The sequence below is a fragment of the Marmota monax genome, unplaced genomic scaffold, assembly GCF_021218885.2.
Source record: "Marmota monax isolate L192 unplaced genomic scaffold, Marmota_monax_Labrador192_F-V1.1 WCK01_AAM20220418_F8-fsc00006, whole genome shotgun sequence".
Taxonomy (NCBI): Eukaryota; Metazoa; Chordata; class Mammalia; order Rodentia; family Sciuridae; genus Marmota; species Marmota monax.
In genome coordinates this window covers 26096004-26168092 of record NW_026693712.1, presented here as the reverse complement: position 1 = coordinate 26168092, position 72089 = coordinate 26096004, and the positions used below count along the sequence as shown (strand labels likewise).

The window sequence follows — 72089 nt, the reverse complement described above, 5'->3', positions numbered from 1 at the left end:
CCTAAAGTCAGAGACCCTTTTATTCACTCAATGTTACTTCTTTGTATTCCGTATTCCCAGGTATCTGAACCTTGTGATGAGACCTTTTTAATATAGAGCTAAGATTTGTCACTCTGTATAACAGGAACAAATTAGGGCATTCATCTAAAAAAAGCAAAGTACTTGAATAGTGCAATCTCTGATGAAGAATGGGCAAAAATGGTACTTGAGTCCTCTAAATTAGAGCATTAGTTCTTGTCCTTTAGAAGGAAAAAAAAAATCAGAACATTAGACTGAACTAAATTGAACAGAAAAGCCAATAGTGAAGAATAAACTGGAAGGTGCTCAAATCAGGAGAGTGAAGGTGAATGCTGAGAACATAACAAGTTTCAAAGGTAGGATGCTTAACACCCAGGGATCTGAATCACATGACGTACTATATTCAGTCCTGCCCAATCTAAGCTTCACAGTTTCTCAAGATAGAAAAACAGTGTTCCCAATTCAGGCTGCAAATGTCCTGGAGAAGCTGATGATGTCAGATGTTAAAATGGGGCCAGGACCTTAAGAAAAATAAGTGAAAAAAATAAGAAAATTAGCTGGATAATTCAGTTTAGTTTAGTTTTGTTTTTCTCTCTCTCTTTTTTTTTTTTTTTTGTTTATTTGTTGGTTGGTTGGTTTATTTGTTTCTCCTGAAGTACCCAACAAGCAAAGGCAGATTTTTGGCTTATGATTTTTTTTTAAATAGTCAAAATTAGAAAGTTTGTATGTCCCTTCTGATTACTAAAGTTTATAGTTATTGTTTGAAATATCTAAATAGTTCAAGCAAAGTTTCCATATTTATGTACAATCTTAACTGGGATTTGTATGATATTTGGGTCTCTTTTAGTTTGGTGGAAATGCCTCCAGTAAGTACTGAATGGAAACTTAAATTGATGATACATTTAAAGAGTTGGGCTGTCAATAAAATATAGAGGTTTAAAAATTGTATATTTTCTGGGTAATCGCAATGAAAAAAAAAAAAAACCTATGGTGCCAAGAGTTTTAAATTTAAAATTCAAATTTTTTATGGTTTCTAAAATACCTCCCAAACTGGCATTTTGAGCATCAGCTAGCTTGGTTAAATAGATAATCAATAGAAACTTTTCATATCTATGTGAAATCAGGCCTCTTGAAGCCTGTGTTAAAGATTCAGATTGCAGAGTTCTGTCCCCAGCTCCCTCAATCAGAATTTTTAGAGAGAGGCTAAGGATCCATTTAATATGCACCTTATGTGAGTCCTATTACCAAGCAAGTTGGTAAGCAGTACAGCATGAGATCAAACTAGAGGCATCTCAACAAGAAGGCTCACCTCCTGGCCATCCTCCATCAAGTCCATTTAAATCATTCATTCCCTGAAGTTCAACTAAACCTTATAGCACAACCCTTCTGGATTCATCAATTCATTCCAGGCCATGGCCTTTTGATGTTCTAAGATTCATGTTATTGTTAGAAAACAAATTAGACTCTGATCAAATATTGATGTAAATTTCTAACATATCACATGTGTACATTTATTCTACTAAATGAGTTGGTAAAGGAAGGAACAATAGCATATGCTTCTGTATATCTCCTGAATGCAAGTACTGTGAGATGCACAGAACTGGAAAAATAATCAGAAAACAGAAACTTTTTTATATGCAGCTCAGGTTGTCCTTATGACTTTACTAAGTAACAGCTCTAAATTCACCAGCATCATTGGCTACACTGAAAACCTTACAACACCCTTTGAAAATTAGTGGTAAACTGCTGATGGGAGTAGAGACTGAAGCATCCTGCAGTAGGGAAATGAAGCAGCATGTAGCCAACTTCTTGCAGAGTGTCTCCTCTTTGATCCAGCAATTTCATTTTGGGAAATTTGCCCTGAGGAAAGAATTACAGCTGTGTCTGAAAAACAATGTCCATGAAAATTTTGTTTAAAATGGGAAAAATATGGAAAGAGACTAAAATATCCTCAATATGGAATTGGTTAAACGAAATGTCATGCCTCCATTTAAACTAATGTCAAAAAAGGAATAATGACATGGAAAAATATTTACAGCATCTTACTAGTATAACAAGTTGGTTATGTAAAAATACTATGTAATGCTCTAAGTTTTTGCAACATATAAATTTAGACATATTCATTGGAAAATGATAAAATGGTATGCAAAAATGATAATGACTAGTTTGAAGAACTATGGATAAAAATTCCTCTTTGTGGTATTCTTGTATTCTAATTCCACAAATTTTTATTTCTTACATTGATGCTCAGATATTTTAAAAATTAATATCTGGGAAGAAAATGTAAGTGAACTGTAGAAGTGAAATCATCCTATATCTCTAGTTCCATAGTTCTACAGTTGATAATTTTGTTTGGCATGGATCAAAATAATGAAATAAAATTGATAGAATTCAGACATTGAATTAATGTAAATGCAATTTTAAATTCTTAAGTAATGAAACCAATCTCTTTTAATGGGATTATTTATAGTATGTCTAGAAAAAGTGACAGAAAAGAAGAAGGAAATTTAAATTTAAATCATGAAATATATAAAAAGAAATGCCAAAAGAATAGCATAGTGTTTATCTAAAATATTATTTGGAAAATTAATGATCAAAGAATTCCTCATGGTAAATGATTTAATACAGTAGAAAGTCACTGCATTGTGATTAACACAGTCAATTCTTCTTCCCTGTTTTGTTGATATATTTAGTTTTATAAGCCAAATAGATAAAAAACAAAATGTCAAAGAAAATAAGATAAATAGGTAATGGATACTATAAAAAATGTAGTTAATGTTAATACTTTATGTGAATCCAATTTGTCTTGGTAACGCATTGCTGAAACTAGAGGCTATCATATACAGAAAACAATACTTTCTTCCTCTAATTCCTAGTTGTGTGGTCTGTTCTTCATGGATACCCAATAAAGTCTACTAGCTGGCTTTGAATACATGATGTCTCTTCACTGGCAGGGGAAACCAAAGCAGCTCTATAACTTCAATACTAGAGAGGGAGAGACAACTAGGTCTATTCCAGAAACAAAAACAACACTAGCTAGTAGAGCTTTATATTAATGTTGCAAAAATAGAGAGCTAGAAGAAAATTCATGTTGAACTGAAATCTGAATGTGTAAATCTGACCACGGGGCTTCAGCAATTAGGAATAAAGTTTGAACTTCATGTTCTCCATGAAGAGAACACACACTTTCCAGATGTTACTGATTCATCTAACTGGCTTATGGTTCTATGAATACCTGAGAAGGTCATTCCAACAAGATCCTGGAAAGCAGGATCCTGAACCCAAGACGAATCTAGACATTCTCCATTGAAGCATCTGTTGGCAAGGAAACAATATTCTGACTAAATAAACAGAAATGAAACCCACACAGGACTGAGTGGAAGTTTATATAACAAACAAAGAAAATAGAACGAAGAAAAATAGAACTAAAAGAGCAAATCTGCTTTGGAAACATACTAAAGAAACAAATTTCTTATAGTATCTGTTTATATTCTCTTTTATATTCAAGAAAATATTTGCTCTCGGAAATAAAGATGAAGTATAAAAGATATATAAAAGCAACTGGTTGGAGGGCAGGGAGAACTATTTAAAATAAGAGCTAAATGAAATGGGGCAAAAATGAAAACTAATGATGCCAGCAGAACCAAAATTTTTATATGGTATTAGAAGAGCAAATTACACTCAAATAGAAGGAAAACTTGAAAATATAAGAGAAACCTTATTTATTATCAATTACATTCTATATTCTATATAATATATGGTTTTCTTAAGTAACCTCTTTATTTTCACAGCTTCATAAAGTGAACACTATTATTATGAGAGATTATTATAAGAGAAAACTGAGGCTTAGAAAAAGAAATACCAGAGTATGTGATAGACTAACATTGATGGGGGTTTTCTTCTATTGAGTACATAAAAATACTTATTAGAAAACAAACTTTTAATAGTAATAAAAGTAAAAGATCAGAGGTCAGAAACGAAGAAAAGGTAAGGAAGAAGCTAGGCAGAGTATTCTTATATGCTATAGGCTCAATGTTGACAGCTTTATCTCTAATATTTCATGCAGGGGCAGGAGACATCACCCCTGGACACGTTCTCTAGGCTGATTGCATTGAGACCCACATAGAGAGCCTAGCACTTTGCTAACCAATAAAGCAAAAAATAGCCAGGAAGCTGAAAAGACAATGTGTAGAAAATGGGTGGCATGGCGGGGGAGGGAAGCTACAAAAAATATAATTATACAGCACAGACCAAAAGTGGAAGTGAGATAGCAACTTATGCAATATAAATAGAAACCTCAATACAAAACTTTAAAAATTAGGAGTAAAAACTTTATTCAGATCTTTTAATCCCATGAATCTCTGCCAGCTCCCAATATAAAAATTTCCTGTGAAGTTCTACTTACATCTAAGTTTCATAGGACAACCATATAGGACTGCCAGATGAAATACAAAGCGCCAATTTATATTTGAGTTTTAGATAAATGATGAATAAACATATTATTGTTGAAAGAGAAAAATACACTAAGATAAAAGAAAATCTTACATGTTACATATTTATACTAAAAATTGTCTAAAAATAAGCAAAAGGCAAAAAATATGAAAGAAAAATAAGACTACATAGGCAAAATTCTTTCTTAAAAAAACATTTTAATCCATTGGGATTTTTTTAGTTTGCTACTATGGTATCATTTAGATTGTAAAAATTAATACATAATATATAAAATATTATTTGGAAATATGAAAAAGTTTCCACATTTATGAGAAAATCTAAGAGCAACAATGGCTAAAATTGTTTTGTTTAAAAGTTAAAATTTGAGAACAAAAGAGGTATAAAAATGGATTTTGCTTTTCATTATAGACCATTATGTATGAACCAATTAATAATCATTTTCTTTCATTGTGGAGCAATCTTTAGTAGTCACTTCTACTTCAAGTTATCTACAGTCAGGGTACTGATTGACCTTTGTTCAAAACCATTGTAGGAGAAAAAAGACTTCTTTTGTCATCCACTGCTAGGTTCATGGTGTAGGCTCCTATATAGCATAGGACAGATTAATAAGAGAAAATCACACTGATTTATTTAGTATAAGTTTTATATGACATGGGAAACTTCAGAAATAAAGATTGAAATAAACAAGGAAACTATGCATTTTTATGCTTCTGTTTGATAAACAGCAAACAGTCATGCAGAACTATAATTAGACAAAGGTATAATCTAATGATAAACTGCAGGGGGTGGTGGATAGTAAGACCTGTTCAGATTTTTCTTTATTTCACTTTGTTTCCAGAGACAAAAGTGTTCCTTTTATTTAAGTATAAGAAGGGTGTCTTTTCATAATTCTCTTAGAATTACGTTTTAACCTACTCCAGAGAAGTGTAGAAAAATATCAAACATCTTCCTGCTTCTACTATTTTCTCAAATGTCAAAGTATTACATTCCGGACTAACATGTCCTAAACCTCATTACTATCTTTTAAAATATGTTTGTATAAAAATAACTTACATTTAGAAAGTGTGACTCCTATCATTTATAGTTCTGGAAGACATAATACCTCCCTCCAAAACAAAGGACAGGAATACTTACTGTCCATTATACAAAATCTCATATTCCATAAACCCAGGATTCTTTTCCTGCAATGTAACCAGTTGAATATATAGGTATCATCTTTCTCTCTTTGTATTGTCCTGCAAAATATCATAGATCTAATAAGTAGCACAAAAAAGACTCTGGCTACAGCTATTGTTACGAGTAATATTGCTACCTCTCACCCAGGAGTCTTGTATTTTCTATCAGCATCCATAAAATTATGGTAGGCTAACTTGTTAGTGTACATTAGACCTTTCCCCGCATTAGACCTTTCAACACAAATTGAAAATAAACTGATTTGATTACACAATATTTTAAAATAAGTGCACAAATACCATTAGAAAATTAGAAAACTTGAGACAAACTTGGAAAAAAAGATTCTGTAATTTTTTAAATAGAACTTATTTAATATTTAAGAGAACTTTCAAACACAATTTTTAAAGAATAAATATTTCATTCATTAGAACAAAAAAAGAATACTAATTGTGAATTTTCATGTAAAAATTTTCAAGCAAATTCATAATGAAGTGAGTTCAAATTTAAGATTCATGTTGAGATATTTCCTATATATTTGACTAACAAAATAGAAAAGTCAACTTTATTAAGCGAGCTGAAAATATGGCCCCCCATATTGCTAAAGTAAATTATTCAAATTGTCTTGATAATATTATAAAAAATAAATCTGTAATATTGCAAAAACATCTTAAAATATTGTTTGTTCTTTTACTCAGTGATTCTAGTTCTCAGAAATCATTTTAAATAAATAAAGAAGAGAATTAGCAAAATTTATCTGCAGTAATTCATCCTTTGCTTTTATTTTCTTTTTCTTTTTTCTTTTTTTTTTTTTTTTTTTTTTTGTCCTAAGGATTGAACACAGAGCCTCTATTAGTAATTTATCCCCAATGTTAAAAAAAAATTAAATTACTACAACCACACAGTTGTAGAGTTGTATAATAGCCTTTAGCCTTTAAGAGTCATAGTACTAACATGCTTGAAATAGAAAGTTATATATAGAAGTGAAAAATGAAAAACAATATATGATTTTATGAATAATTTTATTTGATGTAGATATATAACATTTTATAAAATCATATATACCAGGTTTTAATAAATGTAAATTATTTTTCTTGAGTTATATGATATGAATTGTATTTTTTTAAGTTATATGGTTTGTTTTCCTCATTCACCCACAATAATGTCTATTGCTTTTATTATAAGGAAATATTTTATTTTAAAAAAAATCTGAATATACTAGTACTTTGGGGATGTATCCCAAAATGTTGATGATGTATGTAGTCTTATTAAGAGTACAAAGATTAATAAACATTTTATCTATCAGACAATAAAGGAATGATTAAACTATGTAAAAACTTATACTGAAACCCCAAGCAGATATTAAATATCATATTGTAGAAAAATGTCATTATGTGGGGGAATTATTATGACACATTAAATTAAAGAAAATTATCAAATAATATGTAGAGCATGAAGCTAATATTTTTAATGCTCCAAAACAGAAATATGCTAAGATAAATGTATTAAATAGGCACAGTACATTTTGTGGATCACAAGATAGCAATTTGAGATTTCTTCACTTTGTTTTTTATTTGTTTTTAACTTTTACACAAAAATATAAAAGTTATACATATTAATGAGGCACCATGAAATGTTCAATACATGTATACATTAAATATTTAAATCAGGTTTAATATATGTATCTCCCTAAAGTTATATCAATTCTTTGAGATGAAAACTTTCAAAATCCTTTCTTCTAGCATTTTGAAATATATACTGCATAATTATCTATTATTATTTTACATTTTTTGGATTTTTTACAATGAGCACACATCAGTCCATATTATAACAATAAATTATTAAGAAACTAACTCCACAATAAGTAGAACCAGAACCTAGGGAGTAGATATAGGGAGGAAAGGTAAGTAATATAGAAGAAAATGATGTCTTGAGGGGAAAAAGGGGGATTCTCATGTAGTTGTGAGTAATCAACAAAGTCAAATCCAAACAAGATACAAACAGAATCCAATGACCTGGAATTTAGGAATTAATTTCCAACATTTGGCAAAATAATTGTGTCTGACTGATAGTCGTTTTCTAAAACAAACAAAAAAGTCTTAACAAATAGTTTCTGATATTTCCTTGCATTTTATATTATGATTCACTCATCTTAATTCATGAAGAAATAATGACAGAATTTTATCAAAATAAAGTCAACAACAATTAAAATAAAATAAAATTTACAACTGAGTAACTATACAATAATTAGGGTCACTCATGAGCATTTCTTTGTTTCCTTTCCGTCTAACAAAATTGGACAGATCTCCTTCAAATTAGAACTTTACAATGATCTCTTGAATGTCTTCAGAATTATCAGATAGAAACACACTTGTAAAACAACATCTCTTAAAAATGTTGATATTGGCTCCACTCTATCAATTCATGTTGGGAAGGAAAAACAAGGAAATAAATGCCTACTCAGGAGGCTTCTTCTTCTAGGTGTCTTAATTTTGTATTTCTTTTTTAACGAAGCATATTTGGAAGCACCTCATGTCCAAAGAGGACTGAGTAAAAGAAGTGCATCACAAAACAAGAGTAAATACTGATAGTTAAGATAGGATTGGAGAATCTGAGAACTGAAGTGAAAGTGTATCAACAAGATTGAAGGAATAAGAACAAAAAAATATAACTGAGAACACTAAAGTTCATCCAAAATTTGGAGCTGCTGCACAATTGTAAATGAAGTCCTAGGCTAGAGGCTTCATTCTGAGGGCCCCTGTGGACAAGGTTTGACCTCTATCCCAAAAGGCCAATGGAACAGACATATGGTGGTGAAGACAAGAAAAAAAAAATTCTCAGTATGACCATAATAAGGAGAAAAACTGAGTCTGTCTCTCCAAAGGGCTAACAACAGTCTTGGAGCTATGTAACTGGAAATCTTGGCTGTGGTCTTGTTGGTATCTCAGGATGATTAAGCAAGGCCTTGGTGGCCATAGAAAGCTGCTCCTGCCTCATGTTTTGTCTCTTGTGGCAGATGTTTATCCATCAGGCCTGTTGTTCCTGGAATCCAAGGTGATTACAGGAGAGATTGACTCTAAAAGGAACAAGTCAGAAGGGTAAGGTGGATATAAATGTAAAGCTGAGCAGGAGTATGACCCAAAGTTTAATGTCATAAAAGGAGTCATATGATATAAAAGCATAGATGCTACTATGGTTTAGATATGTTCCCCCCCCAATACCTTGTGTCTAAGACACTTCCAGAATTTTCAGAAATGTTTGAGATGTATAATCTAATTAGTGTTTTATTCCACTGATATGGATTAACTGGGCAGTAACTATAGGCAGGTAGGGTGGGTGAGTGGAGTGCTCTCTCTGCTTCCTGGTTGCCATGTTCTGAGCTGCTTTTCTCTGCCACACCCTTTGCCATAATGTTCTACCATAACTTGGGCCCAGAGCTATGTGACTGATTATGGACTGAACCTTTAAAACTATAAGCCTATAACTTTGCCTCCTCTACATTGTCCTTGTCAGGATCTTTGGTCATGGAAACAAAAAGCTAACTAAAACAGATGCCAAACTTTTATCCTGTTTTTAGGTACCCATCGGACATCTGCAGGCCCAATCTAAGAGTGTTTTCAGCAAAAGAATGCTTTAAGTCCTTAATACAACCTGAGCCCTGGCAGCGAATTGCTATAGCAAGGCCCAGAAATGTCTGGCACTGTTAGAGAGGAAGCTTTGTGAGCATCTTCAAAGTGAGAGAAAAGCAGGAGCACTTCCACATGAGGTGAGTTTCCCAAAGCTTGCAGCTGAAATCCTCACACTTTTCTGTGCTTCTTTGTCATTGGGGTTAGAGAGGCCTAGGAGCTGAAAGCAGCAAAGCAAAACCAAATAGGCACACAGAAGTCCATTGTAAAAATATCATTTTCAAACTGAGGGTGCATATAATACATTCATAGAAAGGGAATACCAGCCTAATCATAATGGAAATGGTTATTTCACATTTAAGACCCTGAGAGAGTGTGAAAAGTTAATCCACATATGATTTACTTTTATTCCACACATTCTTAATTGAAGAGACAGACAGATGCTATTCTTTAAAAAGTAAATTGTCCAGCTTAGAGAATTCATCTGAAAAATAGCAGTCGTTTGTATTAAAATCAATGGGGAAAAAAAAAAAAAACACTCATGTTCCATGTGACTGAATATGACTGCTCCTTGTCAAACTCCAGATAAAGCAGTAGAAAGGCAATACTCTCAGGTCTTTGAACTTGAAGGCAGCTACAAAACCAAAAGAAACAGAAATGGGGAGAGGGGAATGAAGGGAAACCCATGAAGTGTGCAAAATATTCTTAGGATTCACCAACAGCAATTTTTTATATTACAATTTTTTTATATTAACTTTGCTCTATATTTTCTATTTCAAGTATATTTCCTGGATTTTAAATTTTAAGGATGTTCATGATGAACACCTACCTTTCCATTACAAGATAATCCTCACAACATTAACAGAAATTAGCATGGGAAATACATAACAAAAATAGTATTTTTGGCACAATGAAACTATTAAAATGCTTCAGAGTAATTTTCTACCTATTAATGTGCCTTCTTTTTTTCTGTTACTACTTCTAATATTCATATTTGGAAATATATGTATATATTATTTATTGCAAGAAATTTTAAAAGTTTGTTTATTTATTCATTCATTTATTTGTTGTATTTTCTTTTCTTTTTGAGGTGGTGGATGTCTTTTCTAAATAAAGTTTTCTGTCATGTCCTTTCTTTGAAAGTGTTCTTTTTTTTTTTCCTAGACATAACCCTTTTCGTTGTGTTAAAAGTAAAAATCTAAAGAGCTTTATTTAAGGGTTTTAGACATTTCAAAAATCTGGCCTATTGTAACAGGAAACCTTGGAGACTCATTGAAATACCAATGGCACAAGTTTCTTTTTATTATGAAAGATGTTTATGTGAAGAACAAAATAGACAAGAGAAAGTAACTGCTTCAGAATACTTGATGGGCACTTTAATCTTCTATTAATATGCAAATTTTGTTCTTTAGAACCCCAGTAAGAGATTTTTTTTTCTCCATCAGGCATTTGAAAGTAGTCCTATTCTCCCAAAGGTCCTTCTTGCTTAAGTCTAAGAGAAACAGTGTTTTTTATGCTAATTCCCAAGATGTTCTTGTAGGCATCATTTTCTTTTGAAATTATATGGAGTTTATTGAACCACATTTGTAAAACATTCCACAGTTGATTTCATTCTAAAGATCTTCTTTAATAGAACTGATTCCCCTGTTGATAAGAGAATCTGTGTCATAAGAGAATGTTAAAGAAAAACAGTTTTAACAACATGGTCGAAATAAGAAAGGGTTTATGGACAGAAATGAAGATATAAGCTTGTAAACAGGAAAAGAACAATTTTTGTTGAGTAATTGACCTCATCGAGAATTTAAATCTACTGGAAACTTCTTTATTGATATCACAATTGCAAAGTTCCACTTTATAAACAAACACCTCCAGAAAAATCAAGAAGGAACTTGATTATAGCCTTTTGGCTTTTTTAGAGACATTTATTCACAATATATTTCTCTTCAATCCCTTACCTTTTCAAAAGAGACTGCAGTGACAAAAATATCTGGGAAACTTTTCAGTACATACGCTGCTTCTGGAATAACAGAATTATCTATTTATAGAAGTTGTGACCCATCCCACCCCTCCAAAAAAATCGTCTGTGTTTTAGAAATACTATTTTACTAGCATGAAATCTAAGCATAAAATTCTATCTCATCATACCTCTCTTTATGTTTTAGCACAAAATGGTATCCTTTGCCTTTATCACCCAACCTATGTACTGGTGTGGGTTGTAAATGACATGTGGCATTAAAGATTAGTCACACTAAGAGAGAATTTGTATTAACATGGAGAGGGAAAAGCATACTTTTCCTGACTCTGCCTTTTCATATTAATTTCCCTTTGGCTACAAAATCTTTCTCATCTCCTCTACCTACAACTCTTCAAGATCCAAGTCGTATCATTAGTTTTTTTTTTTTTTTCCACTAACCCCAGGTAAAATGCACTCCATCTGCTAAAAACAACAAAAAGTCACTTTGTCTTTTACATGTCTTTATCCCCACAATTAACACACAAATTTGTAGGGCTTTGCTATTGTTGTTTAGATGCCAATTTTCTCTAATAAAGGTCCAGACATCTGCCTTATATTTTAATCCTCAGCACAGAAAAGATTCAAAATTTCACCCGCCTAGGCTAATGAGTGAACTTGAGTACTAACATTGAAAAAGAAAATAATGAAATATATATGGGGTAAATTTTTCAAGGTAAGAGCTTTTGCTGATCTCTGTGTTTCCTAACTAGGTTAATCATAACATCTACAAGAGATACTGGTCTATTTTAAAACAAAAAGTCCACTTTCACATTGTAAATATTAAGCACAGTTCTAGAGGTGTTATCAATTATGTAGTGTTCAGTTGATTAGAGAGAAAAAATTCTCAAGAGCACTTAAATCCATAGCAACTCCTTCAGAATTTGCCAGTTGATATCTGGAGAACTAGCTTGACAATAAAAAAAAATCTCATTCCTTAGCAATAACAATTGTAGAGTATTGATAACTAATACTTTAAATCTCTCTGCAGATTTAACAAACAGTACCTATGCTTTGGGACCTGGATGCCTTGAAAAGCATGTGATTTTAGCAAGCAACTGGAACTAGCACTAGTCATACACAGAAATTGATGGAGTGGGTTTGTGGATTGGTTTAGAAAGCACAGAGCTGACTGAGTTATTACCACTTGATGCAGACAGTGCATTAGGGATAATAGCTGTGCAGACCCTGGATAGTTATAGATACCAGCTCAGCAGAATTTAATCTTGCCCAGAGAGAAATATTTATATTTAATATAAAAGTTTTTTTTCAAAGACATAAAAAGAGAGCCCACAATATACATTTGTAGGGAATTTGTTCCACAAATAAGAATAAAAAACTACTCCTAAATAAATTACCTATGAACATTAGAACCTGTCTGGTAGCTTGTGGGGCTACCAGCTAATACTCTGTTCAGAATCCTGTCATAACTGTGTTCCCTGAGATAAATCAGAGTAAAGAATCTAATATATTGTTCATAACAATGTCACTGAGAAAGGCCATACTGCACACATATGACTCATTTGGGAATAAAAGATTATGTCTAATGTATTTGGCAACAATTAATACTGCTGTTATCTCATCTCTAAAGTTGAAGTAGTTGCCCTCTGTCAACCCTGAGTCTTCAAAGTAAAGAATTTGTCATATTTAAGTTTTTCAACCATGACTAAATGTATTCCTTAAGGATATGCTTCTATTACTGAACATTCTGAGAAAATTGGTGGGCTAACAAAGTAAATTATATTTTTCAATGATGTTTTACCAGTAAAATAACTCACGTTCATTTTATGCACTGAGAATCACTGTAATAAACAGAAACTAGAAAGAATGAGGTAAATTCCTTCCCTTGAAGGAATATTCATTAAAAAATAAAATATTGATGATCATAGTTTGAAAATATTTCTACAATCTTCAGCATTAGGTATACTATTTGTGTTATGTGTACATTTTCACTGAAATTCAAGGTTAGAGGAATGATACTTAAACCTGTTCGCTGATGGAAAAATAATTTTATAGATAGAATTATAAGACAAATTCTGATCATACCAGAATGCAAATAGATTAACTCTTTAGGAGAAGCCCTAACAGAAGTTAGAATTAACACCCAAATGCAGCAACTATAAGATGATGTATCTCGGAGTAGCATCATATTACATAAAACTGATAAAAATTCAACTGAGAGGTTAAGGTCTTGAGTTAATGTTGTCATGTATACCATCAGGACATTTCTTACTAAATGAGAAGCCCTTCAGATAGCATGGCACATACTTACCAGTTTACCAGAGAATGAAGTTGCTGTTTGTGACTAGCAAAGATCAACAGGACAGTTACTGTGGCCAAATTTTCCAGGACTTTTAAGTTAGTTAGTATGAATCTGAAAGTTATTCTCTAAATCTCTAAGCCATTTGCTGACTTGTGTCTATGTCTCCTTTCTGGAACTCTGAGGTGTTTTACAAGATGTATTTCCATTTTCACTATTTAGATCCAGCTGTAGACCTATATTTACAAAGCAACTCCAAATGCAAATCTGCTTTTTCTAATCCAAATCTGAAAACTTTTCATAAAAGTTAGTAAGACATTTTTTAGATGGTATACACATATTGGGAACTCGTTCTACTTAGAAGTCAGTAATTTACCTATTCATAGCAACAGCAACTGTGTACAGAGGTCTAAGATTTAGACCATCAGAACATTTCATTAGTTTATCAGAACCACTGTTGAGATGATGGTTTAGAATTCTGGGATCAGTGATATAAGCATTTTATTTTAACCCAACTAGAGAATGATAATATTTTAAATAAATGTTGTTCTTAATCCATTTGACTCAATTGTAACACATTTATATTAGCATAACCAAAACTTCACACTTGATTCCAAAATTTCCATGTCCATCCCCCACAAATTCCTTGTTTTCCCCATTTTGAAAGCAATATCTACACATATGCTTAAACAGAATTCTCAAATCTTCTTTCATTGTTTTAACTATCAATTAATAAGCCATATCTTACATATATTTTAAATTTTCATGCTCACTATCTATGATTAGTATGTCCTTATTACAACAATCTCCTCCAATCCTTCTTTCTGTCCTTGCCCACCTCTAGTATGTTTTTGCCCACTGTTGTTTATTATTTAAAATGCAAATCCTTTAATCCTACTCAGATTTGAAAATCCTTTTGTGATTTCTCTATGAACCTAAAATACAATCAAAATGTCTTTCCTTGATGTGACTTAAAGTGTGGCCCATGAACTGGAGCTAATTTGTGATAAGTGTAATATTTAAGAATAAGCATTTAGAAATGTTTATGCTAATTTGAGAGTGCTGTGTCTTCTATCTATATGATCTGTGAACTTGATCTATTCAAAGGGATAGACCACTCCAGTATCACCACAATCACAGGGGATGACTTGTGTGTGGCTCCGTGTGCGTCTGAGCTTTGGACAGCCAAACTCTGTGTTCAAATTTTTACATCAGAATTTAAAAAAAATCAAGAAGAAGGAGAGGGAAGGAGAATGGGGATGAGGAAGAGAAGGAGATGAGGGGAAAGAGAAAGAGGAGGAGAAAAAGTCGTGCTTCAATATAATTAGTTTGAGAAGCTCTGCCATGTATGTTCTGGCACCAGTTTCTTTGGCAGCCCTCCTGGGTCTCCTTGCCTCCTCATTTTCTGTACTCAGAAGACTTCTCACAGCCAAGGCAACCAATATCCTTTCTTCCCTCTGTCCTTTGTACCTGCAGATATTTATGCATGTAATAATATTGTCTTCACCCCATATTCTGCTTTGCTAATTCTTACTTAACAAGAGTTGTGTTTGTATCTTTTTTTTTTTTTTTTTTTTTTACCAGGGATTGAACTCAGGGGCACTTGAACACTAAGTCACATCCCCAGCCCTATTTTTCATTTTATTTAGAGACAGGGTCTCACTGAATTGCTAAGCACCTTGTGGTTGCTGAGACTGGCTTTGAACTCCTGATCCTCCTGCCTCAACCTCCCAAGGCGCTGGGATTACTGGCGTGCACCAACCTAGTGAGTTTGTATCTTCTTTTAAAGATATTCTAAATGCTTTTTTTCCTCTTCATATCCTTTTTCCTGATTTCTTTTCTTGTTTTGAAGATCTGCTTCTGTTGGCTTTTAAAGGGTTATTTCCCCCCATTTGTTTTTCTTTTAATGCTCCTTATTTCTTAACAGCTATCCTCCAAGACATGTTTCAGTATACCAAGTGGCCTCTCTCTGCTCTTTGTCTTTAGGTTGCCATGTGCTCATTTCATTTTGTCAGCATTTTGAAATAGAACTTTGATTTTCACTTTCCAAAGCTCTGCTAATTTCAGGTAAGAAGTCAAATAGTCTCCAGAGTTTGCCTTTGTTGCTCTGCTGTCTTGAAGAGGGCAGTATCTGTTGTAATTAATTTTCAGCATTTCTGTCTATTAAACAAGCAATATGATGTCATTTATAGAAATCTTAAAAGATATGAAAACAAAAGTGTAAAATAGTGAAAATCAATACTTTTGTTAACACCCAAAGGAAAATTATGACTAACATTTAATTCTTTGGAAATTTTCACTTGTCAAATATTTTTATGTCTTTTCCCATTTCTTAAAAAATACACTAAAGGCAATTATACATTCTTCACATTTCTTTCAATAGCATGATAAAGGTATTTTCAATATGGCACACATTTATAGAAAGCAAACAAACAAAAAATCATTTTCATTAACTGAATAATATTTCCCGATCACTCATTTTAGCTCAAAATAATTTGGAGGAATTCATCACCTCTTCATCTTAGTGCATCCTATCCTGTCTCCTGCTACAGACCTGCCCCCACTGCCAAGACCATAGTGTTTGACAAGAACAGTGGAAAGGGGATTCTCTAATTTCTTGATATACTCACTTTTCCTGGGTGGAAATGTCATCATTGCCTGAACCATTCTGTGAAATCAGCCTGATCTCCAGATAAACCCCAAACTCTTCTATCTGATGTAGAAATTCAAAATTGTTCTACATTTGGCCTTTTTGGACTCTTTTAACATACAGGACTCTGCTGCCAGAAAAAAAAGGAGCAGTGGGTACTGTCAAGTTTTCTCCCTCCATTTCCATTTCCCTCCTCCAAGGAGGAAGTTGGGCATATCTGCTTTGTGGGCAAGAAACGATATCATGAAAGAATGTGCCCATCCTCAGCTCATCTCTTTCCAGATCTTGAGTGAAAAAGACACTAAACAAAAAATGACTTTATATTAAGAAATCAGGTTTTAAGTGCAGAAATGTACTGGTTACAACTATTTTCTAGGTCAAAATTGGAAATTTTAGAAACTATTTGGTTGAAAATTACTTATAGTCATATCATGTTAAAAGCAAGAAATAAAATTCAATTTTCAGTCACATTATATTTAGGCACATAGTATACTGAGGCAGATATCCTGAGTTTAAATTCTGGATCTGCAACTTAGTATCCTGCTAACCTTGGACAAATTATTTAACCTCTCCGCATTTCCATTTTCTTTCATTTGTTAATTTTTGATTGAGGTGAAATTCACATTATATTAACCATTTTAAAGTGTACAATTAAATGGCATTTAGTGGATACACACTGTTTTGCAACCACAATCTCTGGTTCCAAAACTTTTTCGATACCCCAAGAGAAAACTGTAACTATTAACTTACCATTTCTCATTCTCTCACCCTTCCATTTCCTAGCAATCACATATCTGTTTCCTCTCTCTTTTTGTTGATTCTGAATATTTCATATAAAAGGTACCATATAATATATAACCTTTTGCCTAGTTTCTTTAATGTAGCATAATATTTTTGGGATCCATCCACAGTGTAACACATATTAGCATTTAGTTTCTTTTATGGCTAAATAATAAACAAATGAATAAAACATTTGTTTACCTATTAACCCAATAATAGACATTTGGGTTAGTCTATTTAATTAAGATACTAATAATCCTTATTAGTATCTTATTAATTAATTTATAAAAGTTAAATTAATTAATATTTTTTAATATTTTAAAAATATTTTCAGTTGCAGTTGGACACAATACCTTTATTTTTTTATTTGTTTGTTTGTTTATTTATTTTTATGTGGTGCTGAGGATCCAATCTAGGGCCTCACCCATGCTAGGCAAGCACCCTACCACTGAGCCACAATCCCAGCCCCAAATTTGTTAATACTTATAGACAACACAGAATATCACCTGGCTCTGTTTCTTAAGTAAAAAGTACATAATTAAATATTCATAATTATACAAGTATTCATATTTATATGTTTACAGAAACTATTATTCATAAACATGCCAAATATTTTATAGTTATTTACCTAGATCTTGATATTGTGAATGGTTTTTATTTTTTCTGAGGGTTTGGTATATAAACTTTAATAGTTTTTCCCATTGTCCTACCTATGAAATTTAAATACAGCATAAAATATATAATTATATAATAAGAAGAACATTATAGCTATAATAATTATAATATTAATTAATATAATAATATATAAGCACTAGATTATGATTTCCAACCTATTCCAATGCACCTATGTCAATTTCATTTAAATGCTTCCAGAATGAGTATGTGGGACTTAATGGGTTAATGATGCATCTTTTTTATATAAAATATATAAAAGTTAACATTGTTTTGTCAGATACGCTCAATTACTATCTTTATGTAATTTCATCCTTAGTTGTATCAATTTGCAATTTGTCTAACACAAAGTAATAGTTTCATAGGTGCATGTGCACATGGATTTAGCCAAGTTCTTTCAAAACTGTTTTTTTCTGCTTTGTGTGGGGGTGTGGGGTACCAGGATTGAACCCAGGAGTGTGCTATCACTATGTTACTTACACAACCTAGCTTTTTAAATTTTTAAATTTTGAGACAAAGTTTCAGTAAGTTGCCCAGGCCAGGCACAAACCTGCAATCCTGCCTCAGCCTCCTGAGTCAGGCCCAGAGCCTCCTCGTCTTATTTGCAGTCTTCAAGATAATATCCGTGGTCCCATAGATACGGTCAAGCCTGCCACCACAAAGCCACACTGTAGTGGCAGTAGGCCATGGGCCATTTTGTCCAAAGGGATCATTGCACTGACCTTAAACAGGCTTAAACTGGTATTAATTTTACCTGTGTTGATAACCGTACGTGAGACCTGCTGACCACGAGGAGGAGGAGGAGAGGAAGAAGAGCTGCAGTTGTTCTAGCCTATCTGCAAAGCGTAACCCACAACACCTGAAGCAAATTACACTACATTCCCATTGCAAATATCAAATCAAAAAGCCTGGGTGCCTTCTCTGATAATAGCCTAGTCATTGTCCCAAACCTGAGTTTCTTGTCCAGTGAAAATTAGACATAGAAAACAAATACTTCACTTTTCCTTTTGTAATGGAACCCAGTTGTATAAATAGAGAAAAAAAAAAGATAACATCCTTTAATAACTTCAAGTTTAAATTTTATACATCATAACAATGTGTTCAGGAAATAAATAAATGTTATCTATTTATAAGGTTTGGTTTTCTGTGGTGTCCACATTTCAAGTGCTCTATTTTCCATTGTGATGAACTGAACTGGCCAAAGTGATACTCCCAGATGCATGCAAAAATAGTTACATCCTTTCTTTTCTGATTCTTTATAGCAAATTTTGAAATATAAGGCATCAAAAATAATTTCCATCAGTATCATTTGGGACTACTTTATATAAAACTTTCTGCATGCTGTCTTAGCATTTTTTCCTATCAATAAATATATTTCTACTAGACCTCAAAAACTATGGCTGTTTTCTTCTTTATTGTCACAACTGCAAATAAAAGGTATAGAAGAAACCCACAAAGTTACAGGAACATTTTTATAAATATAAAGTGTTATGTCAGTAATAATATTCTTAAAGAAAAACAGATTACTTGAAAACAAGAAGTGGGAGACTACTTTCAGATAGACAAAATGTCTTCTTCCTTTTATTTTAATTAAAATGAATGAAAATAAATTGAGGTTAGAGAAATCATGCTTCACTTCCTACTTAGTCCTATAGACAATTCTACTAAGGACTGAATAGGCAAAATCGAATAAAAGGTCTTTTAAATTACACTTCTGGATTTTATGACATGATCTCATATCCCACCAGGACAATGTCACAAAAGGCTACAGGAAATTGCCCTGTCCCATGATACAACTGTAGCAATCCAAATGCACATGACATTAAAGGGTTCAATGACTTTACTGTATCAAAATGTCCCCTGAAAAATCACTCGCTGTGATATGTAATTTGAGTTATCTTAGAAAAAATTGTCATTTTAGTATGAATCTGTGGTGAGCCGCTTCTGCCGTTTCTGCAGACTATGGTCGCCATTACAAGATGGCGCTGGCTCCGCTGTGGTCTGTGACAAACAACTCCTTATTTGGGAGAGTTGGCGCATGGTTTTTCACCACCCTATGAGAAAGCTCCACGTGGCAGCTTCGCACTGGGGCTTGAGATGCTTTATTAAGGCTGGGAGGGGCATCCGAGGGGGAGAAGAAGAAATATCAAGGGCCTGAATAAACTGCTGAAAGAAGATTCCTGAGTTGCGTCTTCCTTGCGGGCAAGGGGTCGCGACAAGTGGTGCCAAAACCCGGGAACCAGAACTTTCAGCAGTCAGGGGTGGTGCACCGGTTAGTCCCAGGTAAGTGGGATCCGAGACCAAAGCAGGGTTAGTCCCAGTAAGTGGGATCCACGATCAAAGCGGGGTTAGTCCCAGGTAAGTGGGATCCGCGACCAAAGCGGGGCAGCTCCTCTGTAAAGAAAGAGAGAGCATTACATTTTATTACAGCTGCACTGTGTACTTTCGCTTTTGTTTTCTGTGTTTCTTTTGTTGTGTCATTTCGCTTTTGTTTTTTGTGCTTCTTTTGTTGTTGTGTCATGGGTGCCACATCTTCAAGTCTGCTTCTCCTGGCCCTAGATGGCCTGTTACGTTCCAAGGGCCTGGAAGTGAAACATAGTACTTTACAGAGATTTTTACAGAAGATAGATATCGCTGCACTGTGGTTTGCATTTTCGGGCAGCCTTACTGTGCCTAGTTGGGATAAATTAGGCAAAGATCTTGACTTTGCTTCTGAGCAGGGCATATTAGAGGGTGGGGTGATACCCCTTTGGAAAATGGTCCGTAGTTGCCTTACAGATGGCAGATGTCAGGAAGCACTTACTAAAGGACAGGAAGTTCTAGAGCAATTACATGAGGAGAAATCGGAGATGGCAAGAAGTGAGGTATCTCAGAAGGATGGGAGTGTGCGGAGCATGAAACAGGGGAGGAGACGATTGTATCCAGATCTCAGTACGCTGCGCACACCCCCATGTGAAAGTGGGTCAGAGAAGAGGAGGATGAGGAGGAAGAGCTCGGGAGGCTGTCTCGTCAGCTAGAGAGTTTAGCTATAGGAGAAGGGAACAGAAATAAACAGGGGCTCAAGAAAAGCGATCCCCTGGATCCACCGCCATATGGTGGGGGTGTTTCGGGGAGAGCTTTCCATGCCCAAACATGGAGGGCTGTTAACGCTGAGATGGGTCTTGCTTATCCAGTTTTTCAGGATGACAATAGGGGAAGATTCCATGAACCCTTAGATTTTAAAATTGTGAAGACCCTGGCGGAATCTGTCCGCACTTATGGCATAGATGCCGCTTTCACTCTCACTCAGGTGGAGGGACTTACTAGATTTTGCATGACTCCCTCAGATTGGGCTAGTCTAGTCCGCGCTTGTGTTTCCCCAGGGAAATATTAGGAGTCCAAAGTTGGCTGTTTAATGTTTCTGGCAGTACCCAAGACTCGGAACGAGGTAGGAGACTCGGAAATTTTTCACGTAATTCACAATTAAGTAATGCAACGTTACCCTCTGCAGCAGTCTGTCTCCAATCTCCGTTCCTGTTTCTTTTGGCTAATGTTACATTACAGGGGATGCTTAATTGTTCTAATATTACCTGCTACTTGTCTGAGTGTTGGAATGGCTCCTGGACTACGGAAGTGGTTATGAAAATTCCAACCTTTGTCCCGATCCCGGTTACTGCAGATACAGAGTCCTTTCCTATTGTTGAACTGATTAGAGCCCGTAGAGATTTTGGAATTACGGCAGCTATAGTGACAGCTGTGGCGGTATCTACTGCTGCAGCAGTTACAGCTGGAGTAGCCATGGCCAGCCAGGTACAAACTACTGCCACTATTAATCAGGTTATTCAACAAACATCCACCATACTTGAATCTCAAAGTAGAATTAATCAACACATTTTATCTGGGATTCTAGCTGCTAATCAAAGGATAGATCTGCTTCAAGCTCAAGTTGAGGAATTGTCTGACCTAGTACATTTGGGTTGTGTTGATCATCGTGCACATCTATGTATAACATCTCTCAGATTTAATGATTCCAGGAATGCCTCCCGCATCATTGGCGAATATTTGGCCGGAAATTGGTCTATGGCAGCGGAAGACATGATCCAGTCTCAACTAACCCAGATAGCTGTCTTGAACAGTACCCGTGTCGTGTCGATCCCGTGACTTTGGGTCAATTCACCGATTGGATATCTTCTGCTTTTTCCTTCTTCAAAGAGTGGGTGGGGGTAGGCATTTTTGGTGCAATGTGTTGCTTCGGTATGTTCCTCTGTTTGTGGTTTCTCTGTCGCCTTAAGGCCCGCAGTGCTCACGATAAGGCTATGATCATACAAGCTCTTGCAGCTTTAGAAAATGGCAACTCACCTCAAGTCTGGCTTGCGCATCTTAAACAGTAAACCTTTGACATGGTCGTTACACCCCAAGTTATTATAACATTGCACTGGGATCGACATGACTTTCCTTGTTATTCTCTTAGTGTTGGAAAGCCCTTGCACTCTGCCGGTCTTACTGCCATTGCACGCAGATGGGTTTCCACACTAGTGCTTTTCTATCGTCTTAAAGTCCGTGCCTTTCTTTCAGGGTGCTGTCAACTTGTTTGTCGTTATAAACAGCCACAGTTCAGCCTCAGCTATCTCCCTTCGTCCACCATCGTCACGATACAGGATGCGAGGCAAGGCACTGCACTTGAGTGATCCTTGACGTGGACCTCAAGGAGAGCATGTCCTATTGCATGCGGGTTAGACGCATCCACGCCCCGCCCCACGAAAAAAGGCGTCGGCTGATATGGCCTCAGATCTGGGGAAGGGCCCTCCTTAGGACTGAGCCATACTATGCAGCCACTTCTGCACAGTGGGATAGGACCTCTACTCTCGCCTGTATTGTTTTAAGAAAACAGAAAGGGGGAACTGTGGTGAGCCGCTTCTGCCGTTTCTGCAGACTATGGTCGCCATTACAAGATGGCGCTGGCTCCGCTGTGGTCTGTGACAAACAACTCCTTATTTGGGAGAGTTGGCGCATGGTTTTTCACCACCCTATGAGAAAGCTCCGCGTGGCAGCTTCGCATTGGGGCTTGAGATGCTTTATTAAGGCTGGGAGGGGCATCCGAGGGGGAGAAGAAGAAATATCAAGGGCCTGAATAAACTGCTGAAAGAAGATTCCTGAGTTGCGTCTTCCTTGCGGGCAAGGGGTCGCGACATGAATCTAACATAATTGTCAAAATCTAAATGTCTAACTCTATGTGGGACATATATATTTATATTTTATACAAAGTAAAAGCATGTAAAATGCAAATAACAGCGTATGTATTAAAGCCTTGTGAAAAGCCTTGTGTTCTCTCATAGAGAGAGAGGTAGAGGTGCTTAATATTGTGTAAGTGCCACTCGTCATCTCCACAAGCGCATGGTGCACACATGTTCTTTCCCTGAGCCCCCGTTACCTCTCTCCATGCTGAAACCAGAATAGATTTTCTAAGCATAGTGAGTTTGTGTTATTCCCTGGTTTAAAGATGGCTTTCCCTGAGTAAATTCAATTCATTTTTTTCTTAGCCATACGGATCAATATTTCTGACCTCTGCCTAGCAGACTGCATTCACCCTGTACCACTTTGAACTTCTCTCACTGTGTTCTAGCAACACTATGCTTTTTAAAAAATTGGTTTTAACTTATATATAGAACACTAAAATGGTACACATTAATGAAGTGCCATGCAATGTTTTGATACATGTATAGACTGTATAATATTCAAATCAGGTTATACACATCTCCGCAACCATTTATCATTTCTTTATAGTGAAAACCTTCAAAATTCTTTTTTCTAGCTTTGTGAAATGATAGTGAATTATCTATAGTCATCCTCCTGCACAATAGCACACCAGAACTCCTTGCTCCCATTGAACTGCAACTTAATACCCACTAATCAACCTTTCCCCATTCCCACTGGCTCCCTGGCCTCTGGTAACCACCATGCTACCTCTCAACTTCTATGAGATCAACTTCATTAGATTCCTTATACAAATGACATCATGCACTTCTTGTCCTTCTGTGCCTGGCTTATTTCACTTAACATAATTATCTCTGGATCTGCCCATGCTGTTCCAAACACACTAGGATTTCTGATCTTGACAAAATTAGCTCATTTGCACCCACGGGCTTAGGACCGCCCATCACTCTCTCATCACCTTCCTTTATTTTCTCTCTAGAATTTATTTTCAACTGAAAATTTATTATATGTCCAATATTATGTTCCCCAACCAGATTTTAAAAATAGGAATTTTACCTGACTCATCTAATTCTTGCTACATACTTGATACTAAAATATTTGTGATATGAATAACCATAGGTAATGTTCAATGGATTTGTATCAAAGTTGGCTAGAAGACATCTCCATTGAAGATTCAAATAACTATGGTGAAAAGGAAAAAAATGAATGAGGATCTATTCGGGTTAATTGTTTAAAACAGTCTCATATTGTCAGTGAATTCCAGTATCCTCACTAGGAAAAAAATACTGGTGATAAAGCTGAGAGACAAACAAGGTTAAGACCACAGCAGGACTATAAGTAGAAAGAAAAAGGCTTGTACTGCTGATCTTACTTTAGAATTCTATGGACACATGAGAAGTAGAAATGTTTTATTAAGCCAGTATTTTCCTAGATATCGAAATTGCTCAATATTCTACTTTCAAAATTTATTCCAAGAACTAACACAAAGATACTTCATAAAATATACTAAGATCTTAGTATGCACATACATATAAATACACATATAAATAAATAAAAATCTGACAGCCAGATGCTATGGTACATGTGTGTAATCCTAGAAACCTGTGAGGATGAAGAAAGAGAATCATAAGTTCATGGTAGCCTGGGCAACTTAGCCAGAACTTGTTTCAAAATTTTGAAAAGGGGTTTGATGTAGGTCAGTAGCAGAGCACCACTGGATTGAATCCCCTGTATCACCACCAAAAAATAAAAAATAAATAAAAATTATACCTGGGTATGGTGGTGCATGCTTATAATTCCAGCAGCTCTAGAGACTAAGGCAGGAGGATCACAAGTTTGAGGCAAGCCTCGGAAATTTGACAAGGCACTAAGGAACTTACTGAGAACTTGTCTCAAAACTAAAAATAAAAAGGACTGGAGTTGTGTAGTTCAGTGGTAAAGTACACCTTGGTTCAATCCATATATGTGTGTGTGTGTGTGTGTGTGTGTATATTAGCCAACACTTAAATTCTCAAAATCTAGTTTTATCATGCTTCTATATAATATGTAGGTATAATGTTTATTTTTAAGACTACCATATGAACATTAAATTATTTTACTTTTAAATATACAAACACATGAATGCACACAGAGGTAATATAAATTAGGGCCTTGAACAAATTAATCTATCTCAATTTTCTCATCAGCAAAACAAAGATAATACTGACCTCATTAGGTTATTAAAAGTAGTAAATAAGTTCATACTTGTAGAGCACCTAGAATCAATCATGGTAAATAATAGAAATTAAGTAACTTTATACAAATGAATTTTGAAAATTGCTTTAAATATATGTATCCACCATTACACTGTAGTTGCTATAACATGCATACCACTGGTAAATATCAATAAATATGTCTGTATTAATCTGGAAAAGGAAACATGAAAATTTAAGAGAAAGTGACATAAAGAGCAAATATAGAGAGTTTAATGTAGTACTGATAAAAATAATCCATTTATAAGATTAAGTTAATTTATTCACAAGAGAGAGGGGGATCACTAATAGCATTAGGAAAACATTAATGGTTGAAAGCACTTTCATATAAATTATCTCATTTAAGCTCTGTAATTATTCTCACTGAAATTTAACATGTTTATGGAATTTATTTATGATCATATTTCTAATAAATATTTATGTCATTCCAAGTCCTAGCCAGGTGATGCTTTCATAGCACTTTATATCTCTTTCCAATTTGCTGAAGAAAAAGCACAAAAAATATGGCAGTTATTACTTTATTATTTTGATGAATATTTATTGAACACATACTATGTACCAAGCATTATATAAATACAGGAGATACAGAGGTGTTGTTTTTTTTTTTTTAGACAAAGAAAATCAAAATTCCCTGCCCTTGGTAGAGTTGATATTCTCTACATTTTAGTTCAGGAAACTGAGATTGAGGAAGATCAGTGAAAAATGGAGTCTTTAGATGAAGGCAAATGCTAGGTAGAGTCAAATAAAGAAAGAAGAAGGAGATAAAGTATGCCAGGGAAATTAGGATCTTACAACTTTCATATCATGCTAAGTATGTTTAGGGAAAGTCTCCATTAGAAGGCAATATTTGATTGATGGCCTTGTTAGCCATTGCATATCCCTGTTAGCTCATTACAGGCAAAGAGAAAATCCAAGTAAAAGAGTCTCTGGAATTTTTAAGTATATCAATGAACTCTGAAGCCAAAGGAGTGGAAAGTGAAGTAAGACATATAGTCAAGAAGGCAATGGGAGGTCTGGGATTGTGGCTCAGTGGCAGAGCTTTTGCCTAGCATGTGTGAGGCACTGGGTTCGGTCCTCAGCACCACACAAAAATAAATGAATAAAACAAAGGCATTGTGTCTATCTACAACTAAAATTATTATTATTATTATTATTATTATTATTATTATTATTATTATTAGAAGAAGAAGGAGGAGGAGGAGGAGGAGGAGGAGGAGGAGGCAGCAATGGGAAAACAGATCATTCATGACTATGTAGGTCATGGCAAAACCTTTGTTTTTTCTCCAAGTGAGCCAAGAGTCAAATGGGGACTTCTACACAGACAAGTGCCGGAATTTGAACTATGTTTCAGAACAATACTAATAAGATAACTCTTGCTGATAAGTTCACTGAGGTGGAAGAAAGTATGGAGGGACAAGGGAAAAAGCAAAGAGAAGGCTACTTCAGTACCAAGGCCAAAAATGAGATGAGATCTGTCTGAGTGAAGGTGGTGAAAACAACTGGACTCTGAATATATTTAAAAGGTAAATTCAATAGAATTTGAAGAAAAAATGGGCTACAGAGGATGAGTTTGGCCTGATGCCCCCAGAAAAATGGAATTTTCATTACCTAAGATGGGGCTGCCTATTGGGGGAGGAAAGATCAGGTGGGACATAGAAGAGACATAAAGTTTTATTTCTGACATGGAAAGTGTAAAACTCTTATGAGATAGTTGGAAGTGCTGTAGGTAATTAGATATCTAAATCTATATACAATTCAGGGAAGATATTTAGACTAAAATTGTAAATTTAAGATAAACACAGACACACACACACACTCCAGAATTATATGCATATAGACAGAGAGATGCATGCACATACACACATACATACCTTTTCAAGACAGAAACTTAAGATGAAACAGAGCAGCAAAAAGATAAGAAATTAGAAGGGAAGGAAACCAGGAACAAAGACTAAACCCTGGGACTCTCCATGTTAAAAGATGGGACAGAGGAGAAGGAATAAATGATATAAACAAAGCTCTTTAGAGAAGAGTGATCATTAAGTGAAGTCTATGCAAATGGCATATTTATATACTGGTTTGTTGAGGAAACTAGAGAAATGTTGGTTAATTGAAAATCCCATATTCTCACCATTCATCTAGGGCTGATAGACCAAATGGCAAAATAATACATTTTACAATGGGCAAAAAATTATTAAAAAGATGAAAATGTGATTATAATGATACAAACCTTATGATGAACTTAAATTGTTCTTTGTATCACATCACATGCAAGTGAAATGGAAGCTGTGAACAATTTCAGTCAATTGCGGTGCCAGGAGATAATACTCAAGAGTACCTTAAAACAACAGAGGGCAGGACTTTCCTCTCTATCCTAACAGAACTAACCAGGGTCACTGTGTCTTAAAAAGAACCAGTCTTACAGATTTTCTTCCTCCAAAGAAAGAAGCCTAAATTTGCTCCAGATAGATTCTATATTGCCATAAATTCATTGTACTTGTTTTGGAAAGGAATCAGAAGCAGGACATCAAGGAATTGGCCTAGGATTTTTTTTTTTTTTTTATAATCATCACTATTGTAATCCGCATGCTGGTGACTTGCCAAAATCTCCAGCCAAGCCTCCTTAAAGCGTTTATTTACCCAATAATATGTTTATAATTTTAAAATAATTCTGATGAAATTGAGACTTGTATTCTTCTTCCCTTCTACTTAAGGGATGAAGGCTGCTTGAATCATGGCAGGAACTCTAATACCCATAAAGTTACATGGTAGTGGTTCCAACTGGGAAAGGGTTAAGAAAATAAGAGGATGAACAACGCTGCCAGATGGTGAAGTGTAAAGATTTAATGTAAGAAAATAAGAAGTATACGTTTGAATGTATGTACTCAAACCACAATATTCTTTTTTCTTTGAACCTGCTTTCTATTTAATCATTCAAGTTTAATATAAACAGAAAAAGAACAGATACACCCACAGAAATACTGGCTGAGTGTTTTCCAGTTATTCATTGTGTAAGCACATTCACCAATATATTTTCTCCACTGCTTATATCACTGCTGATCAAGTCATGCTCAAAATACACTATTTTTGCCATCTATAAACTGACACAACAAACCAAAAGATACAGATGATCTATTGAGATGACTGCCAGAAAAACATTCATGAATGGGTCCCAAATGCTGTCTAGAATAACTTCTTATAACAGCAATGTCTATATTTCTCTTCATGGAAAAACCATCATATTTATCATCATTAAATAATAAAACAAAAAAAAATGCAAAGATAGCTGAGATTAAAATTGTCTTGTAAAGAGGGACTTTTTGTGGTCTCAAGTTATCCTTTTAATCAAAGTTCTCTAGAATATGTTGCTGTTTAACAAAATAATCACAGAATATCTACTCTTCTGCTTTAATCCACAAAGTAAAGAATAATCCTGGAGATAAAACACAAAATATTAAGTTTCTAAAAAGTTTTCAACACCAAAAAATAAAATCTTATTCTTAGCATAAAAGAGAGAAAAATATGTGTTCTTTTCTAAATCAGCACAGACACGTTTACCTTATAAACACTGATACTCTAGGAGAAGAATATCGTTCATTTCTCCTAAGTTATACAAAGAATCAACAGCAAGTGTTAAGCATGAGATAGAAATGAAAAATCTTCAAAGCAATAACAGACACATGAAACACATCCCAAAGGGAAATAGGAGAGCCACAGGAAAGAAATAAAGTGAAGTGAATACAACCTCACAACTAGCACAAATCCCTCAGGAATTCTCCTAATACAAACCATTAAAGCCATGTGTTTAACATTTGATAAATCCAAGTTCTCCTCTGTCAAGTCGGGAAGCTTCAGGCACAATAAGCATTAACCTGATCCTATAAAAGGCATTGTATCATCTGTCTTTACATTTCATTGCAAAATGACTTTACAAACATATACCTCCAAATCTTGCTTCTACATTTCGTTCGTATAAGTTAACAACGGATGACTTTCTTGTTTGAATGTAAGTTCGATGAATTTATTCTGTTAAAATATGGTCTTTGCAAAACATCATGGTTCTGTCTACATAATGAAAACATCATAAGCAATCTCCTCCATGCTTTGCTCTGCACATCCATTTTTAATCAATCAACATGGCAGATCTAAAAAGGTGCAATGAAAAGATGAACTTCTCTGGTATCTTCACAGCAGAAATGTTGCCAAACATATGGTTCATCCTCCAGAAGCTGCAAGATATAAAAATAGAAAAAAATGTTCAATAGGAGTGTGGCATGATACAAAGATGCAGAACTTAGAAAGCAGAGGCGGAGAGTCTTATTGTAGAACTTTCATTAACTGGCCTTGGCCAAGCCATAGTCTTACTTTAGATTTCTGCCTTTCATCTGTAAAATGAAACTGTTCACTAAGTAGTCTCTAAGACCATCTCATCTCTCTATATAAATCATTCCATACATCTGCACAACACGAAGATAATCAACTAAGACTGTAAATTCGAAATGTCTACCCATCCCTGCCCAACTTCTTATTGTGTGCCAGGAGACACTGAGGTAAATCCCAGCAAACTATTTACTCATCTACTTCTTGTAAAAACTCTGTGAAAAAAGGCATGATCATTGTTACCCATTTTACAGGTGAAGAAGCAGGGAAGTTAAATACTTTGCCAGAAACTGTTTATTGAATCTAGAAAAATAATTCATAAAAACTCCATTCTCAACTGCCTCCCAATAGGAAGAGTAAACAATTTTGCCAAAGAAAAAACTAATTTAACCAAGTCTTTTGAAATAGCTCAAGTATTTTTTTTTAAGTGGCGAAGAGTCTTATTTAGGAGTAAAGAATACAAAGTTGATTTCACAAAATAAGAACAAACTCAAATAGAGAAAGGCTCCCATTTCCAATTGTTTCTTTAGCTACCTAGATTTTTGTTGACATACTGGAGAATAGCTGGAATGGTCCCCAAAAACGCCTTGAAAATTGAAGAGGGAACTAAATGAGACAATAAAGTCAATGGGCTCCATACATTGAAATCTTGGAGTAAAGCAGGAGATGAAACTAACATTTATTCAGCACTTGATACTGTTTAACAGCTAGATTCACGCCTCTAAGTCCAAGCCCATTCTTGTATCACAATAGACTTTTCTCTGCCTCTCATTATAATTGCCTCTGTCTGCATGTAAAACATCTCCTTGATTCAAAATTTTATACTATTAGGAATAAAAATATTCACAGCATGAGTACTCAGAGTATTATCCTGCTGCAATATTTTTCCAGGATCTTTCTAAAATCTAGGCTCATCCTAGTTGAAGGTGTTTCTCTTCCCAGAAACATTTCCAATCCAGAAAACTTTCCAGGAGTTTATTTTTATTTTTAAGCATAAGGTGAGTTTTATTTTTAAGAGTAAGGTGAAGATAACTAGAATATTATTTCAAAGATGGTTACTTAGGTAGAATTAATTATGATAAAGTTTCAGATCTCACAAACCACATGGAGGAGGTCAGGGACAAGAGCACCCTTGAGAAATTACTGGGGAAAAAAATGTCTTTGTTCAGGTAAAAAGGTATATAATCCTTTCCTTCATGAAACAGTCTGAGATTATAATCTAAAATCCAAAGAATCATGACAGTGCTTTTTGAAGGCTTTTAAAGTTAGTATATCTTTCCTTTAAAATACCTCAGTGTGTTCTCCCAAGTAGTAAGACAAGATGCTTTTACAATGATTTATATGGTATTTTCCATCCTAACAGCTGGACTCTTTATGTTTGTAGCATTGCCATGTGGCACACTGTTCAAAGCAATGGAGTTTTAGAAGTTTTGAAAACAGGATGTTCACTTAAGGACTCTATAGAACATGTTACAAATTTTAAATATGAAAAGGAAAGGAATTCAGATGCAAATAGCATGAAACCTGAATCCACTAGCTTTTCCAACATTTTTTTTTTAATGCAGTCAAAGTGAGATGAGAAATGTTCATTCTTCCAACTGTCAGCAAACATATGTATGCAGCTTAACTGGCTTCAGAACCCCTCAGGGCTTTCCCCTCGGTTTAGGGTCATTTTCCAACAGGTTTAAAGAATCAATAACATTGTTAAGCAGCCCTCGTCTTTTGCAACACATCTTTTATTTTCTTTGAAAAGAGGACGTGCTTATTTTTTATTAGTACTTGTACTCAAGATATCTGGAACCCTTAATTTACTTATATTTATCCATTTCTCTTCTATATACACAAAAATCACAATATACGTTGAACAAAATATTACAAGCACAAGAGTGGGTTTTTGTTTGTTTGTTTTAGTACCAGGGAATTAACTCAGGGGCACTTAACCAGTGAGCCACATCTCCAGCCAATTTTCATATTTTATTTAGAGACAGGTCTCACTAAGGTGCTTAGGGCCTCACTAAGTTGCTGAGGCTGGCTTTGAACTCTGGATCCTCCTGCCTCAGTCTCCCAAACCCCTGGGATTACAACCATGTACCACTATACCCAGCACAAAGATGCATTTCGATTACAAGGAAGATAAAATAAAATCATTTTATTTGTGAGAACGAGAGTTAAAGATATTTTATGCCATAAACTACTAATTTAAATTATTAATTATAATAATAAATTATTTTATTTAATTTTAAAGATAAATGATTTCTTATCTTAATAACAAAAAAAAGTAATTTTTGGAAGTTAAAGAAAACTTTCTTAATGTGTACTGTTCTCATATGTGTACTGTTCTTAATATTAAAGTTGTTTACAGAATAATTTTACAAATCAAAATTAAAACTTAAACTACTTTGCATTTGGGGATCTAAAAATTCCAAATGATCAAAAAATACTAGCTTCAATATTCAAACTCTTATTAATTTCTTTTTAATTATTTGATTCAATTCCTTTAATCACAAAAGAATCCAAATATATTCTGGATCATGTTAGAAATAATTTGATATGTGACCAATTCAAAATTTAGCTACATTCTCTTAAAAATTCAACAACATATGCAGAAGGCATAACATTCTAAAGAAGATATCTCAAACTACATGTTTTCATAAAATGGTAAACTTGGCCAAAGGACACTTATGTCAATTAACTTCCTTCAAAATTGATTATCAAACTGTAATATCAGATAATGTATTAAAACAAATAGTCACTTGTTCAAACACTGAATTTATGATTTTTGCCTGAAATTCACATGTTAAAAGAAAATCAAAACATAAAGAGCAACAACTCACATGTATACACAGATAACATTCCACATCTAAAAACTCCAACACTAAACTTCTTCACCCCTCCTGCCAATGTTGTGTTGTTCAACAGCATGCCAATAGTCAAAGATGACCATGGACTGACTCTGGGTCCCAGCTTCAGCTTTTATCTTCTCAGAGATCATCCTATAGATCAAGTAATCAAAACAAAACAAAACAGAAAAACATTTGAAACAATGTTTACATATATTAAGATTAAAACTTCTGCCATAATCACCAGTGTCCAATTTCTTACAGCTTTATTTTCTTTCATTCAACTTTTGTGTCCTGTGTATGATCCTAGGCACTACAGATGAAATAGTGAGTTCCAAAGATAATGACTATGTTTTTCTGACTCTGTTACAGGTACAGTAGAAACTGGAAACCAATTAGCAAATAAATGAGTTAGGCTCAGGCGTTGGAAGAGTTCTGAAGATATTACAATAGGAAATCTGATGAAGGATGATTATAGGTAGGCCAGTTAATTGATGTCAGTGCAAATTCACATTTGAGTTGAAATGTGGACTACGAGCAGGTGAGGTAGAGTCACATAAATAATTTAGTGACACATTCTATACAGCAAATAAATATATAGATGATAAGTAAACATTTTACATAATGGGTGTATATGTATATATTTTCTCATAGGTTCACATACACACCCATATGCAAGATGAACATATGCTTAAAAGCAGAAAACAGGGCATGATTTTTGAAGGGTAGTATGCAAGGCAAAGGGAATAAGGTAACAATATCAAGTCAGAGAAAATGACAAGCAGAGTTGCTGCTTATAGTTGGGCATTCTTTATGAATGGTGCTTTCTTCTCTGAAAAGAACACAACTAAATCATATACAGTAAAGAGGATTCACTGAGTTCCATGTTGAAAAGAAACTAGAAAATTGAATTGTGGTAATTGTTAGAACTGTTCTTTATTACCCTTAGTATAGAAACTTCCTGAGGTTTTAGACAAGACCAGAGCATCAGAGAAACCCCAAAACTCTGTGGAAAGCTATTTTGGAGAAAGGATTTTTTCCTAGATTGGCAACTTCTGTGCTTAGATCTGGCCTCCTGTGTGGGCATCCGGGAGTCCTCTGAGAACTGTCATCTTTTCACACTATAGTGAACCATAGGCTTAGTATCCTCCCTTTATTCTCAGAGAATGTCAGTGTCTTCTACTTTTTCATCCTTGACAGTGGAATAACAATGAATATGCCATTTTCTCATATTTGTTTACTCTAGTTTTTAATCATTAACTTCAGAAATTAAACTTTTAAAATGAGAATTTTTTATATAGTTCTGAATAACACCTTTAATGTAAATAATATAAATTCCAATTTATCATGGGAATTCCTTATTTTAATACATTTCCCAAGCTGTAATATAGTCTCAAAACACGCAGATACAGATTAAATATAAATTGTTATTTAAATAATATGGTAAAGCCAATGAAACTTTTTAAAAATTGCACCTAGATGTTGTCATAATTTTTTGAGGGGGGTGGGTAACCAGGGATTGAACTCAAGGACACTTGACCACTGAGCCACATCCCCAGCCATATTTTGTATTTTAGAGACAGGGTTTCACTGAGTTGCTTAGTGCATCACTTTTGCTGAGGCTGTCTTTGAAATCTTGATCTTCCTGCCTCAGCCTCCCAAGCTGCTGGGATTACAGGTGTGCAGCACTGTGCCCGGCTATGATTTTTAAATGTGTTTTTCCAATTAAAGAAGACACATAATAATCATACAGAAAATTTAGAAAGTAATAAAATATAAGAATAAATATGAATTCCAAAAATGGAGATAAGCATGTTCTATATTTTATAATTCTTCACTGATTTTTGTACATATTGTACATATTATAGATTTGTGGTATATATAATGTACATTTTATAGTTGGGGACCACATATGTCCAGCCTATACACTATTTTTATCATATAACTGACTGTAAGCATCTCAAATTGAAAATCCTTCAAAATTTCAGACTTAATAGCTGCAAAAATGTTTCAACCAGCTATTTAAAAAATGTTATGAATATCTATGTTCTAAGCATAGCATTTATTTTCAATTATTTCCTATTATTAAAAACTAATGCAATAAAAATCATTGAATTCAAATATTTTGCATTATTTCATGGTAATTCCTGAAGGTGAATTGCTAAGACATTTGGTTTTTCCCTTTCTTATCATGTGTTATGGTCTGAATATGAGGTGTCCCCCAAAAACTACTGTGTGAGACAATGCAAGGTTTGGAGGAAAAATTATTAGGTTGTAATCTTAACCCAATCAGTGAATTAATTCCTGATGGGATTAACTGGGTGGTGAATGGAGACAGGTGGGTTGTGGCTGGAGGAAGTTGTTCATTGGGGGCGTGGCTAGGGGGTATATATTTTGTATCTGGAGAGTGGAGTCTCTCTCTGCTCTCTGATCACCATGTGAGCTGCTTCCCTCTGCCACATTTTTCTGCCATGATGTTCTGCCTCACCTCAAGCCCCAGGAATAGAGCTGGCCTTCTATGGACTAAGACCTCTGAAACCGTGAGCTCTCAAATAAACTTTTCCTCCTCTATACTTGTTCTGAATGGGTCCTTTAGTCACAGTAGCAAAAAAAAAAAAAAAGCTGGCTGAAACAGCAGGTATTGTTAGATATCATTCTATAAGAGTTAAGTTATGCAAGAATCTGCAGTGAATTAAAAGAAATACATCAGTTTTTCTGAAAAAAAAAAGGCTGAAACTTTTACTGTATGAGCTTGATGTGTGATAAATAACATCACAATGTCTAATGTGGTGTCTCTTACTCACTGCAGAGGCTGAAATCATGTTCACAAATTTCTGCACTGAAAGGTTCACCCTCTTGTCCTTCCCATTATCCTCCAGCCAATACAAAAGGTATAATAGCAGGACAGGCTGAGAAATGGTCTTAAAGGAAAATGAAATATTGATAATATAACAGGGTCCATCATACCAATCTTGGTCTTCTTTGTCTTACACCTTTAAAGGAATAAAAATAAATTTCTACTTTGTTTAGGTTATTCCTAGTTTTACTTTTGTCTCATCTCTTCACAAACACAACTCTTAATCCATACAGCTTGAAAGGTTGAGCATAATGTAAATTTTTTAATGATATAAAATAGTATAATTTATAGTATGATCTTATTTTTTGTTAAAGATGGGAGGAAAATACACTAAGATATTGAAAATAGGGTGGTTTGATTAATAATGATTTCTTTAAATTTTATTTTTGTTATTACCTGTTCATTTTTTCCTAACATGTAATTTCACTTAGGAAAACTTGCTTTCTCTATAATATTCAGACTTATTCAGAACACAATACTTTCCTCCACCTACTCCATTCTTATGTAATAGCCACCCACACAAATAACTAATTTGTTTCTTCTGTCTCTACCATACATCCCATTATGATTTCTATTCACTATTTTATGTTATTTCTATTAATGTAAACATATTCTTTTTATCAAACATTACCTTCTTTTTTAATTGTATACAAAGGCTGTAGGTAAGTCTAGGGCTATAGTTTAGCAATCTAGCACCTGTTTAGCATGTGCAAGACCCTGGGTTAAATTCTTAGCATCAATAACAACAACAACAACAACAACAACAAAAAGATAGAAAGAAAAGAAGGAAGGAAGGAAGGCAGTCTGAGGACTTTTGTATACTTATTTTCTATCTTCCAATTTTATTGAACCCAATCATTTACAATGTTCTATAAGATATAGTTTTCAGGTAATGTAAGCAAATTATGTAAAAAACATAATGTTGCCTTCTTCAAATCAATCATTATATCTCTTACTTTTGTTTTGAATAATATTATATTGCCTGGAATTTTTGTGAAAGGATCAGAAATATTTATATGAATGCTTTATTTTTACTTATTTCAATAGCAATGACTCTGGAAATAATTTAAAAGTTTTATTATCAAATATTATTTTGATTCTGAGACCCAAATAGGTAGTCTTCACTGTGCTGAAGAATGCAGCCCTAGTTATCTGAATTTTAAAGGATATAGCTCTTAAAATAGTAGCTAATATTTATTTGACACTTTCAGGTACTGTTAGTATATTAGCTAAATTAATTAATTTAATTCCCACAACACATCTCTGAGGTATATACCATTATCATCTGTTTTAAAATGAGGAAACTGGAGCACAGAGGGAGGTTATATGTCTATTAAGATTCTATTAAGCTATTAATAGATTCTCCATTAAAGAAACTTATATTAAAATTTCCATATGATTTGTTTTGCTTAAATTGTTGATGAAATTATCACAAAGGAAAGAATTCAAAATTTGTTGCATTTGGGGGATAAATCTTACTTGGTTTGGGAGTGATTCTGCCCATCTTTCCTACTTCTCCATTTAGAACATTATGTCTATATTAATAAACAAAATAGTTCTTTAATTTTTTTATTGTGATATCTTGGTTTTTATGATTTGAGCATCGAGGTTATGCTAGATTCATAATGTGAGTTGGATAACTCTCCATCTTTTTTTCTGATATAGCTAATATCTCTTAAATACTCTACAAATGCAGTTTTGACCTTCTCTTTGATCCAAGAGTTATTTAGAAAAGTGATTTAAAATTTTATAGTGGATTTAAGAAGAAATTAATTAAAAGCACAAATGAACAAAAAGTTGTTTGATTATTTAAGCTTTTGTTAATGAAGTCCATTTATACCACATTATTAGCAGAAAATATTGACTGAGTAAATACTATTTTCTAGAAAATTTGAAGTTTTTAAGAAACCTTTATTCAACCATTATTATTCTGCCAAATAATCTATCTGCTCATGGGATACAAAGCTATACAAATTGCTTATACACAAATTTAAGTCATGTTAAATATTCATATTTAGTAGAGTTATATATAGTTATATATATAACTCTACTAAATATGAATAATTTTTTGATATTTAATATAAGTATAATATTTTATACTTATATTAAATAGCAAAACTTGTTTATTTTAAATAGCACCTTGTTTTTTAACCTAATACTTGAGGTTTTAACTTCACATATCACTTAACCAGATTATAAATATTTTTAGGTGACTGACATATCTATTTTTGTATTTGACTTTTTAAATTTCTATGTGACTCTGTTCTTTGCTTTTTCCATTGTTTTATATTCCATGGAAATTCCCATGATGCATGCACTATTTTCCTTTTTCCGTTTTTCTGAATTTTATATTTCTCTAAATATTTCACAAATAAGATGGCATCTCTTTACTTTCTCTAAATGGAAAAAATACTACTACTTCTTTTCTTCATTTATAGTCTTCAATGATAAAATACAACATTTTTGGATCAAGTTTCTGTCAAAATTAACATTTCACAGTGTATTTCTCTTTTGAACAATTTTTGAAATTTGTGTTTATTTTATATTCTCATCAACTTACAAATTCAGTACATGTTTTATTCCACCTTCATTTATTTTTTTCATAATACTTTCCTATGAACTAGACAGAAGCATACAAAGAGAATACCAGCAGGTACTGGTCAATCATAATATTTCAAACACTATTCTTAAGAATTCTGAAACAATTATCTTATTTAATCTTTGTGATAGAAATTAGCTTATTTAACCTTTCGTGATAGAAAATATTTTTACTTCCATTTAATGGATGAGGAAACCATGACACAGAGAAGTTTTGTCTTTGCGGAAGGTCATACAGCTCCAAATACAGAGCTCACATGGCAAACTCACACTCTTCTTTTGAGCCTTCTCTATAGGGAGTACATCACCACCTCTATTAGAGTTTATCTTATTCATGATTCTTTTCATTTAAGATGACTTTTTAATTTTATTTTCTACTCACCTTTGCTTTAATCATTTCTGCCTATTTGACATTTTTTCCTTTTATTCCATTTTTGAGAGTGCGAAGTATACTTACTTTGAAGTTCCATATCTATTTATTTTCTTTGCTTTGAATTAATCCACCAATTGATTTTTATTTTATGGGTTCTCTGTTTTAGGTTAGTTTCCTTCCTTATTCCTTCCTACCTTCTTGCCTTCCTTCTGGAATTCTGAGGTACTGGAAGTACTCTACCACTAAGCTATATCCACAGTCCTTTTTTTAATTTTTTTTTTTATTTTATTTTGAGATAGAGTCTCTCAACTGCTGAGGCTGAACTCCAATTTATAATCCTCCTTCCTCAGCCTCCAGAGCCACTGGGATTACAGACATGCCACCATGCCCAGCCTTCGTTATCGTTATTTTTCTTTGTGAGTTTTGGAATTTGTTTTCTTTAGGTGAAATAAGTTGAAAAGTATTTTTGTCTTTTGTAACTTCTTATTCATCTCTCCCTTTCTCCCTCTCTCTCTTCCTGACTCCTTCCATCCTCTCCTCTTTCTATTCCTTCTCCTTTTCCCCTTTACCCTACCCAACCCCCAGTCTGTGTAGCGCTATTTGTTTCAAACATCAAGCCTTTTCTTGAAGAAGACTTTTAGTGAGTACCTTTGATGATTTCATCATAAGATTATATTAAGAAAGAGGTAGGAAAATAGCTTAGGTAGCCTTTCATTTTCTACACAAACATTCCTCTTTATTCTAAAGCTTCAAACACTAATATTTACAGTGAACCACATGAAGAATCTGGAAACAGGGAAATCTGTGATTGCTAATTATTTGGCTTTTAAAACGTAATCAGCATTTCCCCATCCCCACCCAACTCACCCCACTGCAGATAGGATATGACTGAGTGAATTCGCTACTTCCCAATATGGAATATCTAGTCTACGGGGCAAACCCTTCTGTTTTAGACTAAATGTCTATATGTGGGCGAGACCTTTGGCTCTAGGACAAGCTTGCTCTGAGTAATAACCAAAGTGAGAGTAGATTTATGTGGCATGAGCCACAGCATCTATTACATGCAGAGATTTCAGAAGTTGCTTTTCTTAAAGAAGAGCTGTGAAGGTGCAGAATTTTGCAGATACCTCTTGGCACACCCATTCCTGAGCTCTTAGTTTTGACTCACTTCTTGTTATCTTTTATGTATTTCTTTTAGTTTATATTTGTGTTGGTCATAACCTCATAATTCTTTTTAGTGTGCTGTGAGTATACTCATCTGCTTTGTGGTCCCTCTAGATAAGAAAAAGTTTGGCAATGTCTCTGGCTTATAACAATTTCTAATCACAGAGCTGGTTTTATTTACTGTGTTTCTGTTTTGAATCTACATAAATTCATTCCCTAAAATCTCACAATCAAAACTATGGCCCAAGAGAGGTGAACAATTAGCTAGTAAGTGTACTAGGAATTAGAAAGTGTACTAGGAATTAGAAAACTGTTAGGTTAAATATCATCTTTTACTTGAATCACTTAGATTGGCCAGGCCGGATGTCTGGACTTCTATATGCAACTGCCCAAATTTATGGCTTTAGCTGTGTGACATGAGGTGCACATTTTCATAAAGGGCCAGAGACTTTTAAAGAACAGGAAAATGATTCACTTAAAAAAAAGAAAAAAAGCTAAAGGTGCTTGTTTTATAAAAATAAATTCTGGGCCAAATGTTCATCCTTTATTATTCTCCCATAGGAGTTTTACAAGATGAGAATCTGGCATTTATTAGCAGGTCATGTGAGGGTCGGTGGCTGTGGGAACCCAGACTCTTTGTCTGCATTTTATCTTCACCATATGATTTTGGTATGAGTTTTTAAGTCTCATAAACTACACTATGTCATGAATATTTAATAATTACATTTTAAAATAACATAAATTAAATCACCTTTCTGTTATACTGCTATAATATCAATAAAAGCACATTTAATTCTCACTGGGAATTTCTAAGATACTTTTGATTTAGCTCTCATTATGAGTGTGTGTGTCTGTGTGTCTGTGTGTCTGTGTGTCTGTGTGTATGAAAGATTTCAACTATTGAATATGATTTTGTATTTTTTTCTTCTTGGTTGAATATTTTTAGTGTACATGTGATTTTAGATTCCATGTGAAAATTTTCAAATAATTTTAAAATAAATAATATAAAGTATATTTATTAAAGAGCTAGATAATTAGACAAATATGCACTAAAATATTCCTACTAAATTAAGAGATTCAGCCAAGTGTATAAGGATGAAGCAAAGTAGAATAAGTCTATTGTTTACATGATTCATCCAAGATACTCAGTAACTACTTGAACTTTGTGCATTGCAATCCAAGAAGACATGACTCCTGACCTCTGATAACAGTAACAAAAAATGCACAACCAAGGGTATGAAGAAAACATTAAGTCAACCTAGAGGACACATAATATAATCTTATCAAAGCTTAGGACTCTTAGGATCAGAGAGGGGCTTCTGACTCCTGGTTTTGCCACTTAATTTTGAACAAGACAGTTAACCTCTCTTAGGCCTGAGTTCTCCATCTTTTCAATGGTCCTTGGGATAATGTGTGTAACATATGTCTGTAAATCTGCTACTCGGCCCCTAGCTCACTGGGTCCTAGTCACTCTGACCTCTGTTCTGTTCCTCGAAAACACCAAACACCTGCTCCCTGGGACCTTTAGAGAAGCATTTCCTTCTTCCTGGATTTTTCTTCCTTCCAGATCTCTCTAGGGAACAGCTGCTTCCTTGCATTCATGTTTGGCTCAGTATTCCCACTGAGACCTAAATCACATGCCTGCACCCTTGCTCCATGGGAAGCTGGAAAATCAGCCTTCATATGGGGACTGCTAAGGACTCCCTTGAAGACCTAAAAGATACTGAATCCCCACGAGCAAACAAAGCATTATCCAACTTCCACTGCAGGTATCAAGATGTTCTGCAAATTCTTTGGACAAGATTTACCAAATATAATGGGTAAATTTAGAAATTTCTAAGAAATAAGTAACTCTTCATCAGGATACACCCAATGATAATAAAACTTGAACACAAATAGAATAATCAGATTTTGGTCTTAAAAATTGCTGGCTTCATAACGCATTGTGCTGGTCAGTCCCTCAAGAAGAGTTTGTGGTGGCCAGAAAGATATGCATCTCAAAAGAACATTCTCGAATGTTCAAAGCATTCAGGGCTTGCATTGCTTTTATGCACTTCAGCTGTTAATCTTTACCCCTTCCCTACACGTAACACTGTGTCTTCAAAACTATGTAAAGTTAAACAGGACCCATTTACATTCCACCTTTGAGATAACTGATTACTTTGGGAGTCTGTGTCATATAATATTTCAAGATGTTCTGATAATGGCAAGTAAAACTCATTGGGCACATATTACATGTTAATACTTAGCTTTTGTATATTTTGTCTATTCTTTTCATAACCTTACTGGTTATTATTATCCCTACATTATAGATGAGGAAATTAAAACAAAAAGAAACAAACCAATTGTCATGTGGAATTGTAATTTCTGTTCTGCAGTTAGTCATGTATCTAGTACATACTATGTTTTATCAATTACAAGCATATTTCTCCTTCACTGATTTTTCCCATACTCACCATATCAAGGAAATGCCCTGAAAACTATAAAGAGGAATAGAAAGAGAAAATGGAAAACAGATATTTTGTAAGATCAAATCCAGTGAGAACTTTGTTTTAAATTTTTGCTTCCTCGTTTTTCTTGACTTTTCACTGAGTGTTCTAAGTTTTTAAAGCTTAGTATATGCATCTACTTTGATTCCTTGAATCTGTTTAGGGAAACCTTATTTTAAAAAACTAGTTGAATATTAAAATAAACTATGCAAGATATTAAATCACTTTATAAAATAAAACAGATAAACAACATAATACAAGTTTCTCATTCCCCTAGGTATAAAATAGAACAAGATAAAAAATACATATGTTCTGATATATCATGTGAGCACTGTTTTTGGAATCAGTATGGCTTTATTTTAAAATCCAACATCAAAGCATGTGTACTTCTCTGTAAACATGAAACAATACCAACTTTGTAGGGTTGCTTCAAGTATTCCATAAGACCACATATATAAAGCACTTAGCACAGTGACTGACATGTGACAGCCGCTCACTCATGGATGTCTGATTTGGTGCTCTATGGCAGTGATGGCACATCCAGAGCCCTTGAACTATCATTCAGTGGCAAAGCCCCAACAAGGCATGCCTTTTGTGTTCCATTTAATTTCACTCACTGATACATCTGTGTTGATTCGTTATGTCCAGAATCCTTTGCCCCTTCTTTTGGGTCCAGTGTCTTAAAGTTGTGAGGCAGTATTCCTCCACCACTCTCGGCCCATGTCATTCAGATGGAGACAGCCCCTCCTTCAGCCTCAAGAGAAGGCTCATGGCCTGGAAAGGGCAACTGAATCAGTGATTGTAAGCCCAAGACCTTTGGTGAAATCATAGGATTTCACACTGAATTGCCAAATGGGTGGTATAAAAGTTGGAGCCATTATGAGCTACCATGAAAGGAAAACTTTACTATGAATGCAGGTGATGGAGAGAAACTAATATATTTGCTGGTATCTTTTAACTTTCTGGAGCCATCTGTGACTGAACATGTTATTAGAGTCCCAGGCCAAAACTTGACTGAGATCCAAGAAATCAGGTCTGGCCACTTGCCCCAAAAACCAAACAGAAAAGGTAATGGTGAAAAACATGAAAGTAACTTCAGTCAGTGTGGCTACCTGAAAAACACAAGGGGACCCATGTCCTTAGCCCTGTCTCTGACAGCCCATTTAGACAAGGAGGAATGAGGGAAAGAGTTGAAGGTTTGCATAGCTGGAGGCTTTCCTCGGTTACTAAAGCAGGTGATTTTGATCAGGTATGGTCTGGTCCATCATCATCTCAAGATTGGTCAAGTGAGAACTTGTCAGTGATAAAGGAAGTTGTTGTTTGCCTGGGGGAGCTTCAACTCATCACAAGATATTTATCAGTCGGAACTGTTGTTTCTGGAGTCCAAGTTGACCCAGAGCAAAGGAGATGGTGCAAAATGGATACAGGGATGCCAAATCTTTAATCCTGCTTTTAGCTATTTGCAAACCAAAGTGAAGAAACAAGTGCCTTGTTACAAAGAAAAGATACACTTCACCTTTTCAATCATGTGGGTGCATCTAGGTCATAGGCAACTTTCAAAACAACCCTCAGTAGTCCAAATTTCTGTTGCCTATGTCTCTTCCCCTTCAGTTAGGGCTAACGACTGACTTCTATTTAATAGAGTAAGTCAAAATGGGTATAAAACTATGACTTCTATCTTACTGATAGAAGCTTTTAGGCTTTTAGGCTTGCATGCTTTGAAGAAGCAAGCTGCTGGGTAGCTGAGGTCATATGGTGAGGAACTATGGCAGCTTACAGCAAATAACAAGGGAGAAACCAAAAAACTTAGTCCAACAAAGATCCAAGGAACAGAATACTGCCAACAACCACCAAGGTATCTTGGAATTGGATTCCTCAGCATCATAGACTTCATATGAGATTGCCAATCCTTGGCTCACACTTTGACTGAAGCCTTGAGAGATACCATGATGCAGGGCACTAGCTAAGCACCTGACTCACTGTGTGTGTGTGTGTGTGTGTGTGTGTGTATGTCTGTGTGTGTCTGTGTCTTTTTGAGAAGCTAAGTTTGGGACCTGTCATCAACAAAATAAATTCAGTCCATTTAAGTCCTTTTGACCTGAACTTCTGTCTCTAGAGTGCATAAGATTCCTGACAATGAAACTAGGAATTATTTTTCCATGGAATAAGAAAGCAGCAAGATGAACAGTATTGTTTTTAAATAAACTTTTAGTAACACACTTAATGGCCTTGAAACTGTGCAAACAAGTGGGACCACATGAATTCCTCATACACACACTTTTTTTCTTCTTCATTTTAACCACAAAGGATGCAATCTTTAAAGAACAACAGTAAAAAATCTTTAACTTTTTTTTAAGAATAGCTTAAATGCACTTACAGTGAAGTACTTGCCATAACAAACTTAAAAACTTTCAGGAAAATATATAGGTAAGAGCCAGCAAAAATGCAAAAATCTCCAAAAAGAGTTTTAATTTTTTTTCCCTTAAGAATATTGAAAGAGTGATAAAGTAAGTAGGAGAAGCCTGTAAAAGTTTCAGAGTTAGAAAATGGAAATTCAGTACACTACTGCTTAAAGAATCCAAAAAAAAAAAAAAACCACTACAAAATAAACTAAAAATAACTTTTTTGTAGTTAAGTACATTCATATGTAAGGAACATTTATCAAAAGACTAAGTGTAAATGACAAAGTGAAAACAGCACCTCAGCTGAAACATGTAAATGAAGCAAATGTTTATAAGTAATATGAGTTGTTCAAGTCCTAACAGCCAAAAAGAACTTAGGTAAAGGAACTGAGGTCCAGAACTATTATATTACTTTTAAAGGCTCAAACAATTTGTAAATATGGAGCAAGGATGGGTTTTGTATCTTCGAACTCTAAATCCTTTTCTCCTAGAAATCTTTGCAGCAATACATTGCTGACATTTTTTAATTGAGATTGTACTAGGAAAACTGAGAGTGGGACCACAGAGCTCCCAATAGATCCCCATCACCGTTCTCAATCCTGCCATAACAAACTTAAGGAACAACTCAAGGAAGAAGAATCTTCCATCAGAACCAGCTCCATCACAACTAATTGGGCTTCAACTGGAAGCACTGATAACAAACTTACCCTGCACTGTCTTGTACTGCCTGGGTGGTCTAACTGATTTGCTTGTCTTTGAGGACAGGATGTCTGAAGGCCAGAAGTTCCTCTGCAGCTGGGATGGCTGAAACCGCTTGGATATGAGATGACTGCTGGAGTGACCACCAGGCAACCTCTAACTTCATTATAACCAAGTGTATGAACTTTCTCCCCTTCATAGTCTATCCCTCGTCCTCCTTACTTTTTTCACCTATCTATAAACTCTTGACCTCCAAAGGGTAAGGCATTGATGTTAGAGTTTATCTCTACTTCTCTTATTCTTGGGCAACAATACAAGTCTGCTCCACTGCTCAATCAGTACTCAGTCTTGTTATTGGTTTTACAATTCTGATAGGCAAAAGGGACCCACAGCCTTTGGGATCAAAACTCAGTGACAAAACTAACCTGTTATTTACAACTGGACCATTGTGATGGGTTAGTGCCAATTCTGACTGTTGAGGGCTCATATGGTCATTAGCAAAACATTTTTAATATCATCCTGAATTCAATCCCTATTTGTTTTGGTCATCTCAAAAGACTCTCAGCCTCAGATCACTGTTTTCAGGAAGTTCTCCTCTTCCCAAGTCTTTGAGTAGCACTTGATCTGGACTAATTCCTTAGTCTTCCTAACTGTAAAAACCTTTCATTGTACTGTTTGGAACTCACAGTTTGCCATTAATAAAATCATCTTTTTCCTAAGTACCCCAACCAAAGTTCCTACCCTTCCTCAAATCTACTATGACTGAAAATGAGTATATTGTTTTTTCTCTTTTATTCCCAAACTAGATAATTATTTTACCCTTCTCAAAAAATCAGATCATCTAGTAAAAAACATACTACCAGATTATAGCTTCCTCCATCTCAACTCCAAGATAGTCATCTGTCCTCCTGCTGATCACCCCTGCCATAGTTTCAATGTATGTGTCATACAAAATTCATATGTTGAATTCATATGTTGTCACCAATGTGATTATATTAACAGCTGGCTCCTTTAAAACCTTAAGGGAGATGATTAAGTTTTGAGAGTGGAACTCTCATCAATGGGTTTATGATCCTTCAAAGAGGTTGGAAGAAATTTCCCTTCTCTTCTTTTGCTTTTTTCACCCCTTCCTCCATGTAAGGACACAATACTTGTTCCCTTCAGAGGATGCAGCAATAAAACGTCATCTTGGAAGCAGAATAGCCCTCACCAGACATGAATCTATTGGTGCCTTGATCTAGGACTTCCCGCCCTTCTGAATTGTGAGCAATGAATTTCTATTACTTATAAATCACCCAGTCTATGGTATTTTTTTATAACACAACAAAAGGACTAAGAAAATCCCCCGTCACTCACTGAAAACTTTAGTGTTGTTATTATAGCCTTGACTTCAAAATTTCTCTGTAATTGTTTGTAAACAGGATTTCAATGTTTGCAGAGGAGAATCATCCTAGCATTTCAGTTCCTTGAACTTCCACACCCAAATCTCTGACCTCCAGTCCATCTCTGCCACCCAATATCCCTGTCATACCTGAAACACACAATAACAAATAACACATCCTCTTAAATCACAACTTATTGTCTTATCTATTCGTCTCCAGAAGTCCCCTTCCACTCCAATAATCCTTTGACTTCAGTGAGATCCATAGGTCCCTAGCCAACTCAATGGCCAACAGTCACTCTCTTATGTTCTTACCCTTGTTTAAACAGTTTAAAAGTCCATGGTCTGTCATGCTAATCATAAGCTCTCCCCTGCAGTACTATAAAGTTCATTGTTCATTTCTTCCTCTATCTTACACAATAAGTCATCTGACAATAAGTAATTCTAGAAGAATTAATTTTACCATATAGTTTAGCTTCTCCAAGCAACTGAACATAACTGGACAAAATGAGCTATGTTGAGCAGTGCCATTCTAAATTTACAACTACAGATTTCAAATATACTCCCAAACATTTCATTCTTCCTATAAATTCATTTTCTTAACTCCAACATGTTTATTTCATAAGTTCTTTTTCCTCACACTTATCTAAATCCTCTCCATCATTACTCTTTTCTTCCTATTTCACATTTAAAAACAAAGGTAAAAGAAATCAGAAGATACATGCCATGTATTTTTACAACCCAGGGTAAAAATATAAAAGTATCTGGACCTAAACAAGATTTCCTTCTTGGGATGAACTGTTTATACTCCTATCAAAGTGCATGTCCTACATTTTGTCTGTTGATCCCATTCTCTCTTCAATCAAGAATTTCATCCCAATGACTTTCCTTTCTCTCTCTCTCTCCTAAAGTATCATCATTTTCCTCTCTCTGGAATCATCCCCACTGGTGTGCAAGTTCAAATAATTTCATCTTAAAACTAAATAAATAAATGCCTGGTTGTATAACCTACACACCTGTTCAACCCAGATCTGCAAAAGCCCCAGCATACTGTTTATCAATCCCAAGAAATCAGAGGATGGAAAATGTTTGGACTTTTATTACTCACACACTCCTCATCTGTAGCAGGCCAGGACACTACAGAGGGCCACACTGTGTCTATCAGCAGAGGAGATATCTACAGGTTAGACTGTATACCAGCTGAACATATGGGCTTCTTTGGACTTTTATAGGTACAGGACTTTACTTCACAACCATGGTCATTCTGTTGTGATCCCCACTTACAGACTGGAATGAGGGAAGTAGGCAGTTTTTCTCCTATTCCCCTCTGCAACAGATTCTTGGGAGTCCATCTTGGCTCACCTTCAGGAACAACAGACCTTCCTAGGCACCCCAACAATACCATTTTTCAATCCCTTTTATTTGCAAAACTCCTTAAAAACTCTTTAAATAGTTATCCATCCATTTTGTCACTTCCTGTCTTTATTCTCTCCAAAATAGCTTTGGTGGCCCAAACTCTTATGAGGCAGCATTCATCAAGGGCACTGTGCTCTTCCACATTACCTAATGCAATGAAGTCTCTGTCCTTCTTTTACTGTTTTTCAACAGCTTGTGGCATGGCGGATTGTCTTCTTTGGTAAACAGTTTCTTTGATGGGCTTCTAAGACAACATTTTTCCTTAATTTCAGGGACAACAGCTTTTCAATCCCATTTACCGAATCCCTTTCCTCTCTTCAAGTCTCAAGTGCTTTCTTTACCCTTTACACCCCCTTCACAGGAGAATCTCAGACTCCTTGTAGCTTCAAATGACATCTATAGCATGACACTCGCTGGAACTCTCCTCTGAACCGCAGATACACAGCTTCAGTTGAACTCTACACTTTTTCTTACTTTTGTAGTAAACATTTTAAATTTACAATGCAATCAGTTCTTAATTTCTCCCTGTCTCAGCCTTTTCTTTCCATCATGGTAAATGATACCACTACTGTGAAATATTTAGATTTAAAAAAAAAATGCCTACATGGATCCTGTTATTATATGATGTTTCATTTAAGCACAGAAAGAAAAGAGAACATAGAAGAGTGAGGAAAAGAGCAATTTAACAGCTAAGAATAATTTTTAAAATAATTCACTTTTTATTAAATACCTCTGCTTCCATCTATGATATAGCAAAATGGATCAGATCACCCTCTTGCTCAAGAGGGTGTCCATATCCATAATACCTGGACAGAAATGTAAAACTGCAGTTTGATGGCACTGGGATGAATACAGTCTGGACTTGGAAGACCATGATTCTAGAAAGATAGGAATGTTTTGATGTAAGCCCAACCTCACTGCAATCTTTTCTCTAGGCTGCTGCTGACTCCAAGTATAGAACCTAGACATCAAACAAGAAGTTGGGGGTGTACTCAATACCTAAGAAAGTAAAAATTGGTAAGGTCTATGAAGAAAGCAGTATGCACTAGATCATAGTTCCAGAAGAAAATTAAAGTAGCTCCAGAAGAGCAAGCCTGACTTTGACATGCAGTTTCCTCTCAAATCACTTGTCAAATCCTAATCTATGGGTCTTCAGAAAGAGAGCCATCAAACCAAGCAACATGAAGTTAGTAAGAGGCTAAAATGCTAATCAGAAATAGTGGCAGTTTCAAAAACCCTAGATAGATTAAAAACTGAAATTCGGTCTCCTAAAATAGGACGACTGCTTGTAGTCACTCCAGGCTCTCTGTTGATACTTTGAAGGGTTCAGCATCAGGAAGAGAAATTTAAAATTACATAATCCAATTCCAACTGATTCAATGTGATTTGTCTATACCGTATAGGCTTGCCAGAAGAAGATCAAGTCCTCTCTAGAGGAAGAGTGCATCCAAGTCCTTCTAAAACTTTTCTGAAACATTGCTTGGTTTAAAAAGCAAAAACAAAACAAAACAAAACAATTATTACAAATGGTCATGGAGCAGATATGAAAGGACTTAAAACCTAGGTAAAAATTAACAGAGCAGTTCTAAGTGCTGGAGTTATTGGATATAAATTTTACCCAACTACAATATGAACTATTTCTATAAAGAAATTGAATCTAGGGCTGGGGATGTGACTCAAGCGGTAGCGCGCTCGCCTGGCATGCGTGCGGCCCGGGTTCGATCCTCAGCACCACATACAAACAAGGATGTTGTATCTGCCGAAAACTGAAAAATAAATATTAAAAAAAAAAAAAAAATTCTTTCTCTCTCGCTGTCTCCCTCTCTCACTCTCTCTTTAAAAAAAAAAAAAAAAGAAATTGAATCTATACAAGATCATCAAATGGACATTATAGAAAAGAAATACAAAAACTAAAATAATTTATGAATGGGTTTAATAGCCAAAAAGATAGAGTGCAAGCAAAATTCCTAGACTAGAGGATGAGTAAAAAGAAAACAGTTGCAATGAAGTACAGATGGAAAAAAAAATTGGAAAATACAAAATAAAAAATCAAAACTTAAAAAATTTAAAAAGGTATAGTGTAAATAGCAAAAAAAATCTAGCTGCATGTAAATTAGTGATCAGAAAACAAAAAAAGAATAAATCATATTAAATATTTAAAGACATATTACTGGTAATTGTTCAAAATTAATGAAAGTATCAAGCTACAGATTCAAGAAGCCCTATTCACCATAAGCAGTATAAACGACCTCTAGACATTATAGTAAAACTGATGAAAAAAATTAAGAAAAACTCCAGAAGAAGTTGGGAAAGGGCAGTATCACCTTAAAATAGGAAAACAGAAGACAACAGAGCACAATGTTTATTCATTTATTTATTTTCTATCTTCTTACCCTAATTTTATTGTTTTCTTTCTTTCTTTCTTTCTTTATTTATTTTTAGTCATACATGACAGCAGAATGAATTTTGACATATAATACATACATGGAATGTACATACATCAATCATATTGTCAATTCTATTATGCTTCCCTTCCTATCCTCCTTACTCCTCCCCTCCTCTCCCATCCTTTCTCTCTATCCAATCTAATGTGACACACTTTTTTTTCTTTTTCTCATTACAACATCATATATGTATTCTCTATAATAATGAGGTTCTCCTTCCACAGCCACATCAATGTTTAAAACAGCACAATTCACAATAGCTAGAATGTGGAACCAAACTAGATGCCCTTCAATAGATGAATGGATTTTAAAAATGTGGCATTTATACACAATGGAATATTACTCAGCACTAAAAAATAACAAGATCATGGCATTTGCAGGCAAATGGATGGCATTAGAGCAGATTATGCTAAGTGAAGTTAGCCAATCCCTAAAAAACAAATGCTGAATGTCTTCTCTGATATAAGGGGGGTGACTAAAAATGGGATAGGGAAGAAGAGAATGAGAAGAAGACTACCACTAAATAGGAAAGAGAGGTGGGAGGGAAAAAGAGGGAGAAGGGGAGTTGCACGGAAGATGGAAGGAGAACCTCATTATTATGATTTTATTGTTTTAAGCTTATTTTTAACGGATTCATAAAAACATCAGAATTGTACACATTAATGGCATATTAGGTACTGTCTTATTTTATAATTTTATTTTATTTACTTGTTTTGTTTTGTTTTTTTTATGTAGTGCTGAGGATCAAACCCAGTACCTCACACATGTTAGGCAAGCACTCTACCACTGAGCCACAACCCCAGCCTCCATATTGGGTACAGTTTAAATACATGCATACATTGTGCAAAGAGGAAAACTGTGTTTAAAGTGTGGAAGACAATAACAATAACAGCCAACTTGGAATTCTACACCCAGAGAATACGACTTTCTTAAAATAAAAGGTGAATTTAAATCATTTTCTGATTAATCTGTTCTGAGAAATTCACCCTGTGAAGCTTGACGAATTTAGGGAATGAAAGCAAACAGTATCAAATCAAAGCTGAGGTAATATAGGAAAGTAAGAGGGTGGTCAAAAGGGCAAATATGCTAGGCACTCTAAATGACATCTTGACTGTTTAAAACAATAACATTATTATGTGGAGTTTTAAATAAAAGTAATGCTTGACAAAAATATTACAACAGGCAGATGGCATAAAGAATAAGCAGTGAAATTAAAGTGCTCCAGTTCCTCTTCTCCATTGTCAAGAAAGTGATAAAATATATTCTAATTATTCAAGGATGCCTGTGATAAACTCAATGTTACCCCTGAAATGAAATGGAATAAAATGAAAACTTGATAGAATGAATAAAAGCAAGAAATTAAAGAGAAAGGAACAAAACAAATAGGTGGGATAAACATTTAGATGGTAAATATAATCCCAAATCTTTATTGGAGTCTCTTTAAAAATATCAAATTGTATTTTTTTTGCTACTCTCTTATTTATTCATTTATTTGTTGATTTTAGATATACACGACAGAGGGTGTACTTTGACACATTATACATACATGGAGTACAACTCATTACAATTTTGATCCCACTCTTGTGGTTGTACATGACGTGGAGTTACACTTGTGTATTCATATAATATAAGCATAGGAAAGTTATGTGGATTCATTCTACCATCTTTCTTAATCACATCTCCCCTCCCTTCCCTTCATTCCCCTTTGTATGATCCAATGAATTACTATTCTTTCCTTCCCACCTTCTTGTCTGTTAGCATCCACACATCAGAGAGAACATTCGTCCATTTTGGGTGGGGGGATTGGCTTATTTCACTTAACATTTTATTCTCCAGTTTCCTCCATTTACTGGCAAAGACCATAATTCATTCTTCTTTATAGCTGAATAATATTCCATTGTGTATATATACCTCATTATCTTTATCCATTAATCTGTTGAAGGGCACCTAGGTTGGTTCCATAGCTTAGCTATTATGAATTGAGCTGCTATAAACATTGATGTGGCTGTGTCATTGTAGTATGCTGATTTGCCATTCTAACTGGAGTGAGATGGAATGCATGTAGTTTTGATTTGCATTTCTTTTGATTGTTACATATATTGAATATTTTCCATATATTTGTTGGCAATTTGTATTTCTTCTTTTTTTATTAGTTCTAGTCAGTTATACATGAGAGTAGAAAGTTCTTTGTTTCATTGTACACAAATGTTTATAGCAGCACAATTCACAATTGCTAAACCAACCTAAATATCCTTCAATATATAAATGGATAAAGAAACTATAATATATATACACAATGGGATATTACTCAGCATTAAAAGAGAATAAAATTATGGCATTTGTCGGTAGATGGAAGGAGCTAGAGAACATCATGCTAAATGAACTAAGCCAATCCCAGAAAAACAGGGGCCGAATGTTTTCTCTGATAAGTGGATGCTAATCCATAATGGGGGTGGGGGCATAGGATGAGTAGAGGAACTTTGGATGGGGCAAAGGGAGCAGGGGAGGAGTAAGAGGGTAGGAAAGGGTAGGAAAGATGGTGGAATGAAACCGACATCATTACCCTAGGTACATGTATGATTGCATGAATAGTATAAGACTCTATTTCATATACAACCACAGAAGCGAAAAATTCTGCTCCATTTGTGTATCAAATGATTTCTAATTCAGAAACCCTAGTAAACTCCCTCCTATCCTCTTTCCCATAGGTCTTTCCATCTCCCAAAACTGTGCTTAGACTCTCTCTCAACTCCCAAACCATCTCTCTGACAGCTTCACCTTCAAAGTTTTGAATTATGAAAATGAGTCAAATAATATATTATAGAAACAAAAACATCAAAACATTGAAAGTACAAAAGGAAAATAAAACTATATCCATAACTTCACCCACTCTCCACTGGTGCCCTCCCTCCATGATATGGATAAATTCTGCATTATGGCCTTCCTTACAGAGGGAGAAGATACCTGCCCCTACCTTCACTCAGATTCTGCTCAATAAAGGAAAGCAGTCAAACTAAAGCATGAAGAACCTTTCCTCCTTAAGAAGTAAGGCAGAGAAGAGACAGTTTCCTGTCTCTTCCTATATTGCATTTATAATGTAATATCATTTTATATCTGCGCTAGTTCCATATCCTCTTTCTCATTCCTATTCCCCAAAGCCTACTTCTAAAGTCCCAAGACCATTAAATTAAATAATATACACAGCAACCTGTAGCAAGTTCATTAAACTGAATAATTTAAATAAAGGGACAGGGAGACTCCCTTTATCCATAATACCAAAAAAAAAATGGAAAATGTAACATAAAAGTTATATCAGTCATTTTATATCCAGAAAACCTGATTTTCAAATGAAACTATGAGTGAACTCTGGCCTTTGCCCATTGACCAGCTCCCTAATCTTGGACAAAGAAACTCCATATTTCTGAACCTCACTTTCCTTATAAGATGAAGACAATGAAACATTGGGGGTGAGGACTAAAAAAAAAAAAAAATGATTCGCAAAATATTCTGCTTAGATTGTAAAATGTGTTCACTAAATTTTAGCTCCTTTTTGTCTGCCTACCTTGGTCAGTGTTTATTTTCATACATCAACTAAATGGATATGATTTTAAAATTCATTTGTGAGGTCCAGGCTAGCAAAACTCACACAATCCTCTCGCTTTCCTCCATCTGTCTGCCAACTGACATTCTTTGTTGCTAATCTAAGACCAAGCCATATGTTCTCCGTATGGGAGACTCTTTCCTGCCCAGGTGGGGAAGCAGACACAATGATCTAATAACTCTTTTCTGTCTCACTAGGGCAAGTCTTGGGAAAACTTCCAAGCATTGAGAGGTTCTGATGAGACACCACAAGTTTGGGTGACTATGTTGTTCATCAAAAAAAAAAAAAAATGTTTTTTCTTATTTCTTTTTTCCTCCCAAGATCCCCAAATCATGTTTCAATCCTGTCATTACCTGTTTCCTTGTCTCTGTTTAGTCTAGCAGACAGGTTGAGACTCTGAAAAAGATTTCAACATGGGATGTCTGAGTGGTGTCAAGACAGTATAGATGAAAAGTGTGCATTAAGAGCTGAAGGACTGAGTTAAGAGGTTCTGATCTATAAATCTCAAACCTGCAGCATCCCAGCCAAAAGAAATATTGCCACTCTGGAAAAGGACATTAAAAGTAATCAAAGAGGGAGTGCCACTGGGTAGTTAGAGCTGATTGTCACCATAATCAACCAAAAGTAAAATGCATGAGCGTAAGTCTTAAAAAGAAAAAAGAAAAGAAAAAAACCACAGTGGTAGAAAGTTCAAAGAATGTTTAGAAGAAAAAAAAATCAGTCAGACTACCATAAAAAGGCAGAAATATTAAATTGAGGAATAAATATTTACTTTTTAATGATGCTCTTATTCACTGGATCATAAATAAACCTAGAGCATCAAAGAGAAAATGGCAGATTATGAGAAAAAAACTCTGAAACACTATTGTTGTTTTGACAATTATATGAAACAAAAATGAGACTTTTCCTTTCTGCTTTCTTAATACTACATTCTTTTCAAAATTTTGAGAAGATTGAAATTTTGTGCTTAAATAATTCTTTGAAGCTAATTTAATAAAGAGCTAAATTCAGAAAAAAAAAAATGAGAACATACTAACAGTCAAAACCATCAATTTCAGATACAATATAGGTTTGTGTAACTAAATTGATCCCTTGTCTATCCAGTTACCTTCTTCTGCCTTCCAAATTTTTAACTTAATTTGCATTGTTTTAGCCCACATATCTGACCGAGGTAAACTACTTAAAATCTCTTAGCCTCTATTTCCACATCCACAATGTAGCAATTAAAATCTCTGCCAGCTAATTGTCTCATAGGGAGTATAATAGTAAAGGCATTTTTACAAAGTGTTTTACCTCTTCAAAGGAATTACACTAAGAAGTTTATTGTCATGTAGAATAAGCAGGGATTTATAAACCCATCTAATTGGCCCCCTGCAAAGAGTGTGACAGGCCTTGACCTTAAACCATGTGATCTGGCTCTAAATACATACCACAGTTAGGATCTGTATCCTCTATATTAATTGGTCATTAGACCATCACTACTATATTAACCAGACAGAGGATTTCTTCAGAAAAGATAGACTGAAAATTAGTTCAGTTTCTCAGGTGAAGACACTACAGATCACCAGATGCATAACCCTGCTGCATGTACAAGCCTGTTGGAGGAAGCTTCCCATCATTATTCTCTTCTCTTCCCACCACACAGTGGATTGCATTCTCCTGCCACTTCAAAGAAATATACAATTAACAAGAGTATATAATTAGTGTTTATGCTATACCCTGATGCCTCTCACAAGTAGAGACAGGACATGTACTCTCAGCTGTGTTGAGACTAGGGAGTACGCCACAGATCTTAATATTTTTCACATTCATACCTCCTAAGAGATAATTCAACAGAAGCATCTGTAGCATGTTGAGAGGCTTGTGCCTTTGAATTTATCTGAGTCTGTTCTTTTTAGGGAAGCATTCATACAACTGTCCATGAATGTGTTGATAAAAATTACTTCTACATTAGGTAGGGAGCTCAGTGCATTTACTGTGTGCATGAACCTGCTTAGTTCTAGACAGCAGGTCTCTACAAGGATGAGAGAGAGGGAGGGAGGGAAGAAAAGGCAGAGGGAGAGGGAGAGAGGGTGAGATCTGATATTATATTAAAGTACTTTATTTTTTCCTAAATTAGTTCTCTTTCTAGAAGATAATGCTGGATAGTTATCCATGTAATACTTTCATTATAACAGAATAGCAAAGAATTGCATTAGCTTCAAAAAAGATATGAACTGGAAAGGTCATTTTTGTGATAATGGAATTCATCAAGGAGACTGAAGAGACACTAGGAAAGATTCACAAAAGATGTCATTTTTTTCCTATCTTTTTTTTTTCTGATTACCTAAAGAACTTAGTCCTTATAAAAGTATACTTTTTTAATTCACCTGGAACCAGGCTTTTAGTTTATTAGGGATCTCACTAAAAAGATATGAGGCATTTTGGTCTAACTGAATTGCACTGGGTCATCAAGAGGATCTGAATATTTAACATTGAGCAAAGAGGATTCTCCATCATGTTTGATTTCTAACCATTTATATCCCCAAAATAGCCTTTCTTTTCCAGAAATTAAAGCACCACTTTGTGGGGGATGTCCAATCTGTAGGGTTCTAAATTTACTTCAAATATTTTAGGTTTTGCATTTAAGATAAGTCTTAAACCTTTGAAGCCAGCATCTCACATCCAACTCATAGAATTTCAAATAATACCAAACTCAACACATGTATGTCTTGTAGAAGTGTTGTGGGGTTCTTACAAGTTATTGTCAAAAACAACATCACTTTCAATATCTTCAGGGTTTTCTTAGTCATTGGTGAAGTTCAATTATGTTTTAGTGAATACTAAACAATTTATAAAAATTTGCAAGATTCACCACTGTTCTCTACGTGTCTAATCTGCAAATATTCATTTGGGTTTAACCTCTGTTGAATCTTACCAGCTACATGACCTTGAGGAAAAAATCTTGAATCTCAATTTCTTTAATCCTAAAATGGGAAGGCTCATTATTTTTTTAATATTTTTTGTAGTTGTACACAATAACTTTATTTTATTTACTTATTTATTTTTATTTTTAGATCGAACTCAGGGCCTTGCATGTGCAAGGCGAGCACTCTACCACTGAGCCATAATCCCATCCCCAGAAGGCTCATTCTTGAAACATCACATAAGAAATTGGGATAAATTGCATAAGATCATGTAAGGGCTAAGTTGTCACTTCTAAAATGCCACTCCTCTTATATTTTTTATTTTTCCTTTTCTTTCTTTTGAGATGAGAATCCTACTCAATCTCTAAACCCACTATATTTTTTTAAGATTTATTTTTTAAACTTTTATCTACTTATTTATTTATTTATTTATTTTTATATGGTGCTAAGGATTGAACCCAGTGCCTCACACATGCTAGGCAAGTGCTCTACCACTGAGCCACAACCCCAACCTCAAACCTACTACATTTTAATGAAACAAACTGTGAGACATATGTCCATCCATTCTCGTGCTTTCAGGTCAAAGGAAAACTTTCTCTGCACTTTGGGAGGACAAATTCTGTAGACATTTCCTGCTGTGGGCAAGACAGTACAGGCTGTGCACTACAGCTGAAATCCCTGTAATGTCAGAGCAGAGCAATGGAAGTCAGCACACCAAGTCAGGGTAGATTCATGGGCAAATAGGGAGAAAAGATGCTGTCCGCTTTGAGGACAGCATCAACTCGCAAAGACAGAAGCAATATTAATGTAACATTCTAAAAAATGTTCTACATGTCTTGCAGGAGAACTCATTCTGCTAACATTATATGCATTATATGCTACCGGTGCCTAGTATTATTTGGTCCACACCAAGAGACAAAATAGAGTCTGCTTCTGATATTCCAAAATTTCATTACAAAGCCATTTGTTTGCAATCTCAAAGTCTCTTATCCATAGTAACAATAAGGTAAGTAATGCTTAGGTTTCCACACAAGTTTAACAAGTCTATGTATACCTGAAATGCTTAACCATTCTGAAAATTAGAGGAAAGTAGGGCAAGCAATTAAATAACACAAAACTGGGTGGAAAAAAAAATTAATTATCCTGGATCTTGAAAAAAATGGAGCTTATTTAGAAAGGAGAAAGAGATTGACAGCTTTAGAATTCTGGAGGAAAAACTCCAGAATATTTTCCAGGACCCTCAAGGTTTTTATGCATCAATCTTGAATTTTTTTAAAAAATGAAGACTTAATATCTCCCCCCTCCCCCGACACACACACACTGGGATTGAACTCAGGGGCACTTAACCACAGAGCCACATCCCCAACCCTTTTAGTATGTTTATTTAGAGATAGGGCCTCACTGAGTTGTTTAGGGCCTACCTAAGTTGCTAAGGCTGGCTTTGAACTCATGATTCTCTATCTCAACCTCTTGAACCACTGGGTTTACAGGCATCTGCCACCAGGAAAGCCTTAGTATTCGTTGGTAGTGATGTTCTCACTCTCACTTAGCTATGATCACAGGCATTTGAGGGATCCAAATGGAGACATACACAAGTAAGAGAGGAAGAGAAGGCAGAGGAAAGAGAGTTTAGAGACGGACCTACACAAGAATAAGAAAATGGAAAAGAAGACCTAAAGCAAAAGGCATAGATGAATGAAATGGGGGTAAAATGGCCCAAAGCAGTGTTAACTGTGGTCTTCAATGGGCAAAAATTAACAACACAAGCAAAATATACCAAGACTTTTGTGAACTAGCAAAGATAGGTTCAACTCATGTAATATGCCAATCTCAAAAAAATAAGCTTCCTCTAAAGAAATTTTCTTTTGAAAGTCAGTGCAGGCTATAGATGAGAGGTCAGTATTTGAAGGGCAAGGGAGAAGGACCCAAAAGCAAACTGAGTACAAACACAGAATAGCCTATAAGTCAGGTGCTCAAAACTTGGGGAATGCCAGCACTTTAAGGAATAACATCTATACAGAAAATCTGAAAAGCAGACTAAGTGCCCATAAATATATGTACATCAAAATGGATGTTGAAAAGTTAGGATGCTCCCACACATTTTAAAAATCTTTTACACAAAAGAAATAGTAAGCATGCAGAAAGAGCTAAGTAGAAGAGAGTGCAAACATATTAACCATTAGGCCAATAATAGCATCTGGCATTGCCAGTTGTCATGAAATGTCTTGATATATTTCAGTGGTTAATAAAAGGATATTACCATGTGATAACTGATGGTTTTATACCATTGTCTGACTGGCCTACAAGTTGCTGAAACAGCAAAGCATTTTATGAGCACTCTAAGAAGCAAATACTAGAAGAATATCTTTTAGCATTGAAATTTTAAGAGTAGATACAGAATACCTTGCATACCTCCTGTGCTTGACACAGTTTCCCATCAAGAGGGCTGCAGCTGAAACAGTGTGGGACCATTATGCTTTGGAGAATGTGACAGGGAAGCCTGGGCACTTTAACAAAAAGAAGGGAAACAAAGGAGATGGTATGACATCAGTCTACCCACAGCAGTCATAGGAAAAACTCCATGTTAAAATCAGGACAGTTCCCTGTTATCTGCAAAAAATTGCATTTGTGGGTTTTTTTTTTTTTTTACAAGATTTATATTTAACATGTGGCATATTGGTCAATCTAAAAGAAGCATGCAGTCAATTGAGAATCAATCCCTAAAATTACTAAATATTAACAAAAATTTTAATTCAATGTGGCTAATGATTTACCAAGTTGTTCCATTGCTGTTTTGCAAGTGGATTTTTATTGGCTTTGTGAAGAGAATAAGAATCATGCTTAACCATTAGGTACAGCATAGTGTGTATTTAATCTACATTCTGGCTAATAGGATTTCAGTAGACACCAAAACACATATAGCAGGGTGGAAGGATACTTTTTAAATAACTAATCCTGTAAACAAATATAATTCTTATTATTACAAACAATGAAATAATTAGTTATTGCTTTTTTTAGGAAACCTTATCTTATAAGAAAAACGTTGATAAAGTAATGGGTGTTATTAGTATTAGTATCATTAATGTTGATTAATATTAAACTTATAGTAAAAAGAAATAATAATTAATTTGGTTGCTACCGAGTTCTATACCTTATACCTTTACCTGTAATGTTGTTTGTTCTTGCTCATAACCACTCTGTGTGAAAGGTGTTCTTATGGAAGGAACTAAAACTCAGAGGGTAACTGGCCTAATGTCACTTAACCAGGATGAAGTTTCAAGTCCAGATCTGCTTGGGCTTTTTCTCTCATGTTGCAGATAAGTATAGATAAGATTGCCTTTGGGTTTCTATTAAAATACCAATTCCATAAAAACTAGAGAAGAGTACACCTTACTTTTTGTTTATGCTAACTGTAAAGATAACCAATTGTAAGCCGACAGAGGGCAGTCTCCATATAAAATTAACTGACAGTCTAGGCTAACTGCTGCTTCCTCTGAGTTGACTTGAACTCCTGGTGCTGCCACACCCCACCTTAGAACAAGTTTAACAATCTTGGCCTTCTCCATACCATATGGTCCAGTGGAGCTTAGGACAATTGGGGTACAAATCCTGGTCCTGCCACTTTCTGTGTATCTGGGAATGTGTCATTCAATATCTTGGAATTTCAGTGTTCTCATCAAAAAACAAGGAGATTTAGCACAAACTTTGGGGCTGTCACAATTAGGAACATGTATGAGAAGTAACTTGACAATGATTAGGATAAATTAGAATAATGAATTGGGACTTTTCTTGTACTGTGTTAAAAGTGCAAGTCGTGTGGTAGCTGAGGGTCCTGGGCTAAGGAAAGACCTCTGCTGAGTTAGTTGTCCTCTATTGAAGCCCATAAAGGAGGAAAAAGAAAAAGGGTCTTAAGCCCAAGGTAACTTCTATACTAGCAAATGAAGACAAGGTGGCCTACTTCTTCTAGCCTATCGGAGCTAAAAAATGTTGGCATTTTGACCTGTGAGCTTGTACTATATATTAACTCTCTATTAACTGGCTTCCTTAGCTGGCTGTTGCTGTTTTCTTTCTGGACAGAGTTTTGGCTAATATCCCATTCACACCTGCAAATGTCTGCTCTATCAGCAAATATGTCACTGTGCAAGTTGTCCCTTCTTGGAACTTTAAGTTTTCTAAATAATACAAATTTAATCAATGCTCATGAAATACACCTGTCTTACGTATAAAACTATACCTTCTTAGAACATAGAGACTTATCTTTGCTTGAATCTTCTAAAATGAAAATATATATATATATATATATATATATATATATAACTCCAAACCAATTTTTTTTCAAATGAACCTTTCAAATAATATTTTTCATTGTAACACAAGAAATATAAAAATAAGAAAAATCAGAATTTATTACTCATATTCACTTCAAAACTTCCCTGAAACTTAGTATTTCAGAAAAGGTAAGTTACCAGTTATATAAATACCGAAAATGATCTAACAAAGCCAGTGGATATTTTTAGTTTTATTCTTAGAATGGGTTTAGCCTCAGGGCTTACCTCCCAACCCAGGCAGGTTGGAAAACTACAAAAAAAGGTTTTATAAGTAACAATCAAGGCGATGAAAAGTTCTCTCTCAGTATAGAAAACCTATGTTGTATTTAAAAAGAACTGGGTATCACCTGTCAAAACTCATGCCTGAGTTAGCCTACATGAGTAACAAGTATGGTGCAAAACATTGAGATAAATGGGATGCTGGTCTCCAAATCTCTGAATCTCCAAATCTCTAAGTACCCTAGATTACATTTTGCTCAATTTTAAGGGAAAAGAGTTGGAAAAGTGCTACCTGTCTGAACTTTCTCCATTACCTCAGACCATCCCCATTTAAAAATTAGAAATTAAGATGCAGAAATTGTGAATCACTTAAGCTAAAATAAAGTCAGTAAACTCTGCCCCATTTTCTGAGCACTCTGTTCTGAAAAGGGAAATATATAAATAACTTTTGAAAATGTTTAAAAATGTATCAGGGGTTGGAGGTATAGTGCAGTGTTTACGTAAAGTAAGGGCTTGGCATGCATGAGGTCCTGGGTTCCATCTCGGGACCATCCTCCAAAAAGACATATCAGTGTGTAAAAGTTTGCTTCTATTAAGAAGAAAAATTATCTTAAGTCATAGAAGGAAGGTTTCAACATAGATTTTTTTAAATGATGCTGAAATATGCTTTGAGGAAAGGATGTGAGAATTTCTAAAAAGAAATTATCGAAAGCTATTTCTTGGTTTGGTTTAAGTGCTAGCCAAAGACAAGTTGCACTATATGACTTCCTGAAAATTCTCAGAGTTCAGAGTCTTTGAAATTTAACCTGGAAGCTTTAAGACAGTTCTTTTCTTTATTAATTGATTCTTATGAAAAATATTTGCTGAGTGCCTACTACACACTAGGTCTTAAGCAAAGTGCTCAGGCACGCAAGGATGAACATGATGCTGTAACACAAGGCTCCTGACCTGCAGACTCTCCCACAGAGAATGAGGTTCCCACTGAATAGGGTGGGGGTCACACAGTGAAGAAAGGACTGTTGTCTCCACTGTTTGCATCAGTTTCTTCTATAGCTCCCTCACTGAAGCCTCTTTGTGCCGCCCGGCTGCAGCAAAATAACCGGGGGGGGGTGACGAGCAACTTGTGTAGATCATACAGCAGGAGTGGGAGCCGTTTATTGTAGGACAGGAGGGGTATATATACATTCCACACAGCTTATCTTAATTAACATAAACTAGATACAGCAGTCAACCAATAAGGAATCTCCACACTTAATGGCTCGCTGGTGTTACTTCACAAACCACTCCCTCTGGCAAAATGCCAGGCGCCATCTTGACTTGTTTACAGACTCTAACATCTCTGCCCTTCCTATTTAGTGTCCTACGAAGTCCTGCCCCATCTTGCAGTTTGCTTTATGCCAACCTCCCAGTTTTCACCACCCTACCCCAGTAGACAAGTCTATGATAGGAATATACTGAGTCTTAGTAAATACATTCTTAACAAATGTTTAAGTCATAACCATTCTGTTTTGGGAATGAGGGTTATACTTTAAAGCAGGATGTTTATTAATAACAAGTTAATAATTCTCTAAAGAAAAAATACAATGAAGGGAAGCTATTTAGTCCACTTGTGGGGGATAATTGATGAAAGACATAATTCTTGGGACACTTTAAATTATACCACTATAAACCTTGTTCTATTTCCCTTTTTTCTCAGAATGCCAAACCTGAGTTTCAAATAGCTGAAGCTCCATAGATCCTCTGCCTAAACATCTCATCAGTCTTCTATGTCATCTGGAATGAATATCAATTTTTAAACACTGTGTAGATTTGTACTTTCATGTAAGAATTTTACTTCTTTGGAGGACCCTTAAAAAATGCTTCCTGCTTCCATGATTTGAATTGAAATCTCATAGGAAACAAAATATAATAATAATAATAATAAGGCATTGCTGAAATTCTGTTCACTCATTGCCTATTCAACTACCACTCAGTTCAAACTACATAGACATAGGCTATATCTATGCCATTTGAATGACAGGTTAAAAATGCAATCAGACGTCTGCATGTTTCCAAGTATTCAAGTGTTTGGCATTATGTAGACAAATATATGGATGACCGCCAAGTTGTTAAAATGCTGGAGATGGTTTGGGAAGACCTTCTCATTACCTAAAGTATTCCACAAAGGGCAAAATATCTTCACCCCAGTTTTCCTGTGGAGACTATGGAAAAAGTGATTTGGAGAAAAGATAAAGGGGATCTGTCTTCCTGTGTAGTATCAGATACTGGCCCAGAATAAATGCTTTTGGCTAGTCTGATAGGTAAAATTATCTGCTTCTAAATTTCAACGTCTGGCATTTCTCCACTGTAGCTGACCTCATGATGCTCTGTTCCCTGAAAGGCATTTCTTTCCTTCCCGAGCTTTCTCCATTAGCCAGGCAAGTATGGATAAAACTGGTCCTGCAAATGTAGGTTTCTTAAAAGCAAAGGAACATATATAGCTGTATTTCATTCACATTAATTTTTAAAAATTCTTTACATTTGGATGAAATTAACCCTATTTGCAGCACAAAACTGACAAGCCTATATAGACTTTTAACACCCCATTAATCTTACTTTGTTAGACTGGGGCATACACCAGCCAAAAACTGGAAATTTGATTAGCTGGTCCCATTCATTAACTATCTCATGGGTATGGCATTTTAAAATATTTTCCAGATATACAAAAGTTGCATTACTATTTTTTAAAAGTCTATATGGAGTTTGCAAAAAAATTAAAAAAAAAACAATTTCCTCATGAAATAGTTGCACTTTAGCTACCAAAAATATTGAATTTCTTTTAGGAATTTTTTTCACTGATAAATAATAATCTAGAAGAGAACTATGTAGACTGAACTTTGATTTTTCAGTAACCTTTTAGTTTGGGGCATTTTTTTCACCAAATCCTCTAGATTTATCAGGATCTAGTAAAAAAAAATCAGTGGCTATTTGATAATAATTCTCAATTTTATACAATACTATGGAGTTTTCAAAAAATCCTTCTGATGGACATGAATCCAATTGGAGTCATTTTGAAATGGATAGTCAATTTATTGGATTAGTTGATAAGGTGACAAAAATCTCTTCTAATCAGATGGATATCTTCAGTGACTCAAAAAAGGCTTTTTCATACATCTCGAACTCATTAAAGCCTTTGTAAATCTCACGAATGACTTAATGGTACATTTTATGTCCCTTTCTTCTTTTGTGATTTTTAAACAGCTTAGCAAATTGTTCCTAGAGCAAACTGTGTATCAGCACAAATGCTTCAATTCAGAAGGTAATGCAGCCCTCTTGCTCATAAGAAGCTGCCCAACCAAGCTGAAATCAGGGAGGATACCAGAACTAACCTATTTTAGATTCTCTGAGACCAGAAAAATAAGTTGTAATGCACAAGGGCATTTTCTCCTGGAGGTTTCACCTGAGATTTCCATCTCTTCTCTCATCTCCACATTAAGCAAAAAGAATAGAAGCGTGGCCTGCGGCAAAGCAAGGCCTTTCCCTCCAAACTCCTGAATAGTGTCACATTTGGTGAAAGCAGATGATTTAACAGAGTGACTTACAACAGATATATTCACCTGAGGAATATTCTAGCTTCTCAGCAATATCACTAGGCAGTTAAAGGCATATGACCTTTTTGGCTATCCTGCTATTTAACTCATTGGCTAAACCCTTCTACAGAAACAAGTGTGAGCACTAATAAAAACCAACACCCATTTCATTCTGCCAGTATTCAAATTAATACCCATTCCTTGTTGCCTCCTGTGACAGCCTGGAATATACCCTTTCTATCATGGAGGAACCTCTGCAGTGGTCTCTCAAGGCTCAGCAACATCAATATTCTGAAGTTACTGCCTTCACTTCAAGTGGGAACAGAAGACAATGGCTTTTCTGGGTTTCAGGTCACTTCCTGTGACATATAGGATCCCCAGAAACACTATAAACCTCTATCTGACCTACTCACACATCACCCAACTCAGACTCAATAACAAAATCACCAAATACCACACTAATGCTGATGACTATTTTTAATCATGAAAGGTGTACAGCTATTCTCTTATAATACAAAAACATCCATCAATCATATGACATTTTGAACATATGTCATTCTAAAATTTGCAAAGTTTTAAGCTAGCTCCTTTTAAGCATAAAAAATCTTTTCTGATCATTTGCATTTCATAAAATAAACCTAATCATGCCAGAAAGCACAGGTTTTAAATTTGCAAATGCCTATAAATTTGGCTGAGTGAGGTTTTATAAGAAAATCACAAATTTTATATGACTCATATATATTATTTCTCTCCATCTGTACTCAGCCCAAACAATTATATTTTGTTAATAACCAATTCATCATACAATTTGCATTTTAAAATATATTTTTTAGGCTTAAATTTTAACTTGTTTCTTAGTTCAAACATTTCACATCTTACTTGAAAGAAGTTGCAGTGAACTTTAGCTGAGGAGTTTCACATATTCTCCTCATCTCAAATGCAGTCTCTGCAGGGAATAATTTCCTGTGGGAAGTAACTGTAGGAGTATCTCCACTGTTCTATGGAAAAGTAAGAACAGCTGCAAATTTTTAAAGAATAACCTATATAGAAAAATGTCAAACTAGGGGCATTTCTACCTTTCCCCTGACTAAACACAGCCATCATTCTTTAAGCACTCACTAAAGGAGAATTTGTTAACCCAGATGATGTCTCAAAACCAGGCCAGATATCACTAAACAGAAATTCAATAGTATTTTTCTCAGTACTATGGAAAATACTTTTAAATACCATTTATCATGTCTAGTTTAAAATGATTAATGAGGTGTACATTTCTGTTTCTTTCTCTCCCTCTCTTCTCTTTATCTCTCTTCTTTCTCCCTCCCTTACTCTCTCCCTCTGTCCTTCTCTCCCTCTTTTCCTCTCTTTAGATTAGTAATCACATATTAAAGTTGCAATTCTTTCTGGGTTTACTGTATATGGCAAAATTATGTGAAGGGGGATGCTTGTCCTACTCTGTTGAATGGAAAAAAAATGAATATGTATATGTATATATAGAATTTGAATATATGTGTATATACACATGAATAATATGGCTATTTTACATGTGAATATTAACATATATAGTATTTAAAGTATATAGTATTGTTTTTGTATACATACGTAATTTCTGAATTTCTCTCATTTGGTGGTTAACCATCCTAAAATGAAAAGGTAACTCTTAAAATACATGTATATAATATTTGAAACATGTTTAGAACAAAGGAGCAATGTTTGCTTAGGCAAGAGTTGCTCTGTTTGGCAAATTGTTAAATACCACCTAAATTATACCCATGAGAATTTCTAAACTATACTTAGAATTTTGAGAACTCTGTTAGGAGAACGTCTGTTAATAGTCTGACACATGAGCTCACTTGCAAACATATAGATTTGTTGTAATCCATATTAGTATTTCAGATAATCGCTCCAGAGTGTTTTTTTTAAAATCACTTTTAAATCAAACAGCATAGCAGACTGTAGGTATCAAAATTAAACATAAGTGAAGATGAAGTCATCCCTTACACACTCTTTTACTCAGTTGAGTCCTTTTACTTTGGGTCATGTTTTGTTGTCACTGCCTTTTGAAAGATGAAAAAACACATTTTTCTAAAAATTGTGCTATTTATTTAACAGCATTGTCAGGGACAGGGCAAGGATTTCATTTATGTGTAATATACTATATTGCTGAATATTTTCTCTGAAATGGAAGTATAGTAAGGATGAAAAATGTCAATATAATAAGATTAAAGGGTATTACAGGTGGATTTTTTAAATGTAAAAACTGAAAATAAAAAGAAAAATCCTGGGAAATAAATTGAAAGAGTATGATTATTGCACTATTTAGCTTCTTATTTCTTTGTGTGTTTTTTCACTAATCAACATCATTCACCTCAATAAACAAAATGGAATCATTTGTTTCTTTTAAACTGAACCCCCATAAATATTAGATCCATGCAATAAAAATTGTTGACTTGCAATTTGTAATGTAGAATAGAAACAATTGAATGAATATGGGTTGCAGAAATACTGTAGACAAAGTTTAAATGTGAATCCTACACCTGAGCAAGAACAGCTCTTATGAAGCTAAGCATTAGTAACAGAACCAATGTTATATTAAAGGAGACGCCAAATTTTGGCCCATTCCATATAAGGGCAATGTTGAGGAAACTGGAGAATTAATTGGATCTTATGACTTCATTCAGTTTCACAGAGACAAGGTTTCTGAGCTTATAAAACTGCACTGTAAACCCAGCTACTAAGATTCCATCAGTTTTCTCAGAACCTAAATTAAATACTACCAGAAATTTGGTCCAAAGATAGAGTACACTGTAACTATGGGTAAAATTTAGGAACCATGCATCAATGCTTCTCTGTGTTCTTCATAGTGCTTAGTGCTAGGGAAGCAGAAGATGCTTTTTGAATTCCTCCGTTCAACACCCAAGAATGCTTTATACACAAGAGAAAAAAAAAAAAAAGAAAAGAAAAAAGAAAGAAATCTGCAAGATGATGTGATATGATCACAATTTGAGGCCAGTGTGAAAAGTTTGGCAAAAGGCACCTCACAAAAAAATGTTTTATGGCAAAAAGTAACTGAAGAGTCAGTATCAAGTTAGAAAGTATTATAAAAATAGTTTACGTACCTAGAGAAAACCTTTTCCACATGAGGAAAAACAAATTTAAATGTTTAAGGTGTGTTGAAATTCCAAAACAGCGTGTCAATATTAAACTAAGTTGATTTAAAATGGTACTTGTACTGATAATGATTTATCTACATTATTTTTCATTAAAGGAGGAAAAAAAATGATGAGGTAAAGGATAAGAATGAGTAAAAGAAAAAAAATAGTCCTGTTTAATTTTATGAATAAAATAATTCAGAAGAGAACTCTTTGGGCTTTTGTATCAGTGTAATTTTTTACTTTAAAATTCTCATAACTGATTATTTTTATCTATTCACTAAGTGAAGAAGTATAGATCAATACTAATTCAAGGAATAATCTCTTTTTCATGTTAAAAGATGAAATAATAGTAGATGAGGCAAAGAAACAAGTACTTGAGTAACATCAGCATGTTATCTCTATCCAATCTGCATAAGTAAGGTACACATAAAACTATTTGCAATTTATAAAAAAAAAAGATTTGGAAAACATTTTGACATAGAACTCACTAAGAAGAGACATATTGATCCACGAAGAAACATTCTTGGCAAAAGCCAGCTCTCAGCTAAAGCTCAGATGTGGGGATATTCACAGAGCTCCAGACCAGTGCTATTGAAGTTGTCTTCCTTATTGAAAAGAGCTGCATAAAGGAAACTAGAAACTGACAAAAGGGGAATTTTTTTTAATTTCATATTCTTAGTAAAACTTGAGAGTGTTAGGTTTATACCCACAAAACCTATACGACCATATTATTACCCACAGAGTTGGGAAACAAAGCCATATAACTTTTTGAGGTATTTTAAAGAAAGTGTCACAAAGGTTAATCCAATTTTACAAGAAAGCCTTCTCTTAGGTCTCCGGAAGAAACTTTTAAATGTAAAATCTACTCTCTTGTGTCTGTTAATCCTTTGCACCTATGATTAGTTCCTGCCTATGTTATCCAATAAAAAGATTTAATATAGGTCAAAGATACCTGGAGCTTATTCCCCTTTTAACAAAAATCAATATCCCAAAGAAACACAACTTGGCATTTATAGGCATTGGCTTGTATCTCAATAGATAATAATAGTAACAACAACAACAACAACAACAATATAATGAAGCTGGGTTCCCTAGTTGCATTAACTGGATTATAAAAACAAAATAAAATAAAAGTTAGAAGATTATAAGCGTTGAAAAAACCAAGCTTTCTTGGAGATTTTGATCAGCATCTGAACAGAGTAACTAGGCTTCTTAATTAAATATTAAGAACTATCACTCAGTGCAGGGAAAACAGTGATGATTATGTAATAGCTTTCTATTGAGATTATTCTTGTCTAGCATGTGGATTATTTCACATAACACTTCACAAGTTTTGATACTTCTGACATCTTAATCTAAAGTAGATACTGTTTAAAATCCTGTGATCACTAAAGTACTCTAAAATATGAGCTATTTAAATATGTATTTCCTGGCAATTAATGCCTACCGGTGACAGTGACCAAATGCTTCATTACAGGATGGTAAATGAAAAGCAGCCACAGCTGAAAAGGAACATAAGAGAATTAGCCAGGACTTTTTCCCCTGTAACATTTCATGTTGCCACAGAATAAACAGACTTAACAGTAGTTCTTTAACCTTCTTTAAAAGCATGATGATGGGCAATTTCCTACATAAAATATTAGATTTTAAATATAGTTATTAATCAAATTCAATATCCAATTCAGGATTCCATGAAAACTTGTCAAATATACAGAGAAAAAGGTCAGATTAGTTTACATACTATGGTAAATTATTCTTCCATTTGACTATATGATTTTTAGACAGACATTGTTTTGAAGCCTAGCAGAAAATAGAAGATTGAATCAGAAATGGCAAATATTCACCCATTATGTAAGGAAAAAGGAAATACAAAATCACTGAGTTAATACTTTGTCTATTTGAATTAAACAAAATTTTAAGTGTGTTACAAAACGCAACCTGTACAAACAGCAACATTTTAACTACATAGACAATTAATTTAACCTTGGAAAAGAATAAGACTAGATGAAATGCACCAAATCATTAACCATGTGTTTGGGTAATGAGACTAGTAATGACTTTGTTTCTCTTCCTTTGTGTTACTTCTAAATATCTTAATAAATAGGACTCATTTTAAAGAACAAGTGTATTATTATAAGAAAAATTTTCTTACCCAAGAAATAATTTCAATTTTTACTGGTGCTTTTAAGAAATTTTACTGATGCTTTGCTGCTGGGAGCCATTAGCCAAGTAGGTATGACAATTTCCTTGCCAGCGTACCCCATGTTGCTGACATGTTGCAGTGACATTGAATGTTAAGTGACCTTGCTCAAGGACCAAGGCAGATTAGGGTGTTCCCGGTTTTAAGATAATCGTGTTTAGGGCGTTCCCAGTTTAGGTTCCAGGTTTAAGGTTTAAGATTATTCCTGCTGGGAATAGGGCGTATCCTGCTGCCTGAGTTCCCCTTGAGTTCTCACGGGATTCAGACAGTATATTTTGGAGATAGAAGCCCAGTGGAGGTGAATTTGGGAGAGAAGGTGGATTTGGGAAGAGAACGTGGATTTCCCCAGAACGTGATTGTAGACGGCTGGTGTGAGTTCGGGAATAAAGAGTTGCTGTTTGAATCTACAAGCTGTGTGGTGGCTCGTGATTGTGTGCCCAGCCAGACTGCGGCATTTGTGCCCAGCCAGAGTGCGGCACTTTGCTTTAGTGGTTGTTTCTATTGAGAAATACATAAGTGTTTAGTCTAGTTTTGCAGGGAAGACAATTCCTCATGTACACTGCCTTAACATAGGAGTTCTGAGGTTCAAATCACAAATTAAATATCTTCCAGAAACATATTTAATATACACAAGATGAATTCTGTGTTTCATTTTACTTTTCCAAGTATGTTATCTTTTCACTGTTAAATGTTGGCTTCTTTTCAGTAAACAGTGCATTTGGCAAGAGCTGGAACATTTTCTCAACTGTGCAAGTGATGATTAATGATTCAGTGCTCAACAGCATCATGATCATTTTCACTAGATTCCTAGTTTAAATGTATGTGTGTGTGTATGTATATGTATATGTGTATATGTGTGTGTGTGTGTGTGTGTGTGTGTATATATATATATATATATATATATATAAAAGCATATATATACACACACATATACATACAATTGATATATCTATATATTAATTTTATGGATATGTATATCAATTATATATGCATATACATATAATTGATACTTTCCTTCTTCAAATGTATATTTGTAGAAGGGTAAGATCCAACTAAGGTCATGTGGCACAGATAGTCATGTACTTAAATAGAAGTATCTTGTTATCTTGAATCAATTCTGCTTTCCCCCTACTTCTGAAAAGTAGTTTATTAATGTAAATATATTATAATACATGGACCTTTCTTTTATATTAATAATGCTCATATACCTACCCACAATAGTAAACATTTTTGGTGACACCAACACATTCTAAGCATGTAAGCACATGTGAGAGACATATAAGATAATGACTGTAGAGCTTATCATTTATGGAGAGATTCTGAAGTACCAAGGACTGAGTCAAATACTCACAGATGCAGTCCACTGAGGCTTTTCTACATTTCTGTTAGAAGTTGCTGTGCCTACTTCATAGATGAAGAAACCAAAGAGACCAGAATTTGAAAGCCTCAGAGCTTGTGAACAGTGGCAGGAGTGTAGGGGGAGGGGGTTAAAAGAATCCTGTCCAATTTAAGGCCCCAGGGATTCCTGCTATGCTGTGGTATCTAGGTCACATTGCTGAATGGGGCAGCTTGTGGTCTGGATGGGATGACAGACCTGGGTAACAACAGTAACAACCTTATTATCTTAAGTGAGATAGTCATTTGTTCTACAGTGCAGGAAGTTTGAAGAAGAAAAAAAAAATCCCTAACTTGAAGAAAACTGAATGCTCAGAAGGGAGAGGTTAAATAACTTGGGGTATATGCTACAGTTTTGTTTTGTTTTGTTTTTTCAAGAGATTTGGGGGGTGGGGGAGCAAATTTCTTCTGTCAGTTTTTGGCCACCAACTTTCAGATGAATTTTAATGTCAAGTACATAGTGGTTTTGTTTTTAAATGATCATTAATAACTACTTTTGGTAACCCTTCACTTATATCCACATAACTACTTCTCATTGCTACCCCTAGGTAACTTGTTTATTATTTTTACATTTTTCCTTTTCTAATATAAT

At 34.7% G+C, this 72089-nt stretch overlaps 1 long non-coding RNA gene across 1 annotated transcript; it reads right to left on the bottom strand.

The window, feature by feature from the left end:
- Positions 1-24365: 24365 nt before the first annotated feature.
- LOC131424774 (uncharacterized) lies at positions 24366-71582 on the bottom strand. The gene is made up of 4 exons (XR_009228308.1): positions 71454-71582; positions 69350-69404; positions 32299-32457; positions 24366-29313 (listed from the first exon to the last, which is right to left on the bottom strand). It is a non-coding gene; the product is annotated as an uncharacterized LOC131424774 (long non-coding RNA).
- Between the last annotated feature and the right edge of the window lie 507 nt (positions 71583-72089).